Source organism: Anabrus simplex, chromosome 2 (genome assembly GCF_040414725.1).
Source record: "Anabrus simplex isolate iqAnaSimp1 chromosome 2, ASM4041472v1, whole genome shotgun sequence".
Lineage (NCBI taxonomy): Eukaryota > Metazoa > Arthropoda > Insecta > Orthoptera > Tettigoniidae > Anabrus > Anabrus simplex.
Genome location: NC_090266.1, coordinates 195,276,303 through 195,348,391, shown reverse-complemented (window position 1 = coordinate 195,348,391; position 72,089 = coordinate 195,276,303).

The following is a 72,089-nucleotide window of genomic DNA, read 5'->3' as shown; positions in this document are numbered from 1 at the left end:
CATATTCGTAGATAGTAGTTATATTTTTAGAACATTTAAAGGAATTTAAAGAAATTTTTACAGAAAGTTGTTCCACAATGGCCACGAAAACCGTCGGATGCCTGGCAGTTTTTTGACATCACTGACAATAGGAAACACGCAAAATGCAAATTTTGTGGCCGCACATACGCGACGGGTGGTGGCACATCAAATATAATATAATATAATATAATATAATATAATATAATATAATATAATATAATATAATATAATATAATATAATATAATATAATATAATATAATATAATATAATATAATATAATATAATATGTATTTATAGAAGCATTCTACTGATAGCTGTTTGGCATTGGGACGTGTTGTAGTATGTTGTCAGATATGTTTTGTAACCACATTTGCAAAGAAGGACATTCCAGTCAACGTTCATTTACGTAATTACTTTTGTCATCCTGTAGATGAAATTATGTCAGTGTTTTTCATTATATTCTGATGAGATTCTTTATATTCAGGTTATTCTTCTCATTAACACTGTACCGTATCACATGAACTTACGAAATAATTGTTAATACTGGGACCTTTCCCACCGTCCCCCATGACTCATGGGACCATGTGATAACAAACCAACCCTTTCGGGTCACGAACACACGGGACCATGCTCCACGGAAGTCGATAGTCAAGGGATCTTTTCGGTCTGTGCCGATTTCTCCTCATTGGGATTGTATACTTAATCCACTCACATGAAGAGTTATCGACCATTTGACTCTGCTAGATCACAGCCACTCTCCCGTTCCTGAGGTCTGAACACGGACTCCTCAGGGCCGAAGAACGTTCGCGGCATAAAGAGGCTATCAAACATAAGCTATCTTAAAGGCCTACAATGAACGGAAGAGGATTTTGGATGCTTGTTTTTCGGCAAAGAATAAGCATAAAATCGTTTGGAACAATTTACTACTCACTCGGTGAAATATACAAATTTACATACACTCTTGATACTTCTGACACAATTAACATGAGCAAATCACTTATTTTAGCAGCTGAAAAATCCGGGCTGCCATTGAGATCGGCTGTTACCTCCACATTCCACAGACAAAATCTATGTGAAAGGCAACGTTAGCTGTTATTTTCTCTACTCCAATAAATTTACCTTTTTGACACAGACGTAGATATCCATATCCCTCTCTACCAAAACAGAGAATAACCGAGAGGTTGTTAATATGATTTCACTTTTTCACATACTATCACTTTGAATTGCCTGTGTCATATATTGCTTACATAATTACTACATTAGTTTGGATGTATGCTACACAAATTGTTTGTGTATTATCGCAATTGTTTTGTGCGCGTCATCACCCGGTTTAGCATAAACCACTGAGTACCCTATCATATTCACAAAAACAAACAAAACAAGCCATGTTCCCCCAATGCGAGTATTCCATGGGACTGAATCCCGTATTACACATTAGACTCTATTTACACAAAAGAAAAATGTCCGCCTTTGAATGGTCGGCTAACGCTAGGAATCAATGAAGTAAAGATTTAAAAAAAAAAACATAATTAATCCGAACATTCCGACCATATCAGAAATCCGTCACTAAAACACGGAGAAGGAAAGAAAAAGGACTCAAGTCTTCCATATAAAATAAACACAGACTTGAACAACGAACTATCATTTGCAATCACTACCAGTGGACTTTCACGAAGTCTAGATTCAAATCGACATCGATTAAAAGTAACCAACAAAAACACATCCTGAAAAAGAAAATATATCAAACACATGTATCAATAAAGACGATGGCTGTAATTTAACCGTTGTAACCCGCTGTCTTAGCGAGCTGTTGATCGCTGCTGTGCCCACATGAGGTTCGAACCTGAGACTCTGGTCGTCTCCATCCAGGGTACTGTAATCAAGCCCTAATTAATCGAATCGTGTATCGAACTGTCATAACAAAAATAAACATCTATATCGCTCTGTAGGTCATGGTCTACGGGGTGGCAATTAAAGCACTTGCTGTCTTTATTCTCAAAGAAACCAGAATGTTGGTTCGGCCAACCTTTCTGCTTGTATATCTTCCTCCCTGTTCCAGATTCTCCCCTCTCAGCCATAAATTCAGCTGACACTTGTCCCACGGTCCGGAGACAAAAAAAACACCATTCAGCCTGCTTCCCGCTAGGCCTTTTTTTCTCTCTGTGTCCATCAAATTAATTCATTAGAAAACTGGCACATTTTATTCAATGCTCGGACCAGCCCACATACATTCAGTACACGAGAATCATTTCTCAAATTCGACCGTTAATTCACATTTCATTCTCTCATATCTCTGGAGGTCTGGAGTTCGACTCGTGTCTTCTCTCCTTCCAAAGTGCACCATCCGTTAGCCCCTGACCATAGCAATACTCCTATTTCTCCGCCTCTGAGGCGAGTGTGTGTACCTATCAGATACTACCCTATCTATCGGTATAAATCATCCATCAAAATACCTTAGGTAAAATAATAACAATACTAATAATAAGAAGAAGAAGAAGAAAAAGAAGAAGAAGAATAATCTTCTAACCTTTTGCTTGAAATGTATAGTATCAAAACACTGCTCAAGTTACATTAAGAAAATAATAATAATAATAATAATAATAATAATAATAATAATAATAATAATAATAATAATACTGAAATTCAAATTAATTTCAATTATTAAATCCTTCCAAACCACTAACAGACCTTCTACATCTGACCTCAATAGTGTAGTGGAGGACAGGGGTTCAAACCTCGGCACGTCATTCCTTGAACATCACCAGTTACAGCCAAAACTTATACTACCATGCAACAACATGCTATTTCTGACTTTACGAACATAGTGCTGATTCTAGCCCAAGTTTTTCCTTTCATACGGGCACTTGTTGATGACTCTGTCACCTCGCTAATCCCTACGTAACTTAGGCACTTGCTCAGATGAGATCTACATTATTAATCTACATATCATCCTATTCCTTTTCCCCCCTCAATTCCTTCTCAGCACTAAATAAACAAATTATAATAACATGCAAATATATCCACTAAAAGGGGTCCCCTATTCTATACACTAACACAGGATCACTCCCTTCCCATATCTAATTAATTTATTGAAACAAAAATGAATAAAAGGATTCCCGACCATTCTTGGGCGGATTAAACCTATTTATATATGTTATTTTAACCCTATACTTCGTGACTATTATTTACAAAGGGAAATACTAGCATTGGTAATAAACATAACTTGGTACTCAACAGTTGACGTCTTCGGCCCTGTCCGGAGGATCCGGAGGCCTGCCCATGTTGGATTACTCCATGGCGCTGGATCCTGTAGTCCTGGAGTTCAGAAGTTCCATATCTTGTCTTGCGTAATCCATTTTAGTAACACACGGATCACTGAAATTAGATTGTAATTCACACAATTTATCAATTTCTTGCACACGTGTTACCGTTCACTCCTATTACTTCTTTGTCTACCCACTGCCAGTTACAAGGAGATGAATATATCGGCTACTTTCAGCTAGTCTATTACACTGTTAAACCGGGCGTTCCCAGCATTCGTATGATGCAGAATTTTCTATCCCTATCTTCTGTATGGTTTAATAGTTCAGGAACACTCCTCACTAGATTGTTAATCAGTTAATAATCTGACCTACGCTCTGTTCAGAAACAGCGTGATTTTATACAGTTCTTTGTTCTGCTCGAGAAATTCTACGTACTATCAAGTAGTTGTTATGCAAAATCCTACTTCATCTTTCACGAAGTCTTAGTCTACTTTGCAACCGATATCTTAAGTATATCTCATTACCGTAATCGTCTGTTGCCTATCACAAATTATAATCAAGAAAAAACTGAAAGATTTTCCCCGCCGCTTTGTTCACATAGTATACCAAGGAGCGGTAATCCGATAGCGAAGCGACCGTCGTTTCCCGTCGAAAGGTCCTCAACGACTACTCCAGTTCCCTGGAACTGCAAAAAACTTATACTAGCCCCGGTGGTAGGGGCGGTTTAGTGACTTCATCCCCACTCTTATTTCGACTGCTCCTGGATAAACCAGCCTGTCGAAATTAGCAATACGCTAGACTGTGTGACTTGTATATGCACAAGTACGCTATGCCATGCGGAATTGGATATGTTCGGCGGATCTGCCGTAATTAATTTATCATCTTGGAGGGGAAGTAGGGAATCCCCGAAAGCATCTGGTTTTTCACTAGGCGTCCGTACGCGACCGGAGTTATATAAGTTGTTTACCAACGCCTTTCGCTTGGAGAGTATTTTCTACCAGAACTCTTGACTTTATAATTCCACCAAAATTCAGCACACTACTCTAACGGGTGGAGTATTGTTAATTAAGCCTTATTTATGCCGAAATGCATTAAAATTTGCCCGATTGCTTTGGCATCGCTGTACGCTGGCAGATGTTTTCCAATATGGAGTCGCTAAATAGTGTTCTTCTCCTGCTTCTTCTATGACGTGTGCCTAGCTCGGGGGTTCCTTAAGCCACCCAGTGGGCGGGTGAAGGCGCCTCTCTGGCGGGCTTCGTATTGCGCAACCTGACGATACCCCCAGCATCCACACAAAGAAAGCTTGCTGCCAGCTTCCTTACCAAGCATATCATTTGAAATAAATACTAATTGTGCCGGTACGGTCACATCTGCCCCTCCGTTGGTTTCAAGAAATTTGAAACGGAGTTGCGAATTTCTTGAAGAATTACTTCTCAATCCGTCCTAAGATCAATCTTCTTTAGCTGCTCTAAGTTTCTGTGATTCCAACCTCAACTGGGCATTTTCTCTCTGGAGCAAGAAACATACTCGTGCCATAATGTCGCGTCTCTGGTACAGCTCTATGCACTCCTCACAACTCTGGTCACTCAAATCATCTCGTTCCTCCACCGTCATTACATGGACTGCTGGATCTTCTTCACCATCTTCTTCTTCGTCCCCTGGATCCTCATCTTCGTCTCTCTCCAGATCCTCTTCCTCTTCTTCGGCGTTCTCGTCCACGTGATTGGCGCCTATTCTGCTGATTCCTGGAGGATGGTACAATTTCAAATTATTTAGTCCATTTCTCTTCTAAAACCATTTCGAAGTCAATTTATTCTCTTGTTCAATGGTTTTCGTTGGTCCATGACCTCAAAGTCTATTAAATTTAATTATATACTATTTACCATGGAATGTATTGTACAGTAGGTGTTAGACCATTGCTCACTACTGGTCTTGCTTGTCCTCTCATTTTCTTCGATAACGATACTCAGTACCCTGGGATCTAACAAACCATCCCTGGCTCAGCTTCTATGAACACCAAGTTCAAACCTTCATTTTTCTTCTTTCTCTTCCTGCTGGATTTGCCACAATGGTATCGGTCTTCCCTCTTCCGCGGTCTGTCGTTTAGTCTCGCATGCCGTATTGATGGCTGCCTCGTTTGAATTCCGGAAAGTCGCTTCTTTCTTCTTCTTCGCCATCTCGGTTTGCCGTAGGAACCTCGGTGTAGGCTGGAAAAACCTCCTCTCGTCATCCGTGACGTACCTTTGTTGCGTTTCTTCTTTCGGCCAATATTCTTACCGGCAGATTTGTTTAAATGCTCCTTAGAGTCAGCACTAATCTGCTGTCTGCACCATTTAGCTTGAAATTTCCCGTTAGCCAAATCAGTCATGTTCGCCTCCTCGTTAATTTTCCTCTTCAAAAGGACTATACCAGCCGTCCGCTCTTGCTTCCCTTGCACACTCCCAGCTTCCTTTAACGGTTCCTGTCTGACCTCTCTTGTTCCTGGACGGGTTTGGGATATTTCCATAGTTATTGCCTCAGTTTCCCTACGCTGAGTTCCTTGGTATTCAACCGCCGCCTGCATATGTTCGTCTAACTGCTCCGCGACACTTGTGCTTCGAGCCTCAACACAGTCAGTGCGTTCAATTGCCGTATCCATGGTCTTACTGATCTCCCTTGCTTCCTTGCAATCGACCTGTACCCGGTCTATCATTCCCAGAATGTTCTCACTATACGTATCCAGTTTTTTCGATAGATTATCCTGAATGTCCTCACTATACTTATTCAGTTTTGCCTGCACATCCTCATTATACTTATTCAGTATGGCCTTCATGTCCTCACTGAACTCCCGTAAGAGTTCCCTGACTACTTCCATATCCATCGTAATACAACTGTTTTCATTAAAATGAGACCCCCTTCACCTTCGGACCTTGGACCTCGGGTTGATAGACGCACAAAACAATGTTCATTCAAGAATGCGTTCCCCCCGTTCAACTTCGAATTTTTTTTAAAATCAAAACATTACTTCCAAAACATCGCCTCAAATACGGCGAACTCGAAGTTGCCTAACCTGTACACCCCTATTTCACCGAGTGCATAAACAAGTTTTAAAAACATAGCCTTTTTCATCAATAATCAATTTTGAATAAATTAATCACGCGCGCATTAAATTACCAACACTGGTGGTATATGCCAATAAAGCAGGTCATCCGTCAAGCATTGAGGCAGATATACCCGATACAATAGGTCATACCGTCCCAAGACATTCCGTCTGAAACCTAATTTATTGCCATTTCATAATCAGCTCAAGGGCCTGAGGTTACCCTTGCTAAATCACGAGAAATCTACCTTAATATGTAAATAACATTCACTACTAGCAATGAGGCCTACATCAAACAGTACCTTCCGACTCATACCCGCGAATACGATTACCTGAAGGGTCTCGATATTCATTTTTCCCCAGATTCTGGAAAATCATTTCATTGTTTCCTGGACTCGATTGAATCCTTATTTACCTTCCGGGTACGTCCATTGCTTTGAATGACCGTCATGGTTATTGCAATGATAATAATAATAATAACCACGACATACCGAAAAGTTCCTCAAATTAACATTTATTTATGTACTTAGTCATTCAGATTTACCTACTGGTCCAATTACGTGCATCCAAGTATGAACTAAATCAGTTCCTTGTCATAATTGGCCATTCCTATCCATTTTAACTTAGGCATATGTGCCATGCGCCCAATAAAGAAAAAAAATTCAAATCCGAAAATACCTACCGAAAATGCCGAAAATGCCTACACGCAAATGCCGAAAATGCCGAAAATGCCCCACGTTGGGCGCCATATGGGACCTTTCCCACCGTCCCCCATGACTCATGGGACCATGTGATAACAAACCAACCCTTTCGGGTCACGAACACACGGGACCATGCTCCACGGAAGTCGATAGTCAAGGGATCTTTTCGGTCTGTGCCGATTTCTCCTCATTGGGATTGTATACTTAATCCACTCACATGAAGAGTTATCGACCATTTGACTCTGCTAGATCACAGCCACTCTCCCGTTCCTGAGGTCTGAACACGGACTCCTCAGGGCCGAAGAACGTTCGCGGCATAAAGAGGCTATCAAACATAAGCTATCTTAAAGGCCTACAATGAACGGAAGAGGATTTTGGATGCTTGTTTTTCGGCAAAGAATAAGCATAAAATCGTTTGGAACAATTTACTACTCACTCGGTGAAATATACAAATTTACATACACTCTTGATACTTCTGACACAATTAACATGAGCAAATCACTTATTTTAGCAGCGGAAAAATCCGGGCTGCCATTGAGATCGGCTGTTACCTCCACATTCCACAGACAAAATCTATGTGAAAGGCAACGTTAGCTGTTATTTTCTCTACTCCAATAAATTTACCTTTTTGACACAGACGTAGATATCCATATCCCTCTCTACCAAAACAGAGAATAACCGAGAGGTTGTTAATATGATTTCACTTTTTCACATACTATCACTTTGAATTGCCTGTGTCATATATTGCTTACATAATTACTACATTAGTTTGGATGTATGCTACACAAATTGTTTGTGTATTATCGCAATTGTTTTGTGCGCGTCATCACCCGGTTTAGCATAAACCACTGAGTACCCTATCATATTCACAAAAACAAACAAAACAAGCCATGTTCCCCCAATGCGAGTATTCCATGGGACTGAATCCCGTATTACACATTAGACTCTATTTACACAAAAGAAAAATGTCCGCCTTTGAATGGTCGGCTAACGCTAGGAATCAATGAAGTAAAGATTTAAAAAAAAAACATAATTAATCCGAACATTCCGACCATATCAGAAATCCGTCACTAAAACACGGAGAAGGAAAGAAAAAGGACTCAAGTCTTCCATATAAAATAAACACAGACTTGAACAACGAACTATCATTTGCAATCACTACCAGTGGACTTTCACGAAGTCTAGATTCAAATCGACATCGATTAAAAGTAACCAACAAAAACACATCCTGAAAAAGAAAATATATCAAACACATGTATCAATAAAGACGATGGCTGTAATTTAACCGTTGTAACCCGCTGTCTTAGCGAGCTGTTGATCGCTGCTGTGCCCACATGAGGTTCGAACCTGAGACTCTGGTCGTCTCCATCCAGGGTACTGTAATCAAGCCCTAATTAATCTAATCGTGTATCGAACTGTCATAACAAAAATAAACATCTATATCGCTCTGTAGGTCATGGTCTACGGGGTGGCAATTAAAGCACTTGCTGTCTTTATTCTCAAAGAAACCAGAATGTTGGTTCGGCCAACCTTTCTGCTTGTATATCTTCCTCCCTGTTCCAGATTCTCCCCTCTCAGCCATAAATTCAGCTGACACTTGTCCCACGGTCCGGAGACAAAAAAAACACCATTCAGCCTGCTTCCCGCTAGGCCTTTTTTTCTCTCTGTGTCCATCAAATTAATTCATTAGAAAACTGGCACATTTTATTCAATGCTCGGACCAGCCCACATACATTCAGTACACGAGAATCATTTCTCAAATTCGACCGTTAATTCACATTTCATTCTCTCATATCTCTGGAGGTCTGGAGTTCGACTCGTGTCTTCTCTCCTTCCAAAGTGCACCATCCGTTAGCCCCTGACCATAGCAATACTCCTATTTCTCCGCCTCTGAGGCGAGTGTGTGTACCTATCAGATACTACCCTATCTATCGGTATAAATCATCCATCAAAATACCTTAGGTAAAATAATAACAATACTAATAATAAGAAGAAGAAGAAGAAGAAGAAAAAGAAGAAGAAGAATAATCTTCTAACCTTTTGCTTGAAATGTATAGTATCAAAACACTGCTCAAGTTACATTAAGAAAATAATAATAATAATAATAATAATAATAATAATAATAATAATAATACTGAAATTCAAATTAATTTCAATTATTAAATCCTTCCAAACCACTAACAGACCTTCTACATCTGACCTCAATAGTGTAGTGGAGGACAGGGGTTCAAACCTCGGCACGTCATTCCTTGAACATCACCAGTTACAGCCAAAACTTATACTACCATGCAACAACATGCTATTTCTGACTTTACGAACATAGTGCTGATTCTAGCCCAAGTTTTTCCTTTCATACGGGCACTTGTTGATGACTCTGTCACCTCGCTAATCCCTACGTAACTTAGGCACTTGCTCAGATGAGATCTACATTATTAATCTACATATCATCCTATTCCTTTTCCCCCCTCAATTCCTTCTCAGCACTAAATAAACAAATTATAATAACATGCAAATATATCCACTAAAAGGGGTCCCCTATTCTATACACTAACACAGGATCACTCCCTTCCCATATCTAATTAATTTATTGAAACAAAAATGAATAAAAGGATTCCCGACCATTCTTGGGCGGATTAAACCTATTTATATATGTTATTTTAACCCTATACTTCGTGACTATTATTTACAAAGGGAAATACTAGCATTGGTAATAAACATAACTTGGTACTCAACAGTTGACGTCTTCGGCCCTGTCCGGAGGATCCGGAGGCCTGCCCATGTTGGATTACTCCATGGCGCTGGATCCTGTAGTCCTGGAGTTCAGAAGTTCCATATCTTGTCTTGCGTAATCCATTTTAGTAACACACGGATCACTGAAATTAGATTGTAATTCACACAATTTATCAATTTCTTGCACACGTGTTACCGTTCACTCCTATTACTTCTTTGTCTACCCACTGCCAGTTACAAGGAGATGAATATATCGGCTACTTTCAGCTAGTCTATTACACTGTTAAACCGGGCGTTCCCAGCATTCGTATGATGCAGAATTTTCTATCCCTATCTTCTGTATGGTTTAATAGTTCAGGAACACTCCTCACTAGATTGTTAATCAGTTAATAATCTGACCTACGCTCTGTTCAGAAACAGCGTGATTTTATACAGTTCTTTGTTCTGCTCGAGAAATTCTACGTACTATCAAGTAGTTGTTATGCAAAATCCTACTTCATCTTTCACGAAGTCTTAGTCTACTTTGCAACCGATATCTTAAGTATATCTCATTACCGTAATCGTCTGTTGCCTATCACAAATTATAATCAAGAAAAAACTGAAAGATTTTCCCCGCCGCTTTGTTCACATAGTATACCAAGGAGCGGTAATCCGATAGCGAAGCGACCGTCGTTTCCCGTCGAAAGGTCCTCAACGACTACTCCAGTTCCCTGGAACTGCAAAAAACTTATACTAGCCCCGGTGGTAGGGGCGGTTTAGTGACTTCATCCCCACTCTTATTTCGACTGCTCCTGGATAAACCAGCCTGTCGAAATTAGCAATACGCTAGACTGTGTGACTTGTATATGCACAAGTACGCTATGCCATGCGGAATTGGATATGTTCGGCGGATCTGCCGTAATTAATTTATCATCTTGGAGGGGAAGTAGGGAATCCCCGAAAGCATCTGGTTTTTCACTAGGCGTCCGTACGCGACCGGAGTTATATAAGTTGTTTACCAACGCCTTTCGCTTGGAGAGTATTTTCTACCAGAACTCTTGACTTTATAATTCCACCAAAATTCAGCACACTACTCTAACGGGTGGAGTATTGTTAATTAAGCCTTATTTATGCCGAAATGCATTAAAATTTGCCCGATTGCTTTGGCATCGCTGTACGCTGGCAGATGTTTTCCAATATGGAGTCGCTAAATAGTGTTCTTCTCCTGCTTCTTCTATGACGTGTGCCTAGCTCGGGGGTTCCTTAAGCCACCCAGTGGGCGGGTGAAGGCGCCTCTCTGGCGGGCTTCGTATTGCGCAACCTGACGATACCCCCAGCATCCACACAAAGAAAGCTTGCTGCCAGCTTCCTTACCAAGCATATCATTTGAAATAAATACTAATTGTGCCGGTACGGTCACAATACATTACTTTTCTGTTAACTTCCAATCCCCTTGTATACAAACCCTTTCGGTAGGTATGCGCCATACTTTGTTTCACTATTCGAATGAGTTAACTATACGAGTAACTAACATTTATTCCACATACTACCTCCTACTCCCTAGCAGTTACGTATATAACAATTATAGTGAATATATATGCAGTTATTTACAGTTGTTACGTTGTGAGAGAAGGGTGTTAATAGAGGGATGCAATACCTTCGCAGTGCATACCTATAACGTGTTTAAACGTCCCGCGTCAGGACATTTACTCGGTAGTTCACTCGGTACTACCGGGTGATGACGTCACAACAACTGCTCCGCTCCGCTCCGCTCCGTCCCCAGCTCTAGTTCTGACCACACGCCGCTCGAATCCCAGGGATGTTCCTTTTGCCCAACATGCTACCAATAACGCGATTTCTGAAGAGTATTTAATAGGATGGAAAGACGCAGATGCTGTCAATGAGCTGTGCAGGACACAGTGTGGTTTCAATATAAATGATAGAAGTAAAGAACTGGAATCAGATGTAGGGCATTTTGGGGAATGATGTTATATTGTACAGAGTAGTAAATAAACCGGGCGAGTTGACCGTGCAGTTAGGGGGGCGCAGCTGAGAGCTTGCATCCGGGAGATTGTGGGTCCGACCCTCACCGTCGGCAGCCCTGAATATAGTGTACCTTAATTAAGGCCACGCCCATTTGCTTCCCACTCCTAGGCCTGCCTTATAACATTGTCGCCGAAAGACCTATCGGTGTCGGTGCAACGTTAAGCAAATATATACTATATATAAGTTACAAGATTGTAACTGCAGAAAGACCTCGACAATGTCGTGAGATGGAGAGCAGGCAGTGTTATGATGATAAACGAGGTTAAAAGTCAGGCTGTGATTTTCACTAATAGGAAAAGTCCTCTCAATTTTAATTACTACATTGATAGGGGTAATCACATAAACGGAATTGCAAATAAAGGGTCAAATCTCTACAAATGGTTATGAGGGTATTTAGGGTTGTAGTAAAGATGTAAAGGAAAGGGCATATAAGTCTCTGTCAAGACCCCAACTAGGGTATGGTTCCAGTGTATGGGACCCTCACCAGGATTACTTGATTCGAGAACTGGAAACAATCCAATGAAAAACAGCTCGATTTGTTCCGGGTGATTTCCGACAAAAGAGTAGCGTTAAGAAAATATTGTAAAGTTTGGGCTGGGAAGATTTGGGAGAAAGGAGACGAGGTACCCGACTAAGTGGTATGTTCCAAGATGTCATTGTTTGCCTTCGTAGACTAATGGTTAGTACTATTAACTGCCATCCTGTGGCCCGGTTTCGATTCCCGTTAATGACAGAGATTTAAGAATGTCAGGCGGTCTGGAACTTGGTTAAAAAATTGCATATGGAGTTCACCTCCAGTGGAGGTGTGCCTCAAAATAGCTGCACCACTTCGGAACGACGACACGAGTTTACTTAGTGGAGAGTTGGCGTGGAATGTCATGAGTGAAATGAAAATCCTCAGCCTGTTCCCAGTCATTCGACCGGGTCAGGAATGGAATGAATGAAGCCCCATCTAGCGGCGAGGATAAGGATTGTGCCGGCTGCCGAAGCCTGTCGCACTCGTCTGGGGCAATGATTAATAACTGACAAATGAAGTGATACGGGATAGTGTTGCTGGAATGAAAGATGGCAGAAAAAACCAGAGTTCCCGAAGAAAATCCTGTCACGCCTCCGCTTTTCCTAACACAAATCTCACATGAAGTGACCGGAATTTGAACCGCTGAACACAGCGGTGAGAGGCCAGCACTGTGCCGCCCGAGCCACGGAGGCTACTTGAATGTCATGAGTAGACGAATAAATCTGAGTATTGATTTTAAAAGTAGGAAAGGTCACAATATGAAGATAAAGTTGGAATTCAACACGACAAATTGGGGCAAATATTTGTTTATGTGTATAAGAGTTAGGGATTGGAATAATTTACCAAAGGAGATGTTCAAGAAATGTACACATTCTTTGCAGTTATTTAACAAAAGACTAGGCAAACAACATATAGAGAGTTATTTTCTGCTACAAAAAGGATGTAAATATCTTCCCAAGTTTTTTTACAATTTGTTTTATGTCTTACGGACACAGATAGGTCTTATGGAGACGACGGGATAGGAATGGGCTAGGAGTGGGAAGAATGCGGCCATGGGCTTAATTAAGGTACAGGTCCAGGATTTGCCTGGTGTGAAAATGGGAAACCGCGGGGAACCATTTTCAGGGCTGTCGACAGTAGGGTTCGGACCCACTATCTGCCGGATCCAGCTCACAGCCAAACGCCCCTAACCGCACGGCCAACTCGCCCGGTCTTCTCTACTAACGGATCAAAAATTCGTATATATTTTTAAGAGATTTTCATTTACAAGCTATTCGCACCTTATCTTTCTTCAATATGAAGAAAACATATGTTAAAGTCTGATCTACATTAAGCTAAATGTACAAATTGAGCATATTCGTTCAAAATGAAACATGTCCCGATTTTATGAGCTATTGTTACTCTACGACATGTCAATTTTTAGTTTTAACTACTCACGAGTCATGACCATGTGTTGCAGAAATGTAAATTACGTCCAATATAAATACAGGTTCTATATCATCAAATACTCCTGTGAATTTCACAACATGTACAGCCAGTCACTGTGATGAATAATAGGCGCACATTAATTTTGTGGTGGAAGATTGTATTGTGTGAGCTGCTGGGATCTTAGGAGCTGCACAAACATCCAGTCCCCGAGCGAAGGGAATTAGCAATTTAAGGTTAAAATAATCAACCCGGCCAGGAATCGAACCCGGGTCCCTCTGCTCTATAACACAGTACGCTGAGCATTCAGCCAAGGAGCCGGAGGTTGGGATGAGTGATGTGAAGGAAAAACTCACAGGGTTCGTTGGTGAATTCGCTTCACATAGTTCAGCAGACTATTATGTTATAACGTCTTCTGACGGAGCAATGGGAATCTACGCCAAAATTCTTTTCCCTTCAATGGTGAAACTAACGTTATAAACAACATCAAATACCGTTTATTTACTCGAACCATCGAAAAATTGCTTTTGCCTTAATTGACGCCTATGTAACCATGCTTGCAAGTTTGTGTTCACTATTTTTTCCAGTAGAAATTTCCAAGAGACTTTAGTTGGACGTTATTAATTTATTAGCTGGGCTGAGTGGCTCTGCCTGTTGAGGCGCTGGCCATCTGACCCCAACTTGGCAGGTTAAATCCTGGCTCAGTCCCATGGTATTTGAAGGTGCTCAAATACGTCAGACTTGTGTCGGTAGATTTAGTAGAACTTAAAAGAACTCCTATAGGACAAAATTCTCGCAGCTCGGCGTCTCCGAAAACCGTAAAAGTAGTTAGTGTGACGTAAATCTAAAAACATTATTTTTATTATTATTATTGTTATTATTATTAATCTGGTTATCTTCCAGGTTCGGCTTTTCCCTCGGACTCGGCGAGGGATCCCACCTCTACCGCCTCAAGGGCAGAGTCCTGGAGCTTCAGACTCTGGGTACGGGGGATACAACTGGGGAGGATGACCAGTGCCTCGCCCAGGCGGCCTCACCTGCTATGCTGAACAGGGGCCTTGCGAGGGGATGGGAAGATTGGAAGGGATAGACAAGGAAGAGGGAAGGAAGCGGCCGTAGCCTTGAATTAGGTACCATCCCGGCATTTGCCTGAAGGAGAAGTGGGAAACCACGGAAAGCCACTTCCAGGATAGCTGAGGTGGGAATCGAACCCGCCTCTATTCAGTTGACCTACTGAGGCTGAGTGGACCCCGTTCCAGCCCTCGTACCACTTTTCAAATTTCGTGGCAGAGCCGGGAATCGAACCCGGGCCTCCAGGGGTGGCAGCTAATCCCACTAACCACTACACCACAGAGGCGGACATTATTATTATTATTATTATTATTATTATTATTAATAATAATTTATTATGCCTGATATTGCAAAAACTATTTACGAAATGTTTACAATTATTAGGGTACTTCCATTACTATTTTATTTTTACTAGACCATTATTATTTGCCCTAACAGTGTTTGAAGTAAATAAATAGATAAACGTACCATGAAATACTTGGTGGGAAAAATAAAACTTGCCCTGAACACATTTATAAGACTGACACGGAATTAACACTTGTTAATGAACAGCGAGCTCGAGAGCTGTAGTCACTTACATGCGGGCAGTATCTGGTATTCGGGAAACAGTGGGTTCGAAACCTACTGTTGGCAGTCCTGAATATGGTTTTCCGTGGTTTCCAATTTTCACACCAGGGAAATGCTGGGACAGTAATTTAATTAAGGTCACGACCGCTTCCTTCCCACTCCTAGCCCTTTCATATCCCATCGTCGCCGTAAGACTTATCTGTGCGGGTACGTAAAGAAAATTGTAAAAAAAAAAAAAAGAAGTTGTTAATAAACAGGAGATTTGCCATCACAGGAAAAGCTGAAAACCGTGATTTCGATGCACCAATCGCTTGCTGTCACATGTCTTTTCGTGCGAATCTCCCGCATGCACCGAGTACATCGCTATGTCATTGCGTGTGAGTGAGTGAGAGGAGCGGACGTGTTTACTGACCATTTGAATGCAACACAAAATAGTTCTCACAATAAAACAGCGCGTGTCCATTGTCGAGCGTTATGCGAAGCACGATTCGTGGAAAACCTGTGTGGAACTGTTTAATACAGGAATTGTTTTGGCTAAACCTCGAGCAAAGTCTGCAATGCAAGACTGTGTGGCAAAATGGCTCGAAACGGTCTCTGTAAGCAAATAAAAACCGTAACTATTCGAAAAGCCGCCTCTGTGGTGTAGTGGTTAGCGTGATTAGCTGCCACCCGCGGAGGTCCGGGTTCGATTCCCGGCTCTGCCACGAAATTTGAAAAGTGGTACGAGGGCTGGAACGGGATCCACTCAGCCTCGGGAGGTCAACTGAGTAGAGGCGGGTTCGATTCCCACCTCAGCCATCCTCGAAGTGGTTTTCCGTGGTTTCCCACTTCACCTCCAGGCAAATGCCGGGATGGTACCTATCTTAAGGCCACGGCCGCTTCCTTCCCTCATCCTTGCCTATCCCTTCCAATCTTCTCATCCCCCTACTAGGCCCCTGTTCACTATAGCAGGTGAGGCCGCCTGGGCGAGGTACTGGTCATACTCCCCAGTTGTATCCCCCGACCAAGAGTCTGAAACTCCAGGACACTGCCCTTGAGGCGGTAGAGGTGGGATTCCTCGCTCAGTCCGAGGGAAAAAGCCGAACCTGGAGGGTAAACAGATGATGATGATGATGATGAACTATTCGAAAAGTGTTCGAAAACCAGAAAACAGAGGTCGAGTGAAGGAAAGCCTGGAACGAAGTCCGGCGAAATCTTTTTTTTTTTTGCTATTGGCTTTACGTCGCACCCACACAGATACGTCTTATTGCGACGATGGGACAGGAAAGGGCTAGGACTAGGAAGGAAGCGTCCGTGGCCTTAATTAAGGTACAGCCCCAGCATTTGCCTGGTGTGAAAATGGGAAACCACAGAAAACCATCTTCAGGGCTGCCGACAGTGGGGTTCGAACCTACTATCTCCCGAATACAGGACACTGGCCGCACTTAAGCGACTGCAGCTATGGAGCTCGATGACGAAATCTTAACACCATTTATCTGTGCAAGTTTGAGTTAAAAGATCGTCGTGTCGAAACATTATCAGTAAGAACGTGCAAATTTACTGTTGTCCATGCGGTAAAGCGTCTAGATGATCCTTCGCGTGTTGAGTTCTGCCGGTGAAGTGAGGGATCATCCGCTTTTAATGAAGCCATTTCCAGCATTTACTGTGATGTTCATTAACAAGGGTCAATCCCGCATCAGTCCTATTGAAAATATTTTCCGGGCCAGTGTAAAACACGGCGAAATGGCCTTACCTACGCCAATAAAGGCTTTTCATCATCATCATCATCATCATCTGTTTACCCTCAAGGTTCGGTTTTTCCCTCGGACTTAGCGAGGGATCCCACCTCTACCGCCTCAAGGGCAGTGTCCTGGAGCTTCAGACTCTTGGTCGGGGGATACAACTGGGGAGTATGACCAGTACCTCGAACAGGCGGCCTCACCTGCTATGCTGAACAGGGGCCTTGTGGAGGGATGGGGAGATTGGAAGGGATAGGAAAGGAAGAGGGAATGAAGCGGCCGTGGCCTTAAGTTAGGTACCATCCCGGCATTCGCCTGGAGGAGAAGTGGGAAACCACGGAAAACCACTTCCAGGATGGCTGAGGTGGGAATCGAACCCACCTCTACTCACTTGACCTCCCGAGGCTGAGTGGACCCCGTTCCAGCCCTTGTACCACTTTTCAAATTTCGTGGCAGAGCCGGGAATCGAACCCGGGCCTCCGGGGGTGGCAGCTAATCACGCTAACCACTACACCACAGAGGCGGACATAAAGGCTTTTATTTATTTATTTATTTATTTAATTATATATTTATTTATTTATTTATTTATTTATTTATTTATTTATTTATTTATTTATTTATTTATTTATTTATTTATTTATTTATTTATTTATTTATTTGGCAGAGCCTCCGTGGCTCAAGTGGCAGAGCGCTGGCCTCTCACCGCTGGATTCCGTCGTTCAAATCCCAGTCACTCCATGTGAGATTTGTGCTGGACAAAGCGGAGGCGGGAGAGGTTTTTCTCCGGGTACTACGGTTTCCCCTGTCACCCTTCATTCCAGAAACACTCTCCAATATCATTTCACCTGTCAGTCATTAATCTTTGTCCTTGAGGAGTGCGACAGGCTTCTGCAGCCGGCACAATTCCTATCTTACCGAGCGCGATAGCCAAAAAAAAAAAATCCTATCTTACTACGTAAATAGGCTTATTGTCCATGCCCTGAAGTTATACTGAACAATACCTTATGGTAACTACAGTATGGCCAAGACAGAGTAGACGCACCATGCGAGTTGCGAATGGCTGCGAGTTTGCATTTGGGAGATGGTAGGTTCGAGTCCCACCGAAGGTAGGCCTGAAGATGACTTTCCGTGGTTTCCCATTTTCACACAAGGTATATGCTTCGGCTGTACCTCAATTACAGCCACAACCGCTACCTTCCCATTTCTAGCCATTTTCCATCCTTGCGTCGCGGAATACCTTCGGTGTGATTGTGCGACGTTAAACCATTAGCAAAGAAAAAGGGTAGACGCATGCTGTATTCGACTGTCGATAACACTGTCCGAGAGTCACTTCCTCCGAAAAACAGCGTACTCTATTTTAACAAATTTTAATTTGATTTTTAAATTTTGCTTACTGAATGAAATATGTAAAATATTTTTCTCCGTTTATTTGCCATTCATTTCAGATAGTGTTTACTGTATCAGCCACACTGGCGTGCCGCAACACTTGGCCACAAGCGATTTCCGAAGATAAACAACATTCAAGGGGATCAATACTTAGATGAGCGACCGTCAAAGTGACTGCGGCCAGTTAACTCGGAAAGGGAAGGAGGGAGCGAAAAGGAACAGGCCAGCAACCTACCATATAAATATAAACTCTGCTTGAAGAAAGCCTCACTGGAAGTAATGGACACGTTTGCACGAAAAACGCCAAACACGTCTGTTTATTTATTTATTTATTTATTTATTTATTTATTTATTTATTTATTTATTTATTTATTTATTTATTTATTTATTTATTTCTTTATTTATTTATTTATTTATTTGGCAGAGCCCCCGTGGCTCAAGTGGCAGCGCGCTGGGCTCTCACCGCTGTGTTCCGTGGTTCAAATCCCGGTCAGTCCATGTGAGATTTGTGCTGGATAAAGCGGAGGCGGGACAGGTTCTTCTCCGGGTACTACGGTTTTCCCTGTCATCTTTCATTCCAGTAACACTCTCCAATATCATTTCATCCGTCAGTAATTAATCTTTGCCCCTGTGGAGTGCGACAGGCTTCGGCAGCCGGCACAATTCCTATCTTCGTCGCTAGATGGGGACATTATTCACCCGGTCAAATGACTGGAAACAGGCTGTGGATTTTCATTTATTTACTTGGCGTATTCAAGGCTATACAGCCTTCTCTTCCACTAAACTAAATGTAACAATTACATGAAACTGATAACTAGGAAATAATTTATAGAATTGAAACATAACTTACAGGTACCTGTATTACGGATTTGATGATGTTAATAATAATAATAATAATAATAATAATAATAATAATAATAATAATAATAATAATAATAATAATAATAATCAAAACTTGCCGCCTTTGTGGTGTAGTGGTTAGCGTGATTATCTGCCACCCCCGGAGGTCCGGGTTCGATTTCCGGCTCTGCCACGAAATTTGAAAAGTGGTACGAGGGCTGGAACGGGGTCCACTCAGCCTCGGGAGGTCAACTGAGTAGAGGTGGGTTCGATTCCCACCTCAGCCATCCTGGAAGTGGTTTTCCGTGGTTTCCCACTTCTCCTCCAGGCGAATGCCGGGATGGTACCTAACTTAAGGCCACGGCCGCTTCCTTCCCTCTTCCTTGCCTATCCCTTCCAATCTTCCCATCCCTCCACAAGGCCCCTGTTCAGCATAGCAGGTGAGGCCGCCTGGGCGAGGTACTGGTCATACTCCCCAGTTGTATCCCCCGACCAAGAGTCTGAAGCTCCAGGACACTGCCCTTGAGGCGGTAAAGGTGGGATCCCTCGCTAAGTCCGAGGGAAAAACCGAACCTGGAGGGTAAACAGATGATGATGATGATGATAATCAAAACTTAACAGTAATTATAGTCGCAATTACATGCAATGTAAATATTTCTTATACTGGTTTGTGTATTTCGAGCCTGACGTCAGGCTCCGTTACTTGTCTGGTAAGGAGTTCCAGACCCAAGCAGCACCTAGTGAGAAGGAGTGGAACAAATTGTCGGAACTCATCAGTAGTATAGTTTTAGGTGTCATTTACTTTTAAAATATCGTCTGCACACTGTTCACACTAATTTAAATGCCCATTTAAGGAAATAATTCATCGCAGTTTACGTGCTGACAAGGTAGAAGTAATTTGGAAATTGTAAGTTACAAGTAAAATGTAACAAGTGATGTACCTTACGGACAACCCACTTTTGAGGGAGTCTAAATGGTGTACGAATCACTCGGTGAGTTGCAAAGAGGAAGCCAAGCACGAAAGGTCATTGTTACGAAATTCTGGAATCCTCAAAACAATTCATTAGGTTCCACAGTCTGAGACATTCCGAAAAGATATATTCCCTCCCCCACACCACTTGGATTATTGTACATTTTCATTTCGTAAGCTTTTTATAAATATTGGCTAACGTCGCACCGACACAGATAGGTCTTATGGCGACGATTGGATATGAAAGGGGTAGGAGTGGAAACGAAGTGGCCGTGGGCTTAATTAAGGTACAGCCGCAGCATTTGCCTGGTGTGAAAATAGGAAACCACGGAAAACCATCTTGAGAGCTGCCGACAGTGTGGTTCGAACCACTATCTCCCGAAGGCAAGCTCGCAGCTGCCTGCCCCTAACCGCACAGCCAACTCGCTCGGTAACAGATAGAACAAATGATGATGATTTAATTTTTTTACAATCTGTTTTACGTCGCACCGACTCAGATACGTCTTATGGCGATGAAATGATATAATAAGGGCAAGGGGACTGGGTAGAAGGCAACAGTGGCTTAAACATTTTCAAACCACAGGCACAGAAATGTACACCTTTATTTTCTAATTCACTTGCTGCCCAGCAGCAGTACGAAACACAAGAGCTCAGTGTTCGCTCCGTGAGGTGCAATCTGTCGAGCGTTACGTGAACTGTTCCCCGTTTTTCGTGCGGGCTGTATTAAAATTTTATCATTTCACATGCCTGTGTTCCCGTTTATCATGCCCCCTCCCCCCCCCCCCCGCCAAATAATTACCCGAAGTAATGAAAGGACTGAAATTCGCTCCCCATTAGTGATCTGCGGTGGAGAGTGGAGGTCATCCCCATGGCCATGGAATACTGGAATCAAACCTATGAACATCACTCGTCGCAGCCTGCATCTACAACCCAACACCAACGACTGACGTCATCACTTCCATCCAACCACGTATCCTTGTATTCTCCGCATTCAAACTTTCAAGAATAGATAAGAACGTGATAGTGACTTCGAAGTAGAACAGTCAAAGAAACCTCGTTTTCCCGAACTGAACAATGTTTCAATAGAAAATGCAAGAAGTATTTTCTCAAATACTACCCAGTAAATGATGTCACAGGATGAGACTAGCAATAAAACTCCAAAATCAGACTTCAGTCCGCCTCTGTGGTGTAGTGGTTAGTGTGATTACCTGCCACCCCCGGAGGCCCGGGTAAGATTCCCGACTCTGAGGGCTGGAACGGGGTCCACTCAGCGCCGGGAGCTCAACTGAGTAGACGGGGGGGCGTTCGATTCCCACCTCAGCCATCCTCGAGCTGGTTTCCCACTTCTCCTAACTTAAGGCCATGGCCACTTCCTTCCCTCTTCCTTGTCTATCCCTTACGATATTCCCATCACCTCCCCCCCCCCAATGAGACCCCTGTTCAGCATAGCAGGTGAGGCTGCCTGGGCGAGGTGGTGGTCCTCCTCCTCAGTTCCATCTCCCCGACCCAATATCTCACGCCCCAAGACACTGTCCTTGAGGCGACAGAGGTTGGATGCCTGGCTGAGTCCGAGGGAAAACCCGACCCTGGACGGTAAATGGATTAAGAAAGAAAGAAAGAAAGAAAGAAAGAAAGAAAGAAAGAAATAATTAGACTTTAACAGGTGACTTTGGAAAACTTACATCGTCCGGTAGGCAACCTGCCCAACTTCGTCAAGCTTCCAACATTTACAAACCAACGAACTACGGGCTCTTCCAAGTGTACGTTGAAGGAAGGGATCGTGATATTGGGTGACTATACCCAATGGCATTGGAGAAACTCCTTCAAACAAATATCCCTTCTGCTAAGAACTGCATTATTAATATCTCACCTACATGGTGCAGAAAAGCTTTGGTTCATAAATTAAAGGCGTACTAGATGGTACAAATACAAATATTTTGAACATGGGAGCCATAACCAAACCAAAACCCACGGCACTTAACGCCCTTGAAAGGGCCTTGGCCTGCCCAGCGACCGCTGCCCAGCCCGAAGGCCTGCAGAATACGAGGTGTCGTGTGGTCAGCACGACGCATCCTCTCGGTCGTTATTCTGGGCTTTCAAGACCGGGGCCGCCATCTCACCATCAGATGGTTCCTCAATTTTGAACACGTAGGCTGAGTGGACCTCGAACCAGCCCTCAGGTCGAGAGAAAAATCCCTGACCTGGCCGGGAATCGAACCCGGGGCCTCCGGGCGAGAGGCAGGCACGCTACCCCTATACCACGGGGCTAGCCATGGGAACCATAAGTCAATAGTAAAAAAAATCAAGTGTTCTGAAATGGCAAAATAACTTAACAAATTTTCCCGAGAATCATTGAAGAAAACTTGAAGTACGGTATCTAAAAATTTTCCGTCGTATATTTGGCGAAGTTTCGCGATGAAAGTTTGCTTCTCATCAATGAGTTTAATAACAGAAGCTTTAATTTGAACGGTTTTGAAGAATAACTGACTTACGCCTTTTCATAAATAAACCTCTAAGTTTAAGATGGTCATTAGAATCCATACTTCTACACAATCAATAAACTTAACAATGTTTCTCTCCACATCACAACTTCCAACTGCGAAACTGAAAAAATAAACAACTAACATTGCCAACCATGAGCATAAAAATGCGTGTGTTTATATGAGACCGCTAACTCTGTTGCCTTAAGTCGTTACATAAATAAAATGAAAAACAAGTGGGATGATTTCATACACTTCTATGGGTCAGGCCTACACCCATTGACAGTTAACCCTCAAACACACGCGTATGGGGTGGAATTCACCCCAGGTCATTTTATTTCCTAGTGTAATGTACAAATTACTTTTCCTGTGCTCTCCCCGCTCTTATATCTTTCTCGCTGGATCTCCGCAGAAAGTCATTCTTACGTAAGCTATCTTAAAATCTCCAATTAATACAGTAATTCATATTTTACAATACAATGATACGTGGGGTGGAAAGCACCCTCACGCGTGTGTCTGCGTCCCAATATTTGGCGCGTGTGCTTGAGGGTTAAAAGATGGGTCTACACCCAAAGAATCGTTTACCAACATAAACGCATTTTCTTAAAAAAACTGACTTATGTCCTCTTATAAATAATCGATTCCTTTTATGGATCGAGAATGAAAAAATATGGAAGAAAATAAACACGAGATATCTGCTTTCAGCTTCAGGATTCAAACCTTAAATCTCTGAAAGGTGTATATGCCTAGCCCTACCGTGGGGTTTGGTTACGATTTCGTGGCAAATGAGAGAAAATATATAATTTTTATACACCATGCTTATGTATCAACGTGATACTTTGAAAAGCAGGTGTTTCTGACCGTATGAGTAGACTGTATTGTGTAACCTAAATTTTAATGTTCACATGAACATCATGTCTCCAATTACATTTAATGGTCCTTAACCACAACTTCCTCTCCCGCAAGAAAAGGTGGAATTAATTAAGCTATACTATGGTAGTTAACTAGATAAAATAAGTACAAAATAAAGGAGTGAACGCATAGTATACATGAATTTGAACTCGGCCTCTGGCCTATTTTTCAGTTATGAAGAAGACATGTACAGTACCAAAAGCACTTCACCCTAGATTATCACAGGTTAAACAGAAAGAGTATCTACAAGTTTGCTCGTGTCATGGTGTCATGGGTGTGTAGTTTATCGGGACTGTAATACTGTATCTCCACGATTCTGGGTGGTATCTTTGGCAGGAACTGTAGAAAATTAACTCTGATTTATATTCCTTCTTCTAAGGCCGATAATGTCCTCCATGTTAGATTTGCTTAGCTGCAGATAGTAATAAACTGTCCTTTTATTTATATTGTGTCTAATTTTACTTGATTTCAGGGGCAGTACGTCCTTATGCACTAATGCACAATAGCTCCCTGAAAATGTTTGTAAATGGATTCCTATATTTGTATTTTGCTACCGATGAAGTCGATGAATAAAGATTATGTTACACAAAATCACAGAGAATATCATGTTTTGCAAGACTCGAACAGATATAGGCCTATATATATATATATACTGTCTCTCTGTCTGTCTGTCTGTCTGTCTGTCTGTCTGTCTGTCTGTCTGTCTGTGTACGTAAGTTAAAAGCGCTAAAGTATACCACAGGCACGCACCGCAGTGTGATAAGTTCCCTACGAAAGTTATACCGAGGATTTGAGAAGGAAAGGCGCAATAATGTTAGTGACTGCAGTGTTACCAAGCCGATCATCTGCTTTCCTCACCTTCAACAATAATATTTCATCAGAACATCAATACCATGGATAACACGCATAATATGCTGGACCTAAGTTTTTGAGGCAGGTTGAATAAGGCTTCCATATGTACGAGTATATTTGGCGTGCATACACTGGTGTGAAATTTAAGACTGTGAACAAGTAAAAAGCATAGGAATACAATGTGTTGTCCCAGTTTACCAGATTGAGTATGATTTTCTGCCCTGCTATGAATTTAAGACCGGCGTGGTGCCATGAAGAGTTTCATTCATTTTCTCTGAGCAAACCGGCGTTAATGAAGGAGGAATCCAACGTGCTTACACAAATCTGATGCAGAACGTGATGTAGTACAAAGACTATTCATTGGAGATTTAATGTTGTACACTGGCGGAAAATAATATCCAAACACCAAGAATGGGTTGTACTAGATTAACGAACGTTGGTAGGCGTGTTTATACATCTGAAAGGTGACGTTGATTCAAATTTCCCACAAATCACATTAGCGTGGCTCTTGTAGCGACCGCATGACTTTGCACATCAGGTTTGCTTTAAATACGGGCTGTACTGTGCGAGAGCGCTAGTTACCTGTGAGATTGGACGGATTGACTGTGTGTCGGTCAAGAATGTCTTTATGACGACGAAGAGGCCAGTATCAACAGCTCACTGCGCTTGAACGAGGCCGTATAATAGGGCTACGTGGAGGTGGATTTTCCTTCCTCGCTAGTGCAGAACGATTTGGCAGGAATGTCTCCAGTGTGCATGCGTGTTGGTAGCAGTGGTCACGAGAAGGTACGCTCGCAAGAAAACCGATCTCCGGACGTCCCAGTGGCACCAATGAGAAGGAGGACCGCCGTATTCGACGTATGGCTGTGACGCAGCGGACTGCGAACTGTTCGAAATTGGTTACCTGATGGTCAGCTCCGAGCCAGACGCCTGCCGTCTGTGACTTCATTGGTGTCAAGCGAGAGCTCATTGGAGGATGCCGTGGAGGTCCGTTGAGTTTTTCGATGAAAGCCGGTTTTGCCTTGGTGCCAGTGATGGCCGTTAGAAGGAGGCCAGGTGAGCGCCTGCATTCCACCTCTCTGCGGCGTCGACACAATGGACCTACACCGGGAGTTCTGGTCTTGGGAGCAATTCCTTATGACAGCAAGAGTACGCACTTGTTTATCCCACGCACCCTGACTGCAGATGTGTACGTCCGTCTGGTGATTCGATCTGTTGTGCTGCCATTCATGAACAGCATCACCGAGGGTGTTTTCCAACAGGGCAATGCACACCCCCATGCCGCTGTTGTAACTCGACGTGCTCTACAGAGTGTCGACATGTTCCCTTGGCCTGCACGATCCCCCGATCTGTCCCCAATCGAGCACGTATGGGGAATCATTGGACGACAACTCCAGCGTCATCCACAACCGGCATTAACCGTCCTTGTATTGACCGACCAAGTGCAACAGGCATAGAAATCTATCCCACAAACTGACTTCCGTCACCTGTACGACACAATGCATGCATATTTGAATGCCTGCATTCAAAAATCAGGCGATTACACCGGTTATTAATGGACCCGCATGGCACATACGCGATGGCCTTTCACGCCCGGATATTAACCTGTAGTGTTGTACCTTTAACCAGTTAAATATGTCACCTCGATATATACTGTATATTGCCAAAATTTCAGTATTCTGCATTTCCTTATTTCATGCTGTTTGGATGTTTTTCCGCCTGTGTAAACAACACGATGATGTTATATATAGGAAAGAAATTCTCTTGGAACGCTTATAGAAAAAGGGGAATAAAATATAGGATACATTTTAGCCTCTACAGACGAAATTCTAAATGCGGTAAGATCTACTGGTGGCAAAATTATTCTTTCCGCCCTTTCCATTTGAACATCAGTGATGTCAAAAACATACTTTATAATTGAATTCACCTTAAAAGCGTAAGAAAAGCTATGGGTATTTTTTTGATAGGGGCTTTACGTCGCACCGACACAGATAGGTCTTATGGCGACGATGGGATGGGAAAGGCCTAGGAGTTGGAAGGAAGCGGCCGTGGCCTTAATTAAGGTACAGCCCCAGCATTTGCCTGGTGTGAAAATGGGAAACCACGGAAAACCATTTTCAGGGCTGCCGATAGTGGGATTCGAACCTACTATCTCCCGGATGCAAGCTCACAGCCGCGCGCGCTATGGGTATTACTACAAGTGATCTCCGAGAGTGAGATGTGTATTGTTAGCATACATCATACGCAGTCAGAATGAGAAGAATATAATGACCTGCGTAATGTTTGACTTCCCTCCTTCACAGTCGACTTCATCCCAAAATGGCAGAAGATCCTGATAAGTGAATCATCCCACCTACTCAATTTATCCTTTTTCCTGAGATGTCCTCTAATATAAACCATTCCCAAAATTTCATCTTCCACAGATGATTTTTATACAGACAACTCACTTTATTTCATGAAGTGCACCACCTTAATCCATAGAATGCAGCTGCTGATCGGTAAGTAAGGGACACCGGCCTTTATTACCACGGGATTTGGTTCTGTTTGACTAACATCGTGGACTGCATTCGAACAACTTGTTGACAAATCTTAACGAGAGGATCAATTCTGAGTAAAATTGGATTGTGTGGCAAGTTTTTATTATTATGAAGAGGATAATTTTGCAACAGTGCAACCCTTTGGAGAGTTTATAAGAGTTTTTAAAAGATTAATGTACGTTGTGAGTACAGTAGAAGAAGATTTGTTGATATTATGAATCTTTGGAGATAGAATGCAGATACTACATCTGAATGTATCTCTAGTTACTCGAGTGCACCTTCCAAAGACGAAAGCCCTGTATGTATATCAACATCAGAATAATGGGAAAATGCTTAAATAAATGCGGGTAGGCATGATGATAGGCTATCACTTGCTGAGGAGTATGATGACTTCCTCGAGTACCAGTAGTCGTGTCTGTGGGCTCTGAGGTTGCCGTATTGTCCTATTTTAGAACCACGAACTCTTGAACATTGGTACTACACATTGCCACATTCAACAGTCAGTTGCTGAGTGTTGTTTGTTCTGAGGAGCGCCCGCTGTTTCCTAGCTTTACGATTGTTGACTTCGAGTCTCTTCCTTTGTTGTTCAAAAATTTGAGAGGTTTCATGGACAAGCCGACGCCATGTCAGGTGGCTAGATGATGCATCCTCAAAGTTAGTGAAATTACTGGCCATGAGATCACTCAGAAATGTGTACCAGGTTAATTCCTGGAAACAATCACTCTATATCTCACTCGTGCTGAGTTCTCGAAGAGGGAAAGTCATTGCCTCCCAACAACAACGACAATAAAAACACAGCTAAAGCACATGCACCGCGGTCCACAGCCGGCCCACATGAATTCAAAATAATAATAATAATAATAATAATAATAATAATAATAATAATAATAATAATAATAATAATAATAATAATAATTGTATCTGGAGGTACACCTCTACGCCGCACGATCAAAATGAACACCTAAAAGAACTCCTCTATCTACCAAATGTGAAACCAATAATACAACAAGTTAGAACTTTATACTCAGAAGATGTCATCACAGAAATTTGATGTAATTTTGTTATGGTGAAGTTTCCTGTACTGCGTGAATTTCTACTTACTTTGTTTGCCCTTCATCAAGAAGTTTGGACATTCTTCCATAGATGTCATTGCTGAAAAACCATGATCATGCACCCTGGTGCGAAGTAAAAGAACCTTTGATTTGAAGAAGTTTTGTATTCATAAGTTCTATTTACTAATTGATGTTCATTTATTTTTGGGTTGGCAATATTTACCTTTTCTTTCCACCAGTTTTGAATCCAGCCAATCCAAAATTTCTTTAATTAATTTTCAACCTATCACAGCCTTCGTCTTCGATTTGGAGTGTAACCTTTCAAACTGACCAATAAATTGAGAGGGTGTGGCTGGTTTCTTCGTGAAAGGTCTCGAACTTTCCCCGAGGGTTTATAAACTGCGGATTTTCTCGTCTCTTGGCCAATTGATCGTCATCTAACCTAGTGTGTGTGTCAAGCATGAGGCGGGAGGCGCCTCTTTCATCAGACAGCAGTACACAGACAAGGTAATGGCCACTTAACATCTTTATTTCTTGCTAGTTCTGCAGTTTAACCCGAGGGAGAGGTCCGAAACTTTAACTATGTAACCTACCTTTCTGAAAATGTAACTTTGGCCGGCTTATGTAACAACTTCATAAAATCTTTAACTGTAAATCGGGGATAGAGAGTGATGTACCCTCTCGAGCTCCACTTCATACTGGTTTGAGGCTACTACGCTTTGTAACTGGTTTTCTTCCTTTCCGTAATGTCTTAATTTATTCTTATACGAGTCACCTCCATAGTTAGGGAATAGCCCCAGTTTCATCGGCCTAGTGCCCTTTAGGTTTTAAGAATTCATATCTAGGAGTGCAAGTACACTCCTCCATTCAATTTGTGTTTCGGGCCATTTACTTAATCTGTTCTTTTCCGCTAAGGCCCAATAGGTTGGGTACTAGATACCCCTGTTTCAAATTTTGTAAGTTGTGCCTTGGTGGCGAATGATGGTAATTTTCTGATATTGCCTTGAATAGGCTTGGAAAACAGCACGTCAGCTCTTTTCTAGTGTTGTAAAAGTGCCTCTGGGAGACTTGATATTGTGAGTTGGGAGCAAGCGGTCCATGTATTGAGGGATTTCTGCCCTTGTGTAAATTTGTGCTTTTGGTAAATTTGAGTTGGGAGCTCAAGAATTGTAAAGTGAGGGACTTGAAGCCCAGTTTCTTGAAACAGTCACTAATTTTTTTGGATTTCTTGTCTTGTCTAGAATTCGTCAGTGTATCTGACATTTTATTGTTAAGAAAATTTTGTTATTTAAGAAAATATAACCTTCAGTTTGAGTTTTATAATTTTCTTGACATTGTAGTTAGACCCATTCACCCCGGCACCTTCTTTCACCTCTGCGTTCCATGGGTAACCCCGGAATAATAATAATAATAATAATAATAATAATAATAATAATAATAATAATAATAATAATAATAATAATAATAATAATAATAATAATAATAATAATTGATACGGGGATACCGTGGATTACAGAGGTGAAAGAAGGTGCGGGCATGAATGGGTGGATATAGAAAGGATCAAATTTTAATTTAAAATTCTACATTTTGGAATTTTACTTCTTTCCTGGATTTTTTGTTTCTTTTCAGATTTGAAACTTTGTTAAAAAACAACATTGGACAAAGGTTAACTCATGAGCTCTGGAAACAATTTTGGAAAAGTCTAGAACAACAACGATTTACAAAATGAGCTTGAAGCTCCCAAGTTACTAATTTTACTCGTATAAGAGCACCACTACTCCCTTCAACAAATCCTCAAGGAGACTGAGCTCCACAATTTACTACATTTCAACGCAGCACCTTTGCTTCACATACTTAAGTAGGAGACTATTCTACAAAATTTACAAGTTTCAAGCCTCTCCAAGGCACAAACTAATTTTTACAAAACAAACAGTATTCACTGTCTTATCAGCTAAACAGTCGAATTTACATAGAAAACAGAATAAGTGTTGTTAACTTTAACAGGGGTAGTAAGTACCCATTCTACATGGCCTTAGTGAAAAAGTAAAAGGTTAACGTTATTGGCCGAAAATCAAAATGTTAGGAGGCGAACACTTACACTCTTTGGAATTCACTGGAAACCCTATGTGGGTTTATGGCCCGTAGTTACAGAGGCTAAGCCTATGTTACGGAGGTGACAAGACGGAGAAAAAGTTTTAAGTTACAAAATAAACAGATAGATTTTAAGGATTACAAAATCATAGTCACCTCAATACCAAGCTGAAGGGGAATAAATGAGGGTACACACTCGTTATTCCCTAAGTTTGACTAAGGTCTTAGATCTGGTTTAAAGATTTGCAGAGTTACATTAAGAAAATTTTTTGAAACCTTCCCCTTGAGTTAGCTTACTGGGACTAGTACATGATTAAAAGATGTCTGCCATTACCTTGAGCTGGAGGGCCTTCCGGAGATGGGCGAGGCGCGTCCCCTGCCTCCTTTACGAAAACACTCTACTGCTGGACTGGAGCGATCGAAAGACAACGTGGCCCAAAAGGCCCCAGCTTTTATGGCGGAGAGGAAGGTTCCAGAAATCTCTGGGCCGAAGCCCTGGACACATCCGAAATTTTGATTGGTTGATTAAATAAATTTCTAAAATTCCTTATTGGCCAACATATTAACTCGGCGGGAAGAGATAGAAGTGTTGATAACCTTAGAACACCAAAAAAATCCACAAACAATTCAATTTTAGTAACTAATGACTACAAAATTTCTCTTAAAAGTTAATTGTCCATCCTCACACCAGAGGGAGCACTTAGGTTGACAGTAGAGACATCCGTCGATAAACGTTGAAACTTCTTCCGAAATAAGTTTCACTGATTACATTATGGATGGCCTTCTAGATGACGCTCGTTTTAAATGCACGGAGCAGTCGTACCTCCGGTACAATAATAATAATAATAATAATAATAATAATAATAATAATAATAATAAAGCCACTTCTGTGCAGGCCGCGGAGGCCACCAGACGAGTGGAAGGGAAAGGCTTCCATCATCCATGCCATTGTTTCTCAGGAGGGAAAGTTTAGCTCTATAATCACAAACACCATTTGCAAGGAATTAAAACATTACTCATTTTTGGTGTATGCTGTATGAAACCCTGCAATTTGTGCCTCTCTCCAGAAGTGGAAGTCACGTTTGTAAGTTTATTAACTTCCTGACGGCAAATCGCACCAACCTCGTTCCGAATTAACAGAGTATGCCTCTACCACCTATACAAGGCGTCCAACAAATGAATCAATACAGTACATAAAACAAATAAAAGAATACATAAATAAATAGAGAAATAAAGGAAAAAATATGAACAGTTTAATGCTAGGGGGTAGTTATTTTCAGGTGTCCTCAAAAAAGGACAGTGGGGCAAAGAAGTATGACATTGCGATAATTATTTCAGGAAGGATTTTATTGATAGAACCAAGGGCAAACTGGGGTGATTTTTATATCGCACTACGCTTTCAACAACCAAAGAACCACGCAAGAGAGATTACATCCATCCATATAGGGTTGGCGTCAAGAAGGTTATCCGGCCGTAAGACCTACCTGTGTCGGTGCGACATACAAATGTTTCATGAGCTAATGAATATTTGATTTCACAGAATAAGCATTAAATTTAATGCAAGTAGTCAGACTAACACAAGTCCGACTCATTGGATGAATGGTCAACGTAGCAGAACCTTCTGAACCGAACTATGTAGGTTAATTAAAAAATTTAATTGATACTTTAAGATATTAAATTGTAGATAATTTAGTGTATACTTAACTCTTCATGTAGGTGTATGTATGGTCGGACAGAATAGCAGGCTTCATAGCCTTGAGGCCTGCCATATAAAACAATAAATAAATAAATAAATAAATAAATAAATAAATAAATAAATAAATAAATAAATAAATAAATAAATAAATAAATCTGCCTCTCGGCTTAAATGAACCCACTCAGCACAACTGCAATATTAGAATACAGGGGCATGAGAAAAAATGTCCTTGCTCGTTCGAAAACCGCTCTGTGAAATACTTCAGCTTACATCTTTGGCCGGCAAGGCTCCCTGTCATCTGAGGTTCAATATTGTCCGAATGAGCAGCGGGTCAGTATTTCTCTAGTTAGGGGCGCGCAGCTGTGGGTTCGAACCCCACTGTCGGTAGCCCTTAATTAAGGCCACGGTTATTTCCTTTCCACTCCTAGCATTATCCTATCCCATCGTCGCCATAGGATCTATCTGTGTCGGTGTGACATAAATCAACTTGTAAAAAGAAAAGTATTCCTCCCACAACATTATCACTTAGCGAATTTCGCACAAGCAACGAAGAAAAGATAAGGAAAATGTATGAACCAAAATGAAATTTGAAATGAAATTATTTCCGCCGAACTGAGTGGCTCAGGCGGTAAAGCGCTGGCCTTCTGAGCCCAAGTTGGCAGGTTTGATCCTGTCTCAGTTCGGTGGTATCTGAAGGTGCTCAAATACGTCGGCCCGGTGTCCGTAGTTTTACTGGCACGTAAAACAAACACCTTCGCGGAAAATTGGCGACTCCAAAAACCATTAAAATATAGTTAATGGGACATAAAAGCAAGAACATTATTTTAAAAATTATTTCTAATAAGAAAGACCATTTATTTAAATTGGGCATTGTTATTTATGCCAGCTCCGCGTGCCTGCCCATTCCCCGGAAGCCCTGGTTTCGATTCCCGGTCATTTCGGAAATTTTTACCTGGACCTGAGGGCTGATTCGAAGTCCACTCAGTCTATGTAGTTACATTTGAGGTGCTATCTGACGAGATACAGGCCCCGATTTAGAAAGCCGAGAATGACAGCCGAGAGGATTCGTTGTGCTGAACACACGACATTTCGTATCCTGCAGGTTTGCGGGCTGAGCAGCGGTCGCTTGGCAAGCCGAGGTCCTTCGGGGCTATTGCGCTGAGTGGTTTGTGGTTACGTCATAATTTACATTTCTTTATCTCGTAGAAACCTGAGAAACAACAGTCTTCCACGCTGCTCTCGAATTTCCTTGCAAAAATGTATTAAAAACACACTTTTCCAGCTGTACAAGTCATAAAACATTAAAAACACCCGCTACTAATCAGAGGGGCAACAATAGTTTTTCTGAGCGCCAAGCCGTTGCATCAGCCTAGACCGGTAGGAGCGCTAGTAGAGGCTGTCACCTGAAACACTGGATAATTTTATCATCTTCCCAGTCTAATTTAAAATGTGCTCATGAACCACAGTTCGAGTGCCGTCGGACTGTGTTGTTGTTCGTGGCCATGGTGGTGCTGGTGATGGTAGTGGTGATGGTGATGGTAGTGGTGATTATTGTTTTAAGAGGAAGTGCAAGTAGGCAACCATTTACTGCTGTATTGTCCATTTTGGAGACAGAGGCCAATGCATTGCGAAGCTGCGTGTACTCCTTTCTGTTCGGATCATCTTCAGATGTACATTACTCCAGTGGAGTAAAAAGTGAGTTGTCTCATGTCGGAGTGATTAGATCATGAGTCACTCCATCTTGCGGTCAGCCAAAGTGCTGTCAATTAATTCCCGTTACGTTATTAGTGTCTGCCACCACAAGTTCATTTCATGAGAACCAGTTATGTCTTATTATATAAAACATAATAGCAGCTTGTGCATATGGTCTTCAGAAGCCGCATGGAAATTCAGCTTTATGTAGAAGGAGCTATCTTCGTAACCGAGTGGCTAAGTCCACTGCCCAACAAGACTCAGAAACTTCAAAGTTCAGAGATTCTTTGTGTAATATTATTTGCTTTACGTCCCACTAACCACTTTTACCTTATTCGGAGACCCGGAGATTTTTGGTTCAATGCCAGAGCTAAGAGTGGTTACGCTGAGTGTGATGTATTTTTTGTGATATTTCAACATTCAGGCCTACTTCAGGAACGTGCATCTCTACCTGTCCTTCACCAAACTGTTACAAGCATAAAACTAACAATAACATAGGTTACAAGAAAAGTTTCCACACTCACTTCTCCACCAAGGATGCTCGAATGTCCTTACGCGAATTGAAAAGCTTATTTACAAACCGTACCAAATCCAAAAGTCAAATTTTACAGCAGAGTGGAAAATCGATTAGAGTGGACAATTTCGATGGTACGTTCGGAGATTTTTGGTTCATTCCCAGAGCTAAGAGTGGTTAAACTGAGTGTGATGTATTTCCTGTGATATTTCAACATTTAGGCCTGCTTTAGAAATGTGCTGGGGTACATGTCGTTCCGTTTCTATCTTTATTTCTATCTTCTACTCACGCATCAATCAGTTAAATACATTATTATGCAAACATTTGCAGTTTAAAATTTATTTAAAAAATAAATAAATAAATAAATAAATAAATAAATAAATAAATAAATAAATAAATAAATAAATCAATCAATCAATCAATCAATCAATCAATCAATCAATCAATCAATCAATCAATCAATCATTCACCACTGATCCGCATTTAGGGCAGTCATCCAGGTGGCAGATTCCCTATTTGATGTTTACCTAGTCTTTTTTTTTAATAATCGCAAATAATCTGGATATTCGTTGAACATCTCCCTTGGTAAATAATTCCAATCCCTACCTCCTCTTCCTACAAACGAATATTTACCCCAATTTGTCCTCTTGAATTCCAACTTTATCTTCATATTCCGATCTATCCTACATTTAAAAACACCACCCAAAGTTAATCGTCCACTAATGTTATTCCACGCTATCTCTCCACTGACAGCTCGGAACATACCACTTGGTCAAGTAGCTCGTCTCCTTTCGCCCAAGTGTTCCCAGTTCAAACTTTGCAACAATTTCGTAACGCTACTCTTTTGTCGCAAATCACCCAGAACAAATCGAGCTGCTTGTCTTTTGATTTTTTTCCAGTTCTCGAATCAAGTAATCCTAGTGAGGATCTCATACACTGGAACCATACTCTAGTTGGGGTCTTACCAGAGACTTATATAACCTATCCTTTACATCCGTACTACAACCATCATAGTCGGTATCAGGAAATCACTGGACAAGTTGAAGGAATATTTATGAAAAAATCTTCTGAATATGAAACGAAATCTTTCTGTTAAAATTGCGAAACAACCGAGCTCATGGGGAGGACAGTGAAGTTATTGAAAATATTACGCGTGAAGAAGTGGAGTGGATTGTAAATAAACGCCATTGTCATATAGCAGCAAGAATAGATGAAACTAAAGTCAAAGTGCCGGAATTGTCTCCCTCAGGAGTACTTTTACGTGCCAGTAAGTCTACCGACACTAGACTGACGTATTTGAACACCTTCAAATACCACCAGACTGAGCCAGGATCGAACCTACCAGGTTGGGGCCAGCTCTAACGTCTGAGCTACTCAGCCCGGCTAAAATGATGTAATACAGTGGGAAGACAGGGGTGAAATGGCTTCCTTGAGTGATGAGATTCGTATGGAATGTTAATAATTTATTTTCCGATTGGACCTATGTATAGACTATGCAAGGTAACAGGGAGGATTGCTACAACTATCGAGGTATTTCTTTGATCAGGACACAAGGCAAGGTGTTCATTGGCATTTTGGAAGGGAGTGTGGGATCAGTGGTTGAGAGGAAGTTGGATGAAAACCATTCTGCTTTCAGGACTCTGAAATGCCTTTAGGATCAAATTTTCAGTAAGTGCCCGGTAACTGAAAGATGCTACGAGAGGAATAGACAGTTATGTTTATGTTGTGTAGATCTAGAGAAGGCCCATGGCAGAGTACTGAGGAAAAGTGGCTGTACTGAGGAATTGTGGGATTAAGAGTAGATTATTAAAAGCAATCAAAGGCATTTATTTTGACAATTATATTACAGGAAGAATTGATGGTAGATTGAGTTCATGGTTCAAGGTACTTACAGTTGTCAGACAAGGTTTTAATTATTCACGTTGGGGTTTGTAGTTTACTTGGATCATCTGCTGGAAGATATATAAAGTGGCAGGGAGGGATTCAGTTAGGTGGAAATGTAGTAAGTAGTTTGGCCTATACCAACGACTTGGTATTAACGGCAGTCTGCAATCTAATAACTTGGAACTTGAAAATAAGTGATGTTTGTTTGATACGAAAAGTCGCATTTCCAAGATTACTGTAAGGTGTTGGCAGTAGGGAAGAAACCTAACAGAACTGAATATCAGGCTGGGAATTCACAGCTGGAACGGATAGAGTATTTCAAGTAATTAGGATGTGTATTATTCTCACAGCCTGGTAGGATGGTAAGTGAGTTTAAAACAAGATGAGGCAAAGCTAATGCAGTGAGCTCCCAGTTGCGATCGACATTATTCTGTAAGAAAAGTCAGCTCCCGAACGAGAATACCTTTACATCGGTCTGGCTTCAGGCCAATGTTCCTGTACGACAAAGGTGGGTGGATTCATGATATCTTATTCTTAAGTTAGAAATAACAAACAGTAAAGCAATGAGAATGGTCGCTGGAACTGAAAGGTGGGAACAATGGAAGGAGAGTACTCGGAATGAGGTGGTAAAGGCTAAGTTGGGAATAAACTTGATGTGAAGCTGTATGCATAAATTTGCTTCGGTGTTGGAGCCATCTGAGGCGATTGGAGGAGGATATGTTATCTAGGAGGATCATGGACTCCTTCATGGTGGGTAAGAGAAGTACAGGGGAACAAAGACAACGATGGCTAGACTCAGTTTCTAATGATTTTAAGATAACATGAATAGAATTAAAGAGGCCACAGTGTTGGTTACCAATAGACGACTGCGGAGGCGATTAGTAAATTTTCAGAGGTTTCCAGACTGAACGTGAAAGGCACAACAGTCTAAAATGAAGATTTATGAATGTAGTAGTATGTACTATTTTGTTGGTAATCACCCAGAACAAATTGCGCTGCTTTCCTTCGGATGTTTTACAGTTCTCGAATCAAGTAATCTTGGTAAGAGTTCAATACACTGGAACCATATCCTAATTGGTGCTTTACGAGCGACCTCACGCACTATCCTTTACATCCTTACTACAACCCCAAAATACACTCATAACTATATAAAGGGATCTGTAACCCACTTTTTAAAACCTCGTTAATATATTTTTTTTTTACTATTTGCTTTACGTCGCACCGACACAGATATGTCATATGGAGACGATGGGATAGAAGATGCCTAGGAATGGGGAGGAAGCCGCCGTGGCCTTAATTAAGGTACAGCCCCAGCATTTTCCTGGTGTGAATATGGGAAACCACGGAAAACCATCTTCAGGGCTGCCGACAGTGGGGTTCGAACCCACTATCTCCCGGATGCGAGCTCATAGCTGCGCGCCCCTAATCACACGGCCCAATCGCCGGTCCTCGTTAATGTGATTACCCCAGTTAATATCTTCCCTCATATCAACACCTAAGTACATACAGTGATCCCTATGATGTACTCACTTCACATCAACACAGTAATTAAAATTGAGAGGACTTTTGCTTTTGGGGAACTTACAAGCTGACTATTCACCCCGCTTACCATCGTAGTTTTGTCTGCTGTCCATTTCACAACTTCGTCGAAGTCATTTTACAGGCCATCACAATACGGTAACTTATTTATTACTCTATACATTGTAACATCATCCTCAAAAATCCTTATCTGTGATTTTAGTTCTTTACTCCTATATAGATAATACATAAGAAAACATCTCTCTTTTAATCACTGTAATCCCTACAGGATAAGAGAATACGTCACCTATTCTAATTCTCTCATTTTTATTTTCTAGATACTCAGCCACCCATTCAATCACTATTTTGTCTAGTCCAATAGCCGTCTTTTCCATCAATACTCTCTCACGAAATGCCTTGGATTGGCCAGTAGCGATACAGTCTATCTCACCTCCTGAATCTAGAATATCTGCTTTATCATCCTGGAATCCTGCAATTTGAGCCTCACTGGATTAACCGTTCCTATATTCGAACTGCCTTGTAACAAAACGATTACTAATTTTGCGAAGGTGTCTAATTTAATCAGAAAGAATGCATTCCCAGAATTTACAAGCTAAATATGTCAGGCTGATGCCTATAATTACCTGTTTTATTTTTATTACCCTTTCCCTTGTACTCTAGGACTACTTTTATATTTTCCTTTCATCATTAGATTAACATTTAGTAGCAGGGTCCTAGGTTAGCTCATTCAGTGTGGCAATGTACCATTAAACATTTACATCTGTAGTTTATAGAGTCACAGATGTGCCAAGGGGTTGACAGAGGGAAGCAGCACATTGTTTACAACTGCAACGACACCCGTCTTCCTGTGTACAAGTCATCCCCACTATCACATATGTGTCGTAGATCTATCTTTAAGGCCTTCTTAATTTCTACTGGCGATATAATTACAAGCCAAATCAATAGTAACGTAACTCTTACTGTATCTTTGTAAGGAGAGTCATTACAGCTTACTTTTACCAATTACGAGTTTCAAAATGATATCACACTGGTTAATCAACCACAGCAAGGAACGGATCTTTATCTACTTACAATGTTCTGTTCTGAGAAGCTGAGTGCGTCGGATGATAAAGCACTGACTTTCTGTGCCCAAGTTGGTGGATTCGATCCCAACTCAGTCCGGTTGTTATTCAAGATGCTCAAATACGCCAGCCTTGTGTCAGCACATTAAGTAACTTCTATGGAACTCATCTCCGGTATATCAAAGTCTCCAAAACCGTAAAATTAGTTAGAAATGATATTATTATTATTATTATTATTATTATTATTATTATTATTATTATTATTATTATTATTATTATTATTATTATTATTATTATTATTATTATTATTATTATTATTATTATTATTATTATTATTATTATTGGATCCTCCATGGCTCAGACGGCAGTGAGTCGGCCTCTCACCACTGGGTTCTCTGTCTCAAATCCCGGGCACTCCATGTGAGATTTGTGCTGGAGAAAGCGGAGGCAGGCCAGGTTTTTCTCTGGGTACTTCGGTTTTCCCTGTCATCTTTCATTCCAGCGACACTCTCCAGTACCATTTCATTTCATCTGTCAGTCATTAATCATTACCTCAGAGGAGTGCGACAAGCTTCGGCAGCCGGCACAATTCCTATCCTCGCCACTAGATAGGAGCTTCATTCATTCCATTCCTGGCCCAGTCGAATGACTGGAAACAGGATGAGAATTATTATTATTATTATTATTATTATTATTATTATTATTATTATTATTATTATTATTATTATTATTATTATTATTGTTACCGTGTTTTGGTGGTAGTTATGCATGAAAGAAGGTGCTGGGTGGTGAATAGGTCTCAAGCTACTAAAGTGAAATTAATTTTAAAATTTAACAAGGTTATATTTTCTTTTCAAAATTAGGTAACAACAAATAGAACAGGTACTTAGTAGCCGAAATACGATTGAAAAAAATACATTTACATAGGTACCCCATTTGGGGCTTCAAAAGTCAGAAACATAATTCTTGGGCAATCAGCTCAGTTTTACCCCAAACACAATTTTAACAGAGGGGCAGAAAACCCCATTCATACCTAGGAGCCCTTGCTCCAAATTACACTGAAAAGCCTCCTCGAGGCATACAATATACAATTTTCAAAAGAGCCACTCGCTCTCAAATTTAAGCCTCTCCCAGGCCACACCAAACTCCACCTTTAAGCTGTCCTCAAAGGACATATACACAGGGGTAAAATACCCAACCTACTGAGGTCTATTAAATGACAAGAAGGTTAATACATGACCTCTAAAATACAATTTGAGGGGAGGCGAACTTGCACTCCTAATACACTTTGTTTAAGACCTACTTGGCCTTAGGCCGTTAGTGCAAGGGCTAATCCCATACTACAGAGGTGACTTAAGAAAATAACAATTTACATTACATTACGGAAGAATTGGTTGAGAAAATAAGTTCACCTCAAGACAATGTGAGTGGGAGCTCGAGAGGGTTAGCACTCTCTATCCCAGTATGTAGCTTTACAAGAGAATAGATGAAAAGAGAAGTTACATTTTAGGAAAAGGTTACATAGTGGAACGCTTAGAACCCGCCCCGAAAGTTAAACTGCTGAGCTAGCAAAGAAAGAATTTATTAATCGGCCATTACCTTGTTGTTGACCGCTGCCGAAGAAAGAGGCGCTTCCCGCCCCCTGCTATGTACTTAACACACTGAAAGATGGAACAGAAGTGGCCGAGAGACCCAAAAATCAGCAGTTTAAATACTCTCGCGGAAGTTTCTAGGCGTTAGGGGAATGAAAACACCCTCCCACAAACACTTTATTGGGTAGGACACAGCAACATATTCAAGTTGGGGGAAGATACATCTGATTGGATAGAAATTAATTTAAGAAATTCGGGATTGGTTAGGTTCAACACAAGGGGAAAGAAGGGGTGAATATTGCCAACTTAAACAATGACTGAAAGAAATTTAACAAAGAACAAACTCTTGAAATTAAATTTTCTCCAAAAAACAGTTCTTTCACTTCGCACTAGAGTGCACCGTTGTTGATCTTCAGTAGTGTCCTCTAGAAGAGAAAGTTCACACTTCTAACTACAAGTGAAACAAAAACACATCAAAAATGACACAGTTCAAAAACTCAAACTTTTCCACGTGGTGACATCTTCTGAGAAAGTAGAAAATTAATACTGTCAATAAAGTTCAGACTTCCTCCAGCAGAGGAGTTTCAATTGGCGCACATTTTAAATTAATTGCGTGGAGGTGTACCGCCTGGTACAATTATTATTATTATTATTATTATTATTATTATTATTATTATTATTATTATTATTATTATTATTATTATTAATGTCAACATTAATGCTTTCATGGCTCGTACTTGTAGACATGATATGGGCTTTTGGGCTTATTATTATTATTATTATTATTATTATTATTATTATTATTATTATTATTATTATTATTATTATTATTATGACTCTGATTCGAACCCCCAGGTCTTCTGACTGTGATATTCTTACAGGTTCCTTTCATATTTACTCTACATTTCACATGGTTTTAGTCCAGGGTTTCTAATGCCTATTTGGATAAAAAAATGGCAGTTAAACATACATATGCGAGGCTAACGAATGAGTGTATGAGACTGCAAACGACTACAAATTCAATAACTACTGAGCTCCTTGAAGATAGACGACCAAACGTGCATCACATAAAACAGCCCGGACCTGACGAGTTGATGCTGATAGTATACCATTAATGTTGTGTTACGCACTGGCGAATGCGGGCTTCCTTTACTGCGAACCGTGTGGTTTTTTAAAACGGTCTTCATATGTGGTTGTCAACGAACAAGTATGTGACTTAATTCTAAATTAAAAAGCATGGTATATTTGTGTTATTATTATCTGTTAGAAGGGGCGTTAAACGTCTGTTTCTGGTCATGAACCACGATAGGAGGAGTGACATTATAACTGACTAACATTAAGTCACTGAACGGCGTCACTTACCTTATACATTTTGGATTACATTGTTAGAAACTTCAACAAACAGTCGGGTAACTTTGGAAGAGTTCTCACAACTGCACTGCAAACTGCGGGATCTGAAGATATGCGTCATTTCATATCAAAAAGATATGAACAACTACTTTTAGTATATTACGTCATTTCTACAAAAGGAATGTACGCCAATATTCCATTTCTCATTTCGAATGTGGCTTTACTTATTCGTGTTTGGAAAGTCACTGTAACATACAATTGTCAAGCACGATAACTGGCTGTGTCTTAGCTCTCCCTCTGTGAATCAGTGTGCGGCCAGTATCTAGTATTCGGGAGATAGTAGGTTCGAACCCCACTGTCGGCAGCCCTGAAAATGGTTTTCCGTGGTTTCCCATTTTCACACCACACAAATGCTGGGGCTGTACCTTAATTAAGGCCACTGCCGCTTCCTTCCCACTCCTAGACCTCCCCTGTCCCATCGTCGCCATAAGACCTATCTGTGTCGGTGCGACGTAAAGCAACTAGCAAAAAAAAATGTGAATCAATGGTAGAGTATCTGCTTTCGGATAATAGGACGGTAGGTTCACACAAGGCAAACGTAGTTGGAAATTATGAAGAGCGGAAACAATTCCTTTAATCTCTTCATATCTCATCTGAAAGATATTTAATTAATACTCAGGTACAGTTCATCCAATAGAGTCCTGGTTTCTCCACCATCTGTTGTAGACATGTTGGCAGCAGTGAGAACTGCACAGTTCTATTATTGCCACCAGCCCAATGGTCTTACAGTATTTATGTCGGCACTGATTAAAACCTTCTTTGTTCATAGTTTACATGGATCATCTACTGAAATGTATAAAGTTGCAGGGAGGGATTAAGTTAGCTGGAAATGTACTGAACAGTTCGGCCTGTGCCGACGACTTAATCTTAATGGCAGTCTGTGCTGAGCCTGCAATCTAATATCGTGCAACATGAAAATAGATGCAACTAACATAGTATGATATGAAAATTGCCTTTCCTAGACTAAAGTGATGTCAGTAGGTTAGAAACCTGAGATAATTGAATGTCGGGTAGGAAATACAAAGCTGGAAGTGGTGGATCATTTCAAGTATTTGGAATGCGTGTTCTCACAGGACTGTAATAGAATATGTGAAATTGAATCAAGGTGCAGAAAAGCTAATGCAGTGAGCTCGCGGTTGCGATCAGCAGTATTCTGTAAGAAAGAAGTCAGCTCACGGACGAAACTATCTTTACACCGGTCTGTTTTCACACCAACTTTTCTGTACGGGAATGACAGCTGGGTGGACTCAGGGTATCTTATACGGAAGTTAGAAGTAACAAATATGAAAGATGCAAGAATGATCGCTGGTGAAACAGGCGGGAACAATAGCAGGAGGACACCCGAAATGAGGAGATAAAGGCTAAGTTAGGAATGAACTCCACTGATGAGGCTCTACGCATGAACCGGCTTCTTTGGTGAGGTCATATGAAACGAATGGAGGAGAATAGCTGGAGCTCAGTAAATTCCCAGAGGCTTGAAGTCTAAATGCTGAAAGGCATAAAAGTCAAAAATGAATAATAACAAACAGTTTCTTTTTCCATCAACTAATTTTAGGGCATTCAGAGACGCTGAACATCCGGAATTTTGTCCCTCAGAAATTCTACTAAGTTCCAGTATCTGAGCACCTTCAAATACCACCGGATTCAACCAGGATCGAAATCGCCAAGTTGTATATACTGTGACCCTATCGTCACAGTGAATATTTATTTCTATTTATATAACTGGGAAAGAAGTAGGCTTGTAGCTTCCTTTGTGCGGATGCTGGCAGTTGCATCATATTGCACAATACTTCGTGACAGAGAGGCACCGAGAGCACGCAGATGAGGGCTCAGAGAACCCCCGAACTGAGCGCGCGTCATGGAAGAAGGCGAAGAAGAATACAGTTTTTGCTGACTCCACCTTGAAAACAAGTGCCATCTCACAGTAGAGCAAACGTGAGGGGGTGATTTCAGAGGTGTTTTCGGCTTAATAACGGCTAATTTAACCAGGGAGCACACGTCAGAGCAATGAGAAGAATATTGGATGAATGGCAAAATTAAAAAACCAAGATAGAAGAATATCATCTATGAAAATGCGTCTAAATGGGATTACGTAACTGGCTTGGCGTCCTCACGCTAACTGGGAAACCAAATGCAAATGGGGATTTCCGTTCCCTACTCCGATTTTATATGAATAAATTACAACAAAACCAATGATCATTTTGCGTTCCGCATAACATTGAGTACTTGCGATTACTGGGCCACACAATCCGGCGCGTAGCTGATTTTCATATACCGGTTGGTTCAGGAGATGTCAGAATTAGGGTGGGGACGATGTCCATGGAACCACTCCCACTCCGGGTTCGCCCATAAATGCTTGCACTTTCGAGGGTGGCCACAGAGTCGAGAAGGAGCTTCCGAGGTGAAACGACGGTCGGTTAGCGAGCGGTATTGCTATTCCTTTGTATGGTAAAAGTGAACGTAAACGAGAGTGTAATTCAGATAGTTTCTATTGTGCATTGTTAATAGAGAAAGTAATTGCACGACAGTGATGCGTGCATGACATATCGGCCGCGAAACAGCCAGTAAGTACGCGAAAGTACGTCGTACGTTATGACTGTGTAGTTATTATGCTATGGAGTATCAAACTCCGGACGGAGAACGCTAATTTGGGGACTAATTTTCCGTAGCAGAGAGAGAGAGACCAATTTCTAGGAATATAATTATAATATTTGAAAACATTGTTTTAAAAAGTAGACGTGTAATAAAGTACTATAAAAATCCACGTTAAACTATGAACAGGATTCAGGATAAAATTATAGCACTGAATGACGGGGAGTGATAGGCGTTCAGGAACAGACGAACTAGACAGGATATCAGGATAAATACGGTTAGCAAACGTCACGGCAATCTGAGGCGATAAACTTTTCAGTGAGAATACCGTGAATGTCCGTCTTATCGTATCAAAGTGAAGTAGACTAGCTGAATTATCCATTACAATTATCCACACGTAACTTTCATTAGTCAGAGAAAGGAGAAGGGGAGGTTTGACCGTGTCGTGTGAACGAGAAGTGTGTAAATCTGTGTAAATAAATTTTTCAGTGATTCCAATACCAATAATATGGATTTCTCAAGAAACGTCGAGGAGCATCTAGAACCCAGGACTCCACGAGCCAGCGTCATGGAGTAATCGCCATCGGCAGGCCCCTGGAAACACGGACGGAGCAGGATGCACCAAACTGTTGAATACTGAGCTATGTTTTTCCAATGCTAGTATTTCCCCTTGTAAATATAAAATAATGTAAGGATAGGGTTAATGATAATATTAAATTGATAGGCTAGTTCGCTTAGAGTGGTCGGGAGAGTGCTTTTCGGTCCAAATAGTTTGAGTGTATATGGGAAGGAAATAAACTAGGAGGGATGGTATATAATTTGGGACCCCTTTTAGTGACTGCATGAGCATGTTATTGTATTTTGGGTTTTACGAGTGCTGTTAAGGAGAAAAGGGGGATGATAAGTAGGAATTTAGGCAGGTTAATGACGTGGACCACATCTATGTGAGTGGATAAGATGAGTATGGATTATTGGGCGACAGGATCCTCAACAAGTGCCTGAACAGATATAAGCGTGGTATAGCTACAGCACTCTCTCTTAAAAGTAGTAAAGAGTAGATAGACTTGCATGTTAGAGTAAGATTTGGGCTGTATTTGGAAGTTGTCCGAAGAGTTCCTACTTATCATCCCCCTTTTCTCCTTAACAGCACTCGTAAAACCCAAGCCCTCCCATACACAAGTTAGGCTACAAGTGTAAATGTCTATTTATTGTGTTGGTAAATTCTGATATTTTATTTTAAATTTTATTATTATTATTATTATTATTATTATTATTATTATTATTATTATTATTATGACTATTATTATTATTATTATTATTATTATTATTATTATTATTATTATTATTATTATTATCATTATTATTATTTTAATATGATCGGAGATTTTATGCCGATATATTTGAGCATCATGTTAGTGGATGTCAGGTACACACTCTCGCCTCATTGTTCAGAGATTAGAGAACACTGTTATTTGGTTGTATGCTAGTGGAAGTGTGGTAAATGTTACGGGGAAGAGAACGTTTGGTTGAACCCCAGACCTCTGGAGATTTGAGGGAATTTGATATGATTTAGCGGCATAATTTGAGAGATAATTCTCGGATATAGGAAGCGCATGAGCTGATTTGAGCATGAATAGAATGCGTCAGTTCAATTGAGTGAATTTATTGACACATTGACCTCCTATAATAAGCGGGTCGAACGGTGTATTTATCCTGTTGGCAGAGAAGCAGGCGAGGGCCGAGATTTACAACCCCAGAGAGGGGAGAGTCCTTTAGAGAGAGTCCAGCTGAACGAGCCGCCCGTCGAAGGAATTTGGTTCTTTCTAACACTATGCTCTTCTATGAATGAAAGACAGAATATTTACGTAACTACCACACACGCCACAAGCCATGATCCAAAGCAATGTAGAAACTTATGACTGTTACTTTACATGATTACGGTAGCTAGGGCTTGATTTCAGCATTCTTGATGGAGACGAACATGTCTTATGTTCGAACCTCGGTAGCACAATGAGAACGGCAAGACACACAAGCAGCGGATTTTTACGAGACAAAATACAGCCATTGTTTTCTTTGTATGTGTATAGTACATGTTTCTTTTTCAGGGTGTGAACATGTTTTTAGTTAATTAGTGTTCTATTTGAATTTAGATTTCGTGAAAGTCCATTGATAGTTGCAGTAAATGACGAGTTTCGATGATAAGTCTGTGCACAGTTTAGTTCTATTAAGGAAGGCTCGTAACCGTATTATTCATCTTCATGTCTAGATTGATGGGATTGTATTTAATTGCCGGAGCATTTGATCATTTTTCTCCAGTTTCATTTATTTTATAGATATTTCTGTGGCGGTAAATCTAAGTTAGGCGGCCACTCTAAGACAGAATTTTCCAGTGTAAATAAATTTTAAAATAAGTAATGTGGGATTTAATCCCGTGGAATACTTGCATTTGGAGGGGCATAGCTTGTAACTGTAAATATATAAGTGTTATTATGATTGTTTCTGTCGTACTCAACAGTTTAAATTCAGCGGGTTGATAGACCACAAAAACCAAATGTAGAAATGTGATGTGTTAATAAGAATTGTCATCCTCTCGGACATGTTTTTATAGAGAGGAAGGTATCGATCAAATCGTTGATTATAAAGGTAGGATTTTCTGGTATCAAAAAAATTTATCAGCGAACAGTTGTAATCTACATAGATATTTTTTGGAATGTGGATCAGGTAGCTGTTGTGAATGGTAGCACGGGTTTTTTCGGTTGCTAAACAAGTTTTTTTTTAAATATTTGTAAAATTTGTTTGAGTCTATCAAGGTTGTAGAAGATTTTTGTATGTGTTTCAATGAGCGCCTAGTAAATTTATAGAAAGTTATTTGTGCCTATTTTTGTCGAAAATTAGCATCCACTACCTATTCCGTTCACTGTATGCCTTTAAGGTAGTTGTATGAAGTACTTTTCATAGCCGCAGACGGTCTGGGCCCTTGAGAGGCCGGGGTTCAGATATTCGGAACGGGAGAGTAGCGGTGACCTCGCTGTGCCGTAAAGGGCATTTGTCGTCTCATGTGAGTGGATTATTTTGATAAAATCCCGATGAGGTGGCATTGTCACCAGGCCGAAAAGGTCCCTTGACTATCGCCTTCCATGGGGCATGGTCCCATGTGTTCATGACCCGACAGGGTTACATTGATGTCACGTGGTCCCATGAGTTATGGGGGATGATGCGAAAGGTCCCAATACATACATACTGTACCCTTTCTATGACTTCCTCCTCGGCAATCCAGTCCGTGGGCTAAATACTTACGGAGTCTTGTAGATATCAGGGATTTTGAGGTGGGTTTAGCATTTTCAAGTGGGGAAAATGAAGGATATATTGAAATAAAAGAAGTTGAAGTGTTTCCTTTAGTATCATAAATTTATTAAAATGCAATGAACGAATAGCGAAAATTAACTGAAATCCATCATCATGGATGAATAAAATTACGCATTCCTTTGTACAGTGGGGGAAAATAATTACATATGATCGTTGTTCACTGACGATCAACCTGTTGTTCAGCTTCCCTCTTCCTACATAAATTCTTATTACACACATGTGCAGGAGACAGTGTTCCACATAGTGGAATCCATTTATTCTGACAAAAACTTCCTAGTGGTTAAATTGACAATCGTATATTCCGAGAATTTCAAAAACTCCAAAAATAATATGTTTATTCATTTGTTTACATTGTAGTTTAAAGTTTAGCTCAGTGGCTAAATGGTTAGCGTGCTGGCCTTTGGTCACAGGGGCCCCGCGTTCGATTCCCGCCAGGTTCGGGAATTTTAACCATAAATAGTTAATTCAGCTGGCACGGGGGCTGGGTGTATATGTCGTCTTCATCCTCATCACGACGCGCAGGTCACCTACGGATGTCTATTCAAAAGACCTGCACCTGGCGAGCCGAACATCTCTTCGGACACTCCCGGCACTAAAAGTCATACGCCATTTCATTTTTTCATTATAGTTTAAAATCATTCCAGTAAATTTGTATTCAGGTTGATGATATAGTTAAGAAAACTTCATGTTACGTGGTTTACGTCGATCTGTTCGTTATTTAGACTAGCTGTAGTAGTTATGACCCAACTATAAAAAGTAACACTGCTGTAAAATCTGTAACGGTATAATTGATAATACAATTTACAATAGGGGCTGCCTCGCCGAGGTGGTAAAGGCGTGCTCGTTTCGCCGGGAAGGACGTGGGTTCGAATCCCCGTCAGGAAGTCGTAAAATTTAAGAAATGAGATTTCCACTTCCGGAGGTGCATATTGCCCTGAAGTTCACTCAGTCTACACCAAAACTGAGTACCAGGTTAATTCCTGGGGGCAAAGGCGGCCGGGCGTAGAGCTAACCACTCTACCCCATCACGTGCCTAGGTTAACAATGGTGGAAACCTTTACCTTCCACTCCTCCAGGGGCATGTACGGAGGTGACTTTGCTTTGCTTTTACAATTTATAATAAATAGATTATCAATTCGTGGATCACCACAATAAACCGAAACAAGTTACTCGTTACAAACTGAACGAGCACAAAATATCCCGCTGACAAGCTGTACTACTTATGACCTAACTTTAAACATATAACACTGCTGTAAAATCAACAACGGTGTGTTGTATAAGACTGCCTTTGAACAGGACACAACGCACATTGTGCTAGAATAAATATTTTTGATGATCTGCAATACAGCACTGGCAAATGATCAGTTGAGGTTCTAGGTGCTTATGTTCGCTGAGCTAAGGTTTCACAAGTTAAGTCTGCAACCGTAGAATCTTAGCTATTTCTGCATTGAACACATACAACTTTCCATCCCTGTTGTAGAATAAAACAACAATTAAAGTAAGATGACAAACAATATCACTATCAACCTAATCCATGACATTAATATGATAGAGTCTCATCTCCCAAGAATAGGTAAAAGAAACGCCTACCACACTTCACTGCTGCACAACATAACTCATGTAATGTGGGAGAAAGCCGGGCTGAGTGGCTCAGACGTTTCAGGGGCTGGCCTTCTGACCCTAACTTGGCAGGTTCGAGCCTGGCTCAGTCCGGTGGTATTTGAAGGTGCTCAAATACGTCAGCCTTGTGTCGGTAGGTTTTCTGACACGTAAAAGAACTGTTGCCGGACTAAATTCGGGCACTTCGGTGTAAAGCAAATAACATTCTTCTTCTTCCTCTTCTTATGATTATTATTATTACTATTATTTGGGGTAAACGGTTTTACGAGAAATTCGATCATTAAGGTTTAACATAGAAATAACCCTAACGTAATTTGTAACTGTACAACATGACTTGTTTAAGAAAAGGTGCATAACTATCAATCCAATCCATGGCATAATATGACTTACTTAATAAAGAAACAGAACAATGATCAATCCGATCCACAGCATAGCACGAGTTGCAATATCAAGACTCAGAACAGTGATCATTACCATCCACGGTACAACTGACTTCCAATTATGAGAAGAGAACAAAATATCAATAGTCAAGTAGCGTCAGCCTATGATCTGTAATAATGCCCTTGCATTCCAAGACGTGGATCACCACGATACCTCAAAACAAAGCAATCATTACAAACAGATTGAGCACAAAATATCCCATTGAGGAAAGATAAATGTGGCCACAGCTTAACTTGCCATTATGAAGGTATTCAAATCAATGAAGACGAATACATGTCTTACACTAAGAAAATCTATTTGAATAAAACTCCTTTCATTTGATGATATTATAATATCTGTCTTGTCCCATTCAAAATAACTCAGATAACACCTGATGACTCTGTGATAGACTTTAAGTTGAAGTATCGGAGTCCTACCATAATAATCCTGACTGGGTTTCATAAATTATCACTGGACCATGTCCTCAATGACTACACAATCTCTCAACAAAATCAGGGCTATTCTACACATGATAGTCTGCAAAGACAAGGCGGCTCATATAACACCACCACTCCATAAAAATCCCATGGCTTCCACGTTGACTAAGTGGGACACAATACTTCAAATGCAAATTACAAAACCAAGATATAGGAACTTACACAACTCGTCAAATGAGATATAACGTGCTTTACTCAGAATAGAAGACTTGCCTTCTCACGTATACTTTCAAACCTATTCTCAAATAAATCAAGAGAAAGGAACACCCAGAACATTCACTAGAAGTTCAAATTTAAGACCACTTTACTCACAACAAGGTCTGCATTCATCTATTTAAAATGTTGCTTCTGTGGACAGCTGTTGAAAATTAATAATAATAAATGATCAGCAATCACTCCGAGGTCGTGGCCGTACATAAAATGAATGCTATAAAAATATTGCGTGACCGGTCTTCGCACCTGGCGGCGCTCAAAGAAGAACGAGTGAATGGTACTGTGTAAGTTTCTCGCAAGTACACTTTTCTCAGAAACGATCGAACCAGTAAATAAAATATTGTTGTAGGTATCCATAGGGTTTGAATCCACACAGGGGGTGAATTATATTTTCATAATAATATTTAAATGAAGTCTGAAAACATATAAATGCGAGGAACGTAAAGTACCCTGCGTTCATTCTTCAAACACATACTCCGCAGTTTGTTGGGTTGCCGCCCTTCGCAAGCGCATGGAATGGAAAATCACATTACATGCGAATACTGTAGCATGCTTCATTTGTACACAGTGCTACTCTTCTCACTTTTCTCTCTCACTCTCTTGCTTTGCCAGCGTCATAGTTGTTGTCGTTGCACCAAGTTTACTTACAGGATCAACCCTGTTTGCAGGCAATGCTCCATAAAACAACATGAAAAGTCCATTGGGATTAAATCGGACGTTCTTAGAGGCGTAATCCGTTAAACCAGAAGAACGTAGGATGCTACGTACGTAAATTTACATTTAAGTGACAATGTAATATGTGTTCAGGTGTGTGCTCCATTCTCGTTCAACGATCCACTCACAGAAAGGATCGTAAGAGGCATGGTCGTCCGGTTTCAGGAGCAGAGTTGTGTGTAGTTTGAACGGTGTTTATTACTTCTCTGCACTTCTACATGATGTACACAAGAACCTCGTTTATCCGGATTAAGTTGTACCGGAACTGATCCGGCTTATCGAAAATCTGGATAATCCGGAAAAACTAAAGAACAAATAGAGTACATGTTATATAATGTATTAACATAAGTTGTACAGCAATACCTTGTTTCAATTGCACAAAAAATATAAGAACGCTTTTCTTACATTTACGACTTTTATGAACTGAAATAATTTGTGAACATTTTCTGGTTTACATTTGTATAGCGTTTGCGCGCAACACGATCACGACAACGTTTTACTAACACCAGTTCTGCGGTGTGTTTTCAGTCTGGGATCAGCTTGTCCAGTTGCATTGTTGCATCTCCATGAGTCATTGTTTCTTCTGATGGAGCTCCGGTTTCATTTTCGAATTCACCATCACTCCTCGCAATTACCTGCCGAGGAATAGGATGCAATAATTTATTCATCTGTCATTATGTCGTAGTCTGAATTACTGTTATTTTTCAACCAGTCAATTACGTCGTTCACATCTACGTCAGAGCATCCGTGAATGAGTGCAAATGTGTCAAGGAACTCAGAAGAGTCCACGGTTTCCCATTCTCAATTCCAGGATGGTACCTTTGATAGACCGTGACCGACTTACTTTCAATTCCTGTCCTTAACTATCCTTGGCGGAAAAGACATTCTAGAATAATCGACCCAGTAAAAGAAATACTGAATAAGTAAAAATAAATTTTTATTATTTTCGATCCGGATAAACCCGAGATCCGGATTAATGAGGGCCGGATAAACGAGGTTTTTGTGTATTCCAAATGTCGGTAACACAGGTATAGGCTAGTACTTGTTTAAGGTTCTGTAGCAACGGCTTCACTCACCAATTACCTTCCTCCGCGTCCCTTTACCGTGTCATCAGCGAACGAGCTACTGCATGGTGCGCGCCATAGTAGTGTAGTGTCTTCACTACCGTCCAGAACATACTGCGATCGTCTGTCTGGATATTGCTGTACCTAGAGCGCAGCTACTTGTCGTTCACTGCGATGACCCTCTCCAAATACAGGATGGGCAAAGTAAAAGTGTCTCGAAAAATATTTATAACACTGACGGGGAAGTGAACAGCAGAACTGCCTATCACAGGAAAAGCTGGAAACCGTGATTTCGATGAATCAACAGGTCGCTGTCACATGTCTGTGCGTTCGCATCTCCAGCACGCTCTATCGTGAATACATCACTGTGTCATTACGTGTGCATGAGAGGAACAGACATGTTTAGTGATCAATAGAATGCAACACAAAATGGTGCTCACGATAAGAGAGCGCGAATTCATTGTCGAGTGTTATGCGAAGCATGATTCGTGGAAAAGCTGTGTGGAGCTGTTTGTGCAAGAGTTTAAGACTGAAAGTGTTCTCGAAAATCCTCCAGCAAAGTCTGCGATGAGTGGCATAATGGCGTGAAACGGGCTCTGTATCGAATAAAATCCTCAACTATCCGGAAAGTATTCGAACACCAGAAAACTTTGCCCTAGTCAAGGAAGCCGGGAACGAAGTGCGACGAAATGTCAACGCCGTTTATCTGTGCAAGTGAGAATTCAGAATTCGTCGTGTCGAAACAATATCACGAAGGACCTGCATGTCTAAAACCAAAAACCAAACCAAACCCCATTGCACTACAGCCCTTGAAGGGCCTTAGACTACCAAGCGACCGCTGCTCAGCCCGAATGCCTGCAGATTACGAGGTATCGTGTGGTCAGCACAACGAATCCTCTCGGCCGTTATTCTTGGCTTTCGAGACCGGGGCCGCTATCTCACCGTCAGATAGCTCCTCAATTCTAATCACGTAAGCTGAGTGGACCTCGAACTAGCCCTCAGGTCAAGGCAAGAATCCCTGACCTGGCCGGGAATCGAACCCGGGGCCTCCGGGTAAGAGGCAGGTACGTTACCCCTACATCACGGGGCCGGCTACATGCATCTCTGTCCTTACAAATTTACTGTTGTGTCTGCGTTAAAGCGTTCGGACGAACTTTCGCGTGTTGAGTTCTGCCAGTGGTTTCTGAGTGGAGTAGAGTCAGGACTTTTGGATCGTCAGTTTTTCATTTCTGCAAATGAGGCCATTTCCAGCATTTTCTGTGATGTACATTAACAAGGTTCAATCCGCGTCAGTCAAACTGACAAGTTTTAATTTGCTCGCGCGGTATAAGCAGCACATCTACATTCCGCCTCCATGGTTGAATACTCAGCGACTTTGTCTTCTGTTGTGTGTAGCCGCTTCGTGCTTCACAATGAAATCTCCTACTGTAGACCAGGTAGGCAACCCGTTCTACTGCGCAGTAAATGAAGAATCCGTTATATACTTCTACGTATGTTCACTATTATTATTATTATTATTATTATTATTATTATTATTATTATTATTATTATTATTATTATTATTATTATTATTATTATTATTATTATTATTATTATTATTATTATTATTTGATGCTCAAAACTGTTAATTAAGATTCTTACTTATGGGAAATCATTGCATTATTACATTTATGTGGGATTAGAATTGTAATTCGTTTTCTGGAACTAGAAATTGGGTACGTTATTCTATTCACCTTCGCTTGGAGTGAATGTGCAGATGCACGCGCAGAATCTCACAATAACCTAAAAGAAAAATAATCTCAATAGCACGGGATTGAACGCTAAACTTGGTGACCATAGTCCTATCATGATACGAATCCTAGGGCGCTTGGGTAAGAACGTGAGTGGAGACCTCATAACGGTCATCATACTCCAACATGGAGGTGCTAAGTGCATGGTAGAGGTTATACAGTTCTCACGATCATTTTCAATTGAGGTCGACCTGAGGAGAAAATGTGGGAGGGCAATGTAATGATAAGTCGTTACTTAGTGGGAGAGTGCCTTTCAGAGCTGTGCTATCCTTCTTTTAACGCTTCCATCATGAGTAATGGATACTACAAACACGGCTGATAATAAGACTCTTCTCTGGTGCAACTTCTTACGTATACGGAAAGCGCGGCATATACTACATTTACCGGCTCTCACTGACCTGTAAGATTAATTCTCCATCCTGGAGTGGAAAAAAACATGATGATGATTATGACGTGGTTTAGTGTTGTTTCATCATCATCATCATCATCATCATCATCTGTTTACCCTCCAGGTTCGGTTTTTCCCTCGGACTCAGCGAGGGATCCCACCTCTACCGCCTCAAGAGCAGTGTCCTGGAGCTTCAGACTCTTGGTCGGGGGATACAACCGGGGAGAATGACCAGTACCTCGCCCAGGCGGCCTCACCTGCTATGCTGAACAGGGGCCTTGCGGGGGATGGGAAAGATTGGAAGGGATAGACAAGGAAGAGGGAAGGAAGCGGCCGTGGCCTTAAGTTAGGTACCATCCCGGCATTTGCCTGGAGGAGAAGTGGGAAACCACGGAAAACCACTTCCAGGATGGCTGAGGTGGGAATCGAACCCACCTCTACTCAGTTGACCTCCCGAGGCTGAGTGGACCCCGTTCCAGCCCTCGTACCACTTTTCAAATTTCGTGGCAGAGCCGGGAATCGAACCCGGACCTCCGGGGGTGGCAGCTAATCACGCTAACCACTACATCACAGAGGCGGACAGTGTTGTTTCAACGGACCAATATGTTGTCCCTCTTAATGGAAATGTTTACGACAGAAGTTTAAGAGAATTTAGAAGAATCGGGAGAAAAATATACAATTGGCTCTTCAAGATATGGAATCCTGGAACTTGAAAAGAAAGCCAAAAGAGGCTCAACGGTCAGCGTTGAGGACTTCGATCCCCGACCGAAACGGGGAAATCAGTCGCTTGGCTATACGTCTTCATATAAACATTACACACCTCACTGCCAACCACCACAGAAACACGCAATATTGAAAACATTCCTTCACGTACAGTTGGCGTCAGGTAGGGCATCCAACTGTAAAAGAGAGCAAGGCCAACATGTGTGACACAGTTCGTACCAAGGTGTGGCGGAGAAGCGGCGAAAGAAGAGGTACTGAAACTATATGTACAAAAGATAGGAAACGAAATTAGGTTGTTTATATGTTTATTAATAATCTGCCATACGCCACTAGACTTATAATTTTATATGCAAAGGGAATAAGTGAAATTGACCTTGTTTATATTTAACGTATTCATTTATCATATGACAATATTATGTGCAAATATTTACAGTTATTTACACTGACATATGACAAGGAGGACTTATGACCTCCGATATTTGTTCTTAATTATTCATATTGTTGTCAGTGTAGAAGTGTAAAATGAATTCAGGTCGTTCCAAAGTGGGGTGTATAATCCATTCCGGTGGTACTTGAAAATGGCGTGATCGAGCAGCCCGTTTTATGATGTACGTCGCGTATGGCAAACTTGTGTAACACGGCTAAAATCAAGAAGACGGTGAAGACGAGTGTCTTCTGCTCTGCGACACACAGTGCATAGCGAACGTTCTATTTGTCAGCACAATATCATGAACAACTATACTCGTATCATTCAGATTGAAGTTAAAATGGAAGAAACCTCTGTGTAATATTCCTCCAGACACGATTCTAGTTGCTTACTAGAATAAACTACATAATGCATAATTAGCGAATAATAATAATTATTCATAATGCATAAAAATGCACGGATTCAATTAAAAAGTAAGTGGAAAAAGGGAAATCGGATCAGGATCGGGAATTCCATAGTGTTGTCACATCAAATACTCATCAGTCCTTTTATCATCACCCAGAATACGTCTTTGATCACTTATAACATAGAAAAAAATAAGAAAAATTGTACTATATGTCTATGTGACTGTTAATATCGTGAATTAGATCTACAATTTTATGTGGAATCCGAATCACAGGGACGTGTTGTGACTTTTCATTTCCAGAATCCACATGCATCGATCGGGATTCAAACCTCGGCTGCCTTGGTTAGAAGTCAGTGACTATACCACTCGACTGTCACATCATCTCCTCATCCCATCCCACCCCCACCTACGAGTAAATTTGAGCCCTCAAATTTAAACTTATAAAATGTTTTAGTCGGTTTAGAAAGGAGGTAATGTAAAATATTAAAAACATCCCAGGCGTCAAATATCCAACTAATGTCACATTCGGAACGGAAGAAAACTTAGAGAAGAGAAACTACGCAGCAAACATAAAAAAAGGAAGAAACTGCTCCTAGTAATGGGAAGAAATGCATAACGCTCATCACTCCTGTCGTAACACCTTAGAGGTGGATGCAAAATATTTTACAGTATATGTGAACTTTTCGGAAATAACTTCTGACATTTGGACATATGTGACGAGAATAATAATCGCTCGTTTAGAAATTAAAATCCAGCCTGTTTCCAGTCATTTGACCGGGTCAGCAATGGAATGGAAGAAGCCCCCATCTAGCGGTGAAGATAGGAATTGTACCGGCTGCCAAAACCTGTCGCACTCCTCTGGAGCAATGGTTAATGACTGACAGATGAAATGTAATGATACTGGAGAGTGTTGCTGGAATGAAAGATGACAGGGAAAACCGGAGTACCCGGAGAAACACCTGTCTCGCCTCCGCTTTGTCTAGCACAAATCTCACATGGAGTGTCCGGGATTTGAACCACGGAACGCATAGGTGGGAGGCCGGCGTGCTGCCACCTGAGCCACGGGGACTCAATCACTCGTTTTGAATGCGGTGTAAATCTATACCTCAAAACAACGGACAAATGTGAAGAAAATATTTTAATTGGACATTACCGAATATTAAATGATTCAGGTCTATAACTAGTCGTCAGCATACTTTTAAAACCTCGTATGTTACAATTTTCTTCCTACCCATTATATTCCTTAAGACTGATCACGCCTCCCAGCCACATATTTATATGCAATCCTTCAGAACCTTTTTCGTAGTGTTCATTTTCCTGTGCAGATGTGTAATGGAAAATGGACCTTACCATACAGTATTGTAGGGATGTTGTGTTCATGGCGAATTTAAACACTCCTAACGTTTAACAGGGGCTGCCTGGCCGAGGCGGTAAAGACGTGCTCGGTTCGCCCGGAAGGACGTGGGTTCGAATCCCCGTCCGGAAGTCCTAGAATTTAAGAAACGAGATTTCCACTTCCGGAGGTGCAACTGGCCCTGAGGTTCACTCAGCCTACACTAAAAATGAGTACCAAGTTAATTCCTGGGGGCAAAGGCGGCCGGGCGTAGAGCTAACCACTCTACCCCAGCACGTGCCGTGGTTAACAATGGTGGAAGCCTTTACCTTCCACTCATCCAAGGGCCTTCATGGTCTGTGCGGAGGTGACTTTGCTTTTTTGCTTTGCTACCGTTTAACGTATTTAAGGTTCATTTTTCTTTACACATCACCATAGGAAAAAGAACACAATGAAAATTGTTCTGATGGACTGTACATCCATATGTGGCTAGGAGGGGTGACCAGACTTAAGGAAGAAAATGGATAGAAATTGCATTGGGAGATACGAGGTTTTAGAAGTAAGCCATCAAAGTGTTCTTAATAATTATGGTAAATGATGTCTTTCAGTTTGCCTTTAAAGTTGAAATAACAAGTTCATTGAGATTTGGCGCCTGCGCCTTTAAAGTGAATTCCTCCTTTCCCGAAAAGGGGAAATTCTTAAGTGTTGCTTTACGAACAAGATAAATACGTCCACGTTAACTTTCACTCGTCCATGCTAAAAATTGATTGTCGTCTTCTAATCCCCAATTTCTTCAGCAAGTATTGATTATTCCGACACTTTGAAAATGTATCGGGATGATTTGAAGCTTAATATCAATATATTTTCGATTAATTGAGATGAATAAAACCAAACCCCACGACACTTCAGCCCTGAAGGGCCTTCACCTACAAAACGACCGCTACCCAGTGCAAAGGCCTGCAGATTATGAGATGATGCGTGGTCAACGCACCGAATCTTCTCGGTCATTATTGTTGGCTTCCTAGACCGGAGCCGCTATGTCGGAGAGTGATTTCTCTTCTCAGGTATGCTAACTGAGATTAAGTGGCTTATTTCTAACCGTTATCCGGACAGCCCTCAGAGTGCCTTAGGACTGACAAGACGATTTTGTTGAGTCAGTTTCTCTTCTCTCTTCTCTTCTCTTCTCTTCTCTATCCGTTATATCAAACAGCTGATCAACTATATTCACCAGACTGATTTTTACTCTTATGTCAGGGTTTGATGCCTGATGCCTGAACTTTTTTTACTCCCAAGTTCTTTTCAGCCTTATGCATGTCCCATACCAGATTTTTCTCGATGTTTTGATAATGTTTCGAATAATTTTGTTAAAAGGGAAGCCATACTTTCCAGTGTCGACTCAGTTAAATATAACTGAAAAACATTTCAGTCTCTCGAACACACAAATTCAATATAAATATTACACTATAATAAAATATATGAAAAACACGTATTATTAAACAAGGAATAATAGTTATTTAGTAAATATTTTTATTCTTTGTATAATAATGTGCTTTTTCAGGTAAGCTATAGTTAGAAGAATTATATTTTCGCATTAACGATAAGCACGACAAGAAATAGTTTGAAGCGATTTTGAGATATCTCAACGAATCATATCATTCTGGTTAAAAATATTAGTGATCTTGTTTTCGCGAATTACAGCGAAATGAAGCGGCAAAGCCAGTTTAAAGTGAAATTTACTTATTTTGCAATAACTGCGAAAATGCATTGAAATTCATAGAAAAGAACAAACTTGAAATTGTATTTCAATATCACGCGTGTGAAGGGAAACAGAAGACAGAAGAAGGATTTCTCATTTCCACAAAAGTATCTCTTCGTATCAATATTTTATAAAATCCCATAGTATTGCCATACTGTATAAGGTGAAAGCTATGGCCATTTAGGGTGAAAGGGTAATTTGTTATGTAATTTTGACCAGGGCTGTATTATAGTTCTAATCAAGATTACATAAGGACTAATGAATGATTGACAATATTCTTTCTCCTTATTTATCTAATCATTCACATAAATAATTCACAAATCTCACGAATGAAACTTTTTATGATAAATTTTAGGAAATGATTAACGCCAAATTAAAGCTATGGGGTCAGCCCTATTTCGCGAAAAACGCGAAAATTTGTTTCCTTTTTGCGAAATCGAACATAAATTAATGCAAAAATATCATGCCCCTAGTTATAGTGTAATATGTATATTGATACTGTGTGTTCGACAGGCTGAAAATCTTTCAAGTTACTATGATTAAAATAGGCTAAAAAACATACCTTGTATTTACACAGCTACTGAACAGTCATGGAACGACAACATTAGCAATCTTTTACCAGAACTTGACAATGACGTGATAAATGTAGGCTATGCAGTTTGTTTCACTGCAACTTATCTTCACTATACTCATTAAAGGCTCATCCTGATTCCCTAAAATGTCTAAAAATATAATCTTCATTCGTGCTTTCTTTAAACTTACGCGCACCCATCTTAGAAGACAGCTGTGAAAGAAAAATACACGGCACATAATTATCGACAAAATACGGTGAGGCGATTTATGAATCGTCCGTCGTCTGAACAGAGCACGTGATGAACAACAGAATTACTACGTCAGACTGAACTCGGTAGTGGAGCGCACTGTTTGAAATCCGAGTGAACTCGTGTTTGGTACAGCGGGAGACATGCTGACATCCGAGTTAATTCGTGTTTGGGACAGCGGGAGACATGCTGACATCCGAGTTAATTCGTGTTTGGTACAGCGGGAGACATGCTGACATCCGAGTTAATTCGTGTTTGGGACAGCGGGAGACATGCTGACATCCGAGTTAATTCGTGTTTGGGACAGCGGGAGACATGCTGACATCCGAGTTAATTCGTGTTTGGGACAGCGGAAGACATGCTGACATCCGAGTTAATTCGTGTTTGGTACAGCGGGAGACATGCTGACATCCGAGTTAATTCGTGTTTGGGACAGCGGGAGACATGTTGACATCCGAGTTAACTCGTGTTTGGGCAGAGGGAGACATGCTGACGTCCGAGTTAATTCGTGTTTGGTACAGCGGGAGACATGCTGACATCCGAGTTAATTCGTGTTTGGGACAGCGGGAGACATGTTGACATCCGAGTTAACTCGTGTTTGGGCAGAGGGAGACATGCTGACGTCCGAGTTAACTCGTGTTTGGTACAGCGGGAGACATGTTGACATCCGAGTTAACTCGTGTTTGGGCAGAGGGAGACATGCTGACGTCCGAGTTAACTCGTGTTTGGTACAGCGGGAGACATGTTGACATCCGAGTTAACTCATGTTTGGGCAGCGGGAGACATGCTGATGTCCGAGTTAACTCGTGTTTGGGCAGCGGGAGACATGCTGACGTCCGAGTTAACTCGTGCTTGGTACAGCGGAGGACATGCTGACATCCGGGTAAACTCATGTTTGGTACAGCGGAGGACACGCTCACATCCGGGTTAACGCGTGTTTGGTACAGCGGTGGACATGCTGACGTCCGAGTTAACTCATGTTTGGTACAACGGAAGACATGCTGACATCCGAGTTAACTCGTGCTTCGTACAGCGGAGGACATGCTGACATCCGAGTTAACTCGTGTTTGGTACAGTGGAGGACATGCTGACGTCCGAGTTAACTCATGTTTGGTACAACGGAAGACATGCTGACATCCGAGTTAACTCGTGCTTCGTACAGCGGAGAACATGCTGACATCCGAGTTAACTCGTGTTTGGTACAGCGGAGGACATAATGACATCCGAATTAACTCGTGTTTGATACAGCGGAGGACATGCTGACATCCGGGTTAACTCATGTTTGGAACAGCGGAGGACATGCTGACATCCGAGTTGACTCGTGTTTGGTAAGCGGAAGACATGCTGACATCCGAGTTAACTCATGTTTGGTAAGCGGAAGACATGCTGACATCCGAGTTATCTCGTGTTTGGTATAGCGGTGGACATGCTGACATCCGAGTTAACTCGTGTTTGGTACAGCGGAGGACATGCTGACATCCGAGTTAACTCGTATTTTGTACAGCGGAGGACATGCTGACATCAGAGTTAATTCATGTTTGGTACAGCGGAGGACATAATGACATCCGAGTTAACTCGTGTTTGGGACAGCGGGAGACATGCTTACATCTGAGTTAACTTGTGTTTGGGACAGCGGAGGACATGCTGACATCCGAGTTAACTCGTGTTTTGTACAGCGGAGGACATGCTGACATCAGAGTTAATTCATGTTTGGTACAGCGGAGGACATAATGACATCCGAGTTAACTCGTGTTTGGGACAGCGGGAGACATGCTTACATCTGAGTTAACTCGTGTTTGGGACAGCGGGAGACATGCTTACATCTGAGTTAACTTGTGTTTGGGACAGCGGGAGACATGCTAACATCTGAGTTAGCTTGTGTTTGAGGCAGCGGAAGACATGCTGACATCCGAGTTTACCGAGCTCGATAGCTGCAGTCGCTAAGGGGATCGGTACAGTAAACAACCTTCAAACATTTGATTTTTCAAAGTGTTTTTTAATGTTTAACTACACTCTTCTAGTTCATTTTGGTGAAAGAATTATTTAAATATCTGCACTAGTTTAGGAGTTATGATTCAAAATGCTAGACATTGCATAGGATATTTTGAGAATTCTGAACGTTCTGGAGATAAGGTATGGCGTACGGTACATAACATACATTGGTGAAGGTGACACAAAGTCATTCAAAGCAGTGTAAGATATGCAACAGTATGGTCCTAGTGTATCAATCACCAAAGCTGAATGTGTTGAACATGTTCAGAAACGTATGGGCACACGACTGAGAAATCTGAAGAGAGAATACAAGGGGAAAAACTTTCAGATGGCAAATTACTGTCTGGAAAGAAGATACTGACAGATTCTGCAATAAAAACTGACGACGTACAGTGGAAATGCTATAAAGCAGACCCTACACGGTCAGTAATACTGATCAGTAATACTGAGTCAATAATACTGACAGTACGCATCAATATTGTAGCGACCTTACACGATCATTATTACTGTCAATATTTTGGTCAGTACCAGTGCACTAGCTTTTAATTGCGGCATTCTCACTTTACAAATAAAGTCAATAACCGTCACTACGGAATGAGATTTATAACATGCAATTGCGGTATTCTATCAAAATAGATCGTAAAAGACGGGCATTTTGTAGCTATCATATTAGTACTGCACGAAACGCAGTTTTAAACGTAAACGATGGGTTAAATATTGGCTTAGGAAAAGAGAAGAGTATTATCATATGAAGTGTTGAGGGAAACACAATATACCGAAGCAGAAGATTATCAGAACTATCTCCGAATGCGTGAGGGTACTTTTGCCAAATTACTACGAATGGTAGAGCCTTTTGTAATATGGCAAAATACAAACATGCGGTGCTGTTTATCGGTGGCAGAGAGATTAGCTGTGACAGTGAGGTATCTTGCAACTGGTATAAATTTTGAAGATTGGTAGAGCCTTTTGTAATAAGGCAAAAACCGAGCTCGATAGCTGCAGTCGCTTAAGTGCGGCCAGTATCCAGTATTCGGTAGATAGTAGGTCCGAACCCCACTGTCGGCAGCCCTGAAAATGGTTTTCCGTGATTTCCCATTTTCACACCAGGCAAATGCTGGGGATGTACCTTAATTAAGGCCACGGCCGCTTCCTTCCCACTCCTAGCCCTTTCCTGTCCCATCGTCGCCGTAAGACCTTGTGTGTCGGTGCGGCGTAAAACAACTAGCAAAGTAATAATAATAATAATAAGGCAAAATACAAACATGCGGTGCTGTTTATCGATGGCAGAGATATTAGCGGTGACAGTGAGGTATCTTACAACTGGTATACATTTTGAAGATTTAAAGTTTACCGCTATAATGTCACCAGTTTCCATCAGTACAGCAGTTGTGGAAACATGTAAAGTATTGTGTTAAGTACGTTTATTCTGGCAGCTTTTCATATAGCACGATAAACTTTTGCAATAGGCCTACTTGACGGTTCCACAAGCACCTCTACTTGGCCTTGGTGAGAAACGCATTTGTCGTCCACCGCTGCTCCGTTGATACTGACAGAAATAATGACAAGCGCACTCACACGGTCAGTATAACTGTCAGTATCCCCACCACTCTACAGTACTGACGCTCGCAGATCAGGAAATCCGGATCTGCTTCAGTACTGGCCTTCATTCCATCATTCCAGTCCACACGCGATCAGTATTACTGTCAATATTTTTCGGTACTGACAGTTTTATTGATCGTGTAGGGTCTGCTTAAGAAGTAACTCAACATCAGTAAATGATATGAGAACTGCTATCTGGGCTATTTGGTACGATAAAAACCTCATCTGATGAAAATCCACTTCATTACTTCTGCCCAGAAGGAGATAATTCCTGGTGCCCGTACCAGCGACCTGTCACTGCAGGCAGAGTTCAAGAATATAAACACAAAAACACATTACAATCAGCTGTTATGGATGTGATTAAGCCTGTTTTCAAGGATTCAGCTGCTACTAAACTGTTGAAAAGGGGTTTAGGAGGTTATACACAGAATGCTAATGAGTCTCATAATGCTAGGATTTGGAAAATGTACCCAAAAACTGGATTCTGTGGAAAGACAACTGTGAAGATTGCCGCAAATGTTGCAGTTATGACATTTAGTGATGGAGTGAAGAGTAGGTTGGCTGTGCTGCAAAAAATGGGCTTGAATCCTGGTGTCTTTTGTGAACGTGCAATGCTACAAGAGTACGTGATGCGTATGAAGTCTGCTGAAAAAAGGGTATGAGAAGCCACAAAAGGGGCCAGACAAAGCAGAAAAAAATTAATACTGGAATATGAAGCTGAGAAAACTGTTTTTGTGGGTACATTCTATGCCCCAGCAGCATTTTTGCACATACTGGAAGGCTGCTGTGTCTTTACAGGCCTCATATAACTTTGGAGCTCATTTTCTCAAAATTATATTTTTCAAAACAATTTCCCTTGTAACTCCTAAATTATATGGTGTATTGCAATGCCACTTTTCTCACATGATCTTAGTGACAGTGTCTACAAAACTGACCTAACTCATATGCCTAGGGTTGATAATTGTTTGTAAAAAAATATCTACGTGCAAAAAAATGACCAAAATATGCAATATTTAAGTAACACAAAATTAAAAATACTAATTTGGCAAATATAGTTCTGGAAGTGGTCAGTTTTGTAGCTGTCACTTCAATCAGTAAACTTAAAAAAGCATAACACTAATATATTCATAAATGGCCCAGCTATGAAGGAAACGGTGAGTGCAGACACACAAGGAGCCACCATTTTGAATAATTAATTGGCGAATTCGATAATGCCAAAATAAATTCTGAGATATGTGCTTGCATAGTAAACATTTGGAAAGTTTCATTGTCATACATATAGTAGAAGCTGATATATTTCCAAATTTTGAAGGTTGTTTACTGAACCCATCCCAGTATCCAGTATTTGGGAGATAGTCTGTTCGATCCCCACTGTCGGCAGCCCTGAAGATGGTGTTCCGCGGTTTCCTATTTTCACACCAGGCAAATTCTGGGGCTGTACCGTAAGTAAGGCTACGGCCGCTTCCTTCCGACTCCTAGCCCTTTCCTGTCTCTTCGTCGCCATAATACCTATTTGTTTCGGTGCGACGTAAAGTAACTTGTAAAAAGGACATCCGAGTTAACTCATGTTTGAGTCAGCGGGAGAGATGCTTACGTCCGAGTTAACTCAGGCATTGGATGAAAAGGGTTAAATGGGGCTGGAATAGAATAGAGAGTCCTTAAATGAACGACGGAGATGCTACCTTTTCTCTACAAGACCAGAAAAAAATCATACAGGTCGGTAAATTTCAGTCTCCATATCACCCTTTTTTAATTGTTAATTTTCAGAAATTATAAGAATTATTATAAAATACATCATAAATAAATCGTATAACACCCAGACACAAATTCCAAATATTTGAAGCCGTAGGCAGTTTTTTCCACTTTTCTGAACACTAGTAGTAGTGGGTATGTGTGCTTTCTCAAATAACCCATTCAATTGTGTGTACTGATTGGGTCATCCAGAATTAAATTAGAACAGTAAAACAGACAGGGCTTTATTCGTAACAATATTGTGTAAACCAATTGTGATTATACTTCAAATTTAACCATCCAACTAGAAAAACTCCCAATACCTCAGAATATTTTCAAAAATACTGGATTTTTTTCCATGATGTAAAGTTACAGTTACATGACTACAAACTTTTCCTGTCATTACAACGTCTTCCTGTGAAAGATTATAAAAGCACTAAAAAATTGAAGGGCTCTCTGTAAATACGCTTGCCTTGTAGCACAAAAGGAAACACTCGTATGTGGTAAAATCAGTCATGAAAAAAAACAAAAATACATTTTTTTCATTCCTCCAGATAACCTCGCTAAATGGTGCTAGTGTCATCGACAGATAAAACGTAGATATTCCATGAATGTGTACAAAATAACTTAACAAAATTAATGTTTAATAATTTAATAAAATAATATTCATTCGATATTTATTCTATGTATACGTACCAAGATGACAACGTCGATTCATTCACTGTGCATAGAAAGGTCTCTTTGTGGTGTGGCTCAGTTGCAGAATTGTCGTCCTGTCACTAATTATAATGTACCACCAAAAGACGACATCACAGTAACACAGGCTGTTAGAACGTAATTATGGGTACAATATGTAGCCTACATAGGGCTGCTGACCGCGATGTCAAACCCCTAATTTGGTATAACGGAGCAACTCTCTGATTACGACAGTGAATGTCTACATTTGTTAGTAATAATAATAATAATAATAATAATAATAATAATAATAATAATAATAATAATAATAATAATAATAATATGCTTTTAACGATCTTTCAACTGACTGTGGTCCCTTAACCTGGCGAGTTGGCCGTGCGGGTAGAGGCGGGCGGCTGTGAGCTTGCATCTGGGAGATAGTGGACTGGAATCCCACTGCCGGCAGCCCTGATGATGGTTTTCCGTCTTTTCCCATTTTCACAACTGGCAAATGCTGGGGCTGTACTTTAATTAAACCACTGCCGCTTCCTTCCAACTCCTGGCCCTCTCCTATCCCATCGTCGCCATAAGACCTATCTGTATCGGTGCAACGTAAAGCCCCTAGCAAAAAAGTGGTTCCTTAATAGACATCGGAGTACTGATATTTTGCCCTGAAAATGTGCAGATAAACGCATATTGTATCATCACTATACCATGCTAATATAATCGTCCTGAATGGTTTACCAAATCACTGACATTTCACTACTATTAGGAGATTAAGAATCGCCGTGAAATTGAGCTTGAAATCCGATTGACATCTTCACTGGCTTTGCAGCAATACAGCCGTGGTTCAAATCCTGGCCGATCTAAGTGAGAATTTTTAAAATTTGAAATCACGTCTGTGTTCAATTCGATGCGAAAGTGGAGGTTCTATGGCTATGATCACCACATCGGACAACCGGGTTGATTAACGCAGACGAGTGAACGCTGACATTCTGAACTTAAGTTGGTGGGTTCAAGCCCAGTTCAGTCCGGTAGTAGCCTACACCGGAGCATGAGGTGGGCACAAAACCATCATCGCTGGACTGTGGATCATTGGAGAAAGGTCGCCTTGTCAGATTCCTGGCTTATCACCTCGGCAGCGGAGTTCGTGTACGCCGATTTCCATTGGAGGCTATGGCACGTGATTATACGGTCGTGCGGAAATAGGCTGGTAGATGAGGTATGATGATCTGGGTGATGTTTTCATGCGGCACACTGGGGGCCATTACTCCGGTACACCGATCCCTAGCAGATTTCCAGTATTCAATATCTATCCAGAATCTGCACGTTATTGTGAACCAAGTCCATCGATTCATGTCAACAGTTTTAGCTGATGGTGACGGCCACTTCCAGCAGGACAATGCGTCATGCCACTGCCAGGGTTGTGAAAATCTGGTTCGAGGAATATGATAGTGAATTTGCTTTAATACCGTGGCCTCCAAACACCTCCGATATGAACCTCATTGGACATTTCTGATTCGACTTGCAGAAGAGGGTTCGTGCCACATAACCTCCGCGAGCAGTGCTCGCCTATTGAAGGATCTGCTATTGCGTTTGTGGTACTAAATACCCTAGGATACCTTCCATCACCTGGTTGAATTGATGCCTCGCCGAGAGGCCGCGGTTCTGAGGGCAGAAGGTGGTCCTACATCCTATTACGTAGAAGGCCATAATACAATGGCTCATCGGAGTGTATATAGCAGCCATCTTCACCAATACCCGATTCGACACTAGTTATAAGTTATTATAAGTTGTTATGATTCATTTTCGATTAGAGAGCGACTTCAACATGCTCTTACTACTCACAAAACAAGATATGATCCAGTCATTTACAGGAGCTGCAGAAACAGGCAGGGAGATGCGTAAACATTGCTGTATTTCCAGTATGTCGAATAATGAAATGACTTATGAGCTAGTAAAACACAAGAGGACATGCAGTATGTTATTGACTGTCAAGGTACAGACGTTCATGTAGGTGCGCAGCTGTAGAACCCAGCCAAGACGGGAAGAGAGACGGCATTGATTGTCGTATGACAGTCTAAGTATCCTATCTAAATTTAGACTGAAATTTTGATATGGACAGCTTCTGTCTGGCACTGTGTCGCCTCATCCGCCAACAGCAATACAGTATATGGACATATTTATTATACTGACAATACACGATTTGATGCACATCAGTACAAGATTCGGACTACATTGAGTACCATCATAACTTATTAAAATATCATTACGCAGTCTGGTGTTACACAAGGTGAAGTAGCTAATGAACATGAGGTGTAGTTGGGCCTCATTAGCGTTCAATGTAAGGCTCACTTAAACGTGAAGGCGTTAATTTATCTCGTCCTGTCCCGTGTGCTCATTGGGTGGAGCCTGCACCACGTTTAGCTGTAAGTCCGTCCAATTAGCATCATCAGCAAAAAGTCCCAATTTAAATAGTAGCTCCACTTCCGTCCGAATACTTCATAATTTGAGCAGCATTTCAATATTAGGTACAGGGAAGTGTTCATTTCAATACGTTACGTGGTTTAGTTATTAGCTTGCCGTTTTTTTTTTTTTTTTTTTTTTTGCTAGGGGCTTTACGTCGCACCGACACAGATAGGTCTTATGGCGACGATGGGATAGGAAAGGCCTAGGAGTTGGAAGGAAGCGGCCGTGGCCTTAATTAAGGTACAGCCCCAGCATTTGCCTGGTGTGAAAATGGGAAACCACGGAAAACCATCTTCAGGGCTGCCGATAGTGGGATTCGAACCTACTATCTCCCGGATGCAAGCTCACAGCCGCGCGCCTCTACGCGCACGGCCAACTCGCCCGGTAGCTTGCCGTTTAGTCAACTCAGGTTGAATCCTCACTCTGTGCCAAACAAAATAGTGTATACTGGAAAATGGATACTTCCAGCCTCACTACAAGAGAAATGGATTCGAATTTGATTCATAGTCATCCGAGAAGTGATCCTCCATTTCACCTCCAAGACATGACCACTTCCCATTCTGCCGCAGACTAAAAGCAACGACTACTACTACTGCTACTACTACTACTCCTCTACTAATTATTATTATTATTACCGAGTGATTGGCTGCGTGCCTTGGGTCACATAGCTATCATATTGCATTCGGGAGATAGTGGGTTCAAATCCCACTGTTCGTAGCAGTGAAGATGGTTTTCCGAGGTTTCCTATTTTAACACCAGGAAAATGCTGGGATTGTACCTTAATTAAGGCCAGGGTCGCTTCCTTTCCGCTTCTAGACCTTTCGTATCCCATCTTTGCCATGAGACATATCTGTGTCGGTGCGACGTAAAGCAAATTATTATTATTATTATTATTATTATTATTATTATTATTATTATTATTATTATTATTATTATTATTATTATTATTATTATTATTATTATTATTATTAATTCTAAGTCTCACTAGGTACGTTTTACGCTTTTAGGAGGCGCCGAGGTGCAGGAATTTTGTCAAGTACGAGCTCTTTTAAAAGGCAGTAAATCCACTGACACGAGGCTGACGTATTTGAGCATCTCAAAGTATCACCGAACGGAGCCAGGATTGAACCCAGCAAGTTGGGGTCAGAAGGCCAGCGCTTTAACCATATGAGCTACTCGGCCTAACACTAGCAGAAAAAACAGACTCATATGCATATTACATTTAATTCGAATCCCACTGTCGGCAGATCTGAAGATGAACTTCTGTGGTTTCCCATTTTCACAGCAGGGGATTGCTGGCACTGTACTTTACTTAAGGCAACGGCCACTTTCTTCCCAATCTTTGAACTGTGCTACCCCAACGCTGTCGTAAGACCTCCCTGTGTCGGTGTGACGTAAAGAAAGTAGCAGTAAAGACATACATACATACATACATACATACATACATACATACATACATACATACATACATACATACATACATACATACATACATACATACATACATACATACATACATACATACTGTCCGTCATACACTGTTATTGCCTTTTAACGTTCAGTCTGCAAGCATCTGTGAATTAACTAAGCCCATCCATAATCCTGTATTTGCAACTTGCTCTGTGGCGTCGATTAGTTCGACATCTCTGGTCTTAGATCATTAAACACCGAATCTAACAATCGTCACCTTGCTTTCTGTCTGATTGTATTACCCTTCATAGCCGAGTCGATTATTTTCCTACACAATCTACCCACCTCCATTAGTCTACTATGACCTCTCCACTGAGGCCAGTTCATGTGCACTTCATTAACTTAATTCCTTCCCAAATAAATTAGCCTTTACTTGCATTCGTGATTAAAATCTCACGGCCCGGCCGGAGTCGAGGTATGGAACTCTTGGACCAATGACCAGCTTGCTGATACTCAGCAATGGAGCCAGACAATGGATAACGTAATGTGATGAATACTAAGAGACCAGGCCTGCAATGGCGATTTGTTTAACTTCGTGAGGACTCTTATGGAGGTACCTTCTCAAAAAATGGACAACTCTAATCCAGTAAAATAATAATAATAATAATAATAATAATAATAATAATAATAATAATAATAATAATAATAATAATAATAATAATAATCGTATTTTGGCGTAGGGATGTGGCGACTCCATCGCCCAGTGGGTAACCACTGCAATCAGCCACCCGAGTATTGGCGGGAAAACCATACCTAGTTAGAGTAGGAGGAAATGCCTGCTCTTAGCCAGAAAACATCGTGAGGCTCTCCAAGGCTCACAACCTTGGTAGTATTTTGGTCAGTGTGAAATATCACTGACCCCAATCTACAGTATTTCAACTGTCTAAAGCATGCAGGAAAATTCAGCAGAAGCTACTACCCCAGGTGGTACCCAATCCACCTTCGCCTTGAGCGAAGCATGCAGGCCTTCGGATTCTGGGGAGCCTGCACCGACATGCATGGAGGTATCGGGGACTCCAGGAAAGATCCTACACAAACGCCGGAATTTCTTTGCTACCTTTAATACGAATTCCCTTCGGAAGATTGACAAATTGAAACAACTAACTGATACTTTATCCCATCATCAAATATTGATTGCAGTGATTCAAGAAACAAGATTCACTGATGAAGAATTATTTGAGTCAGGGGGTTACAGAATCTTTAAAGGAAAAACTGGTAAACGTGTTCTAAGAACGGTGTCCCACTTTGGCACAGGTTTCATAATCAGTAGGAAGATTTTGGACTCGGTCATCAACTTCACTTCACCTAGTAGCCGAGTTTCAACACTCTCCTTCCGGAGCACAAACAAAGTTTACACTATTGTGGATGTCCATGCGCCAGTCAATCAAGTGAATAAGGGGGACCCAGAAGGAACAGATAAATTCTGGGAATATCTTGAGGACGTTCTTTGTAAGATCTCAGACAAACACACCGACTATACTTCTTGGAGATTTCAATGAACAGCTGGGTAAAGAGAGAATGTTCCAAAACATTATCGGAAACTATCCAGCACACCAGAAAACAAACCGCAACGGAAAGAGGTTGGTAGAGCTATGTAAGGCCCTCAAGCTGGTTATGAAAACTACAGCTTTCAAACACCTACCCAGGAAGCAGAAGACTTAGACATCTCCGAATCCCAATCTCGGGGAGTTACAAATTGACCACGTCGCAGTCGTCCGTAAAGCTCAAAGAGAGATACAGAATGTGAAGTTTCTAAGGAATGCCAATCTAGATTCGGATCACTATTTATCCAAAATCAAAGTTAAATTGATTCCGAGAAACACCAGAAAGATCCACTTGAAGAAGATCAATCGATTTGATACTGGAAAACTACCCCCATGTCCTGAATTTTCGAAAAAAAATTAGAATCCCTGAATCCCCAGAACTGGGAAGAGCTACAGCAGACCTTGGTTACAATAGCAAAGGAAACAGTCCCACTGATAAAGTCAAAGAAACATGCCTGGTGGAATGATGAATGTGACTCAGTGGTAAAACAAAGACAACTCGCCTGGCAAAAATGGAATTCGGTAAAGAACAAAGATAACTGGGAAAACTTCGTGAACGAGAGACAATGTGAGGCATGGACTATTCGCAATGTAAAACGTGCCTATAACAAGAATCAACTAACACAGATTGAACAAAATTTCCAGAGGAACAACACACGGGACTTCTACAGAATCTTCAAACGCAATATAAAGAAGTATAATCCAACAAGCTTACAGTTAAAAAAACTCGGATGGGAAACTAGCTTACAACGACAAAGATAATTGCCCGATTCTAGCGAAATACTTTGAATCTCTTCTCAATTGTGAAATACCACTATCCACTTTCTCATTTGAAGATAACATACACGTCCAC